At 40.8% G+C, this 72089-nt stretch overlaps 1 protein-coding gene across 1 annotated transcript; it reads right to left on the reverse strand.

The window, feature by feature from the left end:
- Positions 1-22929: 22929 nt before the first annotated feature.
- LOC126484866 (uncharacterized) lies at positions 22930-56766 on the reverse strand. The gene is made up of 2 exons (XM_050108463.1): positions 56236-56766; positions 22930-23121 (listed from the first exon to the last, which is right to left on the reverse strand). The coding sequence occupies exons 1-2, from the start codon at positions 56764-56766 to the stop codon at positions 22930-22932; spliced, it is 723 nt and encodes a 240-aa protein (XP_049964420.1).
- Between the last annotated feature and the right edge of the window lie 15323 nt (positions 56767-72089).

Consider the following 72089-nt stretch of genomic DNA (forward strand, 5'->3'; position numbering starts at 1 on the left):
ATACCGCAGAGACAGGCTGGACAGTGAAGGGGGAGGCGTGTTTATAGCGATAAGAAGTGCAATAGTATCGAAGGAAATTGACGGAGATCCGAAACGTGAAATGATTTGGGTGAAGGTCACGGTTAAAGCAGGCTCAGACATGGTAATTGGATGTCTCTATAGGCCCCCTGGCTGAGCAGCTGTTGTGGCTGAACACCTGAAGGATAATTTGGAAAATATTTCCAGTAGATTTCCCCACCATGTTTTGGTTCTGGGTGGAGATTTTAATTTGCCGGATATAGACTGGGAGACTCAGACGTTCATAACGGGTGGCAGGGACAAAGAATCCAGTGAAATTTTTTTAAGTGCTTTATCTGAAAACTACCTTGAGCAGTTAAACAGAGAACCGACTCGTGGCGATAACATATTACACCTTCTGGTGACAAATAGACCCGAACTATTTAAAAAAGTTAACGCAGAACAGATCATAAAGCGGTTACGGCATCGATGATTTCAGCCGTAAATAGGAATATTAAAAAGGGTAGGAAGATTTTTTTGTTTAGAAAAAGTGGCAAAAAGCAGATTTCAGAGTACCTGTTGGCTCAACACAAAAGTTTTGTCTCAAGTACAGATAGTGTTGAGGATCAGTGGACAAAGTTAAAAACCATCGTACATAATGCGTTAGATGAGTATGTGCCAAGCAAGATCGTAAGAGATGGAAAAGAGCCACCGTGGTACAACAACCGTTTAGAAAACTGCTGCGGAAGCAAAGGGAACTTCACAGCAAACATAAACATAGCCAAAGCCTTGCAGACAAACAAAAATTACGCGAAGCGAAATGTAGTGTGAGGAGGGCTATGCGAGAGGCGTTCAATGAATTCGAAAGTAAAGTTCTATGTACTGACTTGGCAGGAAATCCTAAGAAATTTTGGTCTTATGTCAAAGCGGTAGGTGGATCAAAACAAAATGTCCAGACACTCTGTGACCAAAGTGGTACTGAAACAGAGGATGACAGACTAAAGGCCGAAATACTAAATGTCTTTTTCCAAAGTTGTTTCACAGAGGAAGATTGCACTGTAGTTCCTTCTCTAGATTGTCGCACAGATGACAAAATGGTAGATACCGAAATAGACGACAGAGGGATAGAGAAACAATTAAAATCGCTCAAAAGAGGAAAGGACTCTGCACCTGATGCGATACCAGTTCAATTTTACACAGAGTACGCGAAGGAACTTGTCCCCCTTCTTGCAGCGGTGTACCGTAGGTCTCTAGAAGAGCGTAGCGTTCCAAAGGATTGGAAAAGGGCACAGGTCATCCCCGTTTTCAAGAAGGGACGTCGAGCAGATGTGGAGAACTATAGACCTATATCTCTAACGTCGATCAGTTGTAGAATTTTGAACACGTATTGTGTTCGAGTATAATGACTTTTCTGGAGACTAGAAATCTACTCTGTAGGAATCAGCATGGCTTTCGAAAAAGACGGTCATGTGAAACCCAGCTCGCGCTATTCGTCCACGAGACTCAGAGGGCCATAGGTACGGGTTCACAGGTAGATGCCGTGTTTCTTGAGTTCCGCAAGGCGTTCGATACAGTTCCCCACAGTCGTTTAATGAACAGAGTAAGAGCATATGGACTATCAGACCAATTGTGTGATTGGATTGAGGAGTTCCTAAATAACAGGACGCAGCATGTCATTCTCAATGGAGAGAAGTCTTCCGAAGTAAGAGTGATTTCAGGTGTGCCGCAGGGGAGTGTCATAGGACCGCTGCTATTCACAATATACATAAATGACCTTGTGGATGACATCGGAAGTTCACTGAGGCTTTTTGCGGATGATGCTGTGGTGTATCGAGAGGTTGTAACAATGGAAAATTGTACTGAAATGCAGGAGGATCTGCAGCGAATTGACGCGTGGTGCAGGGAATGGCGATTGAGTCTCGATGTAGACAAGTGTAGTGTGCTGCGAATACACAGAAAGATAGATCCTTTATCATTTAGCTACAAAATAGCAGGTCAGCAACTGGAAGCAGTTAATACCATAAATTATCTGAGAGTACGCATTAGGAGTGATTTAAAATGGAATGATCATATAATGTTGATCGTCGGTAAAGCAGATGCCAGACTGAGATTCATTGGAAGAATCCTAAGGAAATGCAATCCGAAAACAAAGGAAGTAGGTTACAGTACGCTTGTTCGCCCACTGCTTGGATACTGCTCAGCAGTGTGGGATCCGTACCAGATAGGGTTGATAGAAAATATAGAGAAGATCCAACGTAGAGCAGCGCGCTTCGTTACAGGATCATTTAGTAATCGCGAAAGCGTTACGGAGATGATAGATAAACTCCAGTGGAAGACTCTGCAGGAGAGACGCTCAGTAGCTCGGTACGGGTTTTTGTCAAAGTTTCGAGAACATACCTTCACCGAAGGGTCGAGCAGTATATTGCTCCCTCCTACGTATATCTCGCGAAGAGACCATGAGGATAAAATCAGAGAGATTAGAGCCCACACAGAGGCATACCGACAATCCTTCTTTCCACGAACAATACGAGAATGGAATAGAAGGGAGAACCGATAGAGGTACTCAAGGTACCCTCCGCCACACACCGTCAGGTGGCTTGCGGAGTATGGATGTAGATGTAGATCACAGGCCTATAGGGCTGCGGTTGATTTTTCATCCACCCAAAATTTGAATTGAGGTTCCGCAGTGATGGTACCCACAGAACCACTTTGCATCCTTAGATGATATCGAAGTACTGCATCCGATTACCCACATCTTTTTCGATATTATTCATTTCACCTGTTTTTATTTTTTTTGTCTCCAATCTCAGTGTAGAGAAGCATACTAGATGCCATGCAGTGTCGTTTGTACTACGTTCTCGCCAACACTTTTGTCAAGAAATTACTGTTCGTATTTTCTTTTATGTTAACATGCACGATTGTTCTATGTACAAATTCGTGATCAATTTTGTGTTCCATTTCAAGAAAATACAGGTAATACAATAACTTCTAGGATGGCATTTGTCTGTTACACGGTCACACTCACCACATTCCTTTCCCGTCATAATTTAGAGGGGAGCTTTGATCACTTACTTTTACGAATAAATTATATGAGAGGCTAACCACCTTACGTAGGATTTCTATCACAGCCCCTAAATGAGTGCGTTACACACGTTGTGTTGATTCAATACAAACCCACTTGGATGTGATTTGCACAACATCGTGATTCTGCCCTCTAAATTGCATATCAGTTAAGGGTCCCATGGTAGGGAACACGAGGCTTATTTCCGTATTGGAGACCCTTGCTTTATGTTTCGTACCCAGCAGATCCAAATTACGTAGTTTAGTTTCCTTTTCTCTCTTTCATCAACTACCTGAATTGTTTTCTTTTTTTCCGGGGTAAATTTAAGTAGGCGGCGCCTATGTGCTAATCCTTAAGTTTTCTTTATCTTTTATTTAGTAAGTTACCTTCCATGGTGACTCGAGGTTTTGTGGATCCTTCGCCACATTCATGATTATTGTCGTTAATCAGCGTCGTTGGGAACAGCATCGTAAACTTGTGTAAAATTTCTTTCTGCGTATGTGCTATTTTTGTAGGGGAAAAATTCTTTAATTGTTGTATCGAGAAAAGCATGATAGATTACTAGATGCGTTCTTGCTTGAATTAGTGCGGTTTGATAGTGTTATTCGGTTCTGAATGCTGACAACGAGTGAGGCAGGTTTGGTAGGGGATGCGAATCGTACAATTTCTAATTATGTGGTGGAGGAGTTTGACTGCAGGAATGGCGATTTTTCAGGGGACGAGATGGTGTTCGAGAACAAGGGAAAGGTAGGGCCAGATACTAGTGTTTTTCACCGTTCTGAGTTTGATCATGAATGGGGCACACTCCATTCAGGATAATACCGATTCCATTGAGCTACTCCATAGGTAACCTATTGAAGTCATTGTAACAATCCAGAACCCGTTACAAACAACCGTCAGTCGGTGCCAGCATAACAGCGCGCGAGAATCCAGAGTTGCATCTCCTATAGACGGTATGGCATACGAACTACCGCAGGATGCTATTTTACCTCTTTTTAGACAGATGGAAAGAAGAGAGAAAACAGGTAAAAGAATGGAGGTAGTAGAAAGGAAGAGGGAAGAGAAGGCCGAAGAACTTACGAAGCGAATTTTCACTGCATTTAGTGAACACAATGAAAAAGATGACATTAGCAAAATCGTGCTCAGAAGCAAAACAAACTGCAATTGGCGAAAAAAAAAGTGACGCACGTTTAGCTAAATTAGAAGCGGCAGGAACAAAGAAGACAGCGACCGCGGCAGAACTAAGTACGTAACTGAAACAGCGAATCACAACACAGAGACTTTCACAAGTCGACTAAGAGATGGTGAGATTGTGTTCGAGTGCGTCTCAAATAAAGTGACAAAAATAGATGAAGAGTGGCTCACTTTCAAAGTGTACAAAACAGGCACTGCAAGGGAAGACGTACAGGAGTCTGTAAGATTATAAGGGTTCAGTCTTTACCGACGGTTTCCAATTCAAGCGGCGGCCCGCACAATTCGCATAGCGACGCAATCAATGTGCACTTGGAGATCCATTATAGATGGAAGCGAGAAGCAACATCGGCCGTCCTTGGTGGTAATTCAGGTCCGTATGGTGATAGCAGTAGAAATGGTTTAGCACATAATGTCGAACCTATTCAGATATCGGAGACGATGAGATGTTCAAGCGGAAGACACACTTCCTGTCCGTTCTGGAACTTCAGAACTTTAAAGAGGTAGGGAGTACATTACATCACAAGATTTGGCTGGGACAATTTAGCAAGTCACTCCCTCCTTCGTAGTCACTGAATACGATGTTGCAACTTATTTGTGCTCGTATGGAGGGTGTCACTGCGTTAAAAGTGAGAGACGTTACAGCGCGCGGCAGTCCTTCGAGGAATTTAGAGACACAATTGTCCCCACATATTGGTCGCGAGAAATTCAAGACCGCATTAAGAAAGAAATAATAATGTGGCCAAATACAGAGGCGTCCGGGCACAAAACACTCTCAAACTATTGGACGCATTGCTTAGAAAAAGTTAATCCTTAGACTCTCCATTTAGTGTGTCACAGATGATTCGGTTTTGGTTTAGCAAACTCCCTACCCACTATCAGCAAGCGTTAGCTGGAAGATGCGGTGACAGCACTGAATCGTTTAAATGTTTGTTGTCCTATCTGGAACTTGTGTTTGACAAACAAAATGCGTAGGAAAGAAGAACGGCAAACGGAGGGAATAATCAGCAACCCCTCAAAAATAACGTAAAGATGAATGAGCGCAACGAATGGCAAGGTAAGCGACAGGGAAGAGTAGCACAGCCAGGGCATGGGAATTAAGGGAAGCGGGGTTCTGGAGATGAGAATGCACTTCGGTTTGATAGAAACTAGCATGAAAAATGACGTAGCCAGCATGGTGAAAAGAGATAGGCAGACAGAATATAACAATACCAACGGCGACAGAATCTAAATGAGGTGTCCGAAACTGTCTATTGGACAACAACGGCGAAGTGACAATCATAGCATAACTCCGCATCGAGGTTCGGTCAGCATAGTATAAATACACTCCTGGAAATTGAAATAAGAACACCGTGAATTCATTGTCCCAGGAAGGGGAAACTTTATTGACACATTCCTGGGGTCAGATACATCACATGATCACACTGACAGAACCACAGGCACATAGAAACAGGCAACAGAGCATGCACAATGTCGGCACTAGTACAGTGTATATCCACCTTTCGCAGCAATGCAGGCTGCTATTCTCCCATGGAGACGATCGTAGAGATGCTGGATGTAGTCCTGTGGAACGGCTAGCCATGCCATTTCCACCTGGCGCCTCAGTTGGACCAGCGTTCGTGCTGGACGTGCAGACCGCGTGAGACGACGCTTCATCCAGTCCCAAACATGCTCAATGGGGGACAGATCCGGAGATCTTGCTGGCCAGGGTAGTTGACTTACACCTTCTAGAACACGTTGGGTGGCACGGGATACATGCGGACGTGCATTGTCCTGTTGGAACAGCAAGTTCCCTTGCCGGTATAGGAATGGTAGAACGATGGGTTCGATGACGGTTTGGATGTACCGTGCACTATTCAGTGTCCCCTCGACGATCACCAGTGGTGTACGGCCAGTGTAGGAGATCGCTCCCCACACCATGATGCCGGGTGTTGGCCCTGTGTGCCTCGGTCGTATGCAGTCCTGATTGTGGCGCTCACCTGCACGGCGCCAAACACGTATACGACCATCATTGGCACCAAGGCAGAAGCGACTCTCATCGCTGAAGACGACACGTCTCCATTCGTCCCTCCATTCACGCCTGTCGCGACACCACTGGAGGCGGGCTGCACGATGTTGGGGCGTGAGCGGAAGACGGCCTAACGGTGTGCGGGACCGTAGCCCAGCTTCATGGAGACGGTTGCGAATGGTCCTCGCCGATACTCCAGGAGAAACAGTGTCCCTAATTTGCTGGGAAGTGGCGGTGCGGTCCCCTAGGGCACTGCGTAGGATCCTACGGTCTTGGCGTGCATCCGTGCGTCGCTGCGGTCCGGTCCCAGGTCGACAGGCACGTGCACCTTCCGCCGACCACTGGCGACAACATCGATGTACTGTGGAGACCTCACGCCCCACGTGTTGAGCAATTCGGCGGTACGTCCACCCGGCCTCCCGCATGCCCTCTATACGCCCTCGCTCAAAGTCCGTCAACTGCACATACGGTTCACGTCCACGCTGTCGCGGCATGCTACCAGTGTTAAAGACTGCGATGGAGCTCCGTATGCCACGGCAAACTGGCTGACACTGACGGCGGCGGTGCACAAATGCTGCGCAGCTAGCGCCATTCGACGGCCAACACCGCGGTTCCTGGTGTGTCCGCTGTGCCGTGCGTGTGATCATTGCTTGTACAGCCCTCTCGCAGTGTCCGGAGCAAGTATGGTGGGTCTGACACACCGGTGTCAATGTGTTCTTTTTTCCATTTCCAGGAGTGTATAATCGGTTATGAGAGCATATTTGGAAATTCGTGGTAAGATCCTTTGGGACCAAACTGCTGTGGCCATCGGTCCCTAAGCTCACACACTGGTTAATCTAGCTTAAACTAACATACACTGAGGACAACACAAACACAACCCTGCCAGAGGGAGGACTCGAATCTCCGACGGGGGATGCCGCGCAAACCATGACAGGGCGCCTCATACAGCACGGCCACCCCGCGTGGCTATGAGAGCATACTCGAAGTGGTTAATGGAAGGAAAAGAGGGGGTAAGTCGAGAGGACATTTACCCAGTAACTACGATTACTATAAGGAATGTAGAGCTGCGCGTGGTTGATAGTGAGGGCAATATAAAATGCGTCACAGAACAGGCGTTCCGTCGATGTGCAGCATACAAGACCTGGCCGACTCTCGCAGTGCAAACAACTAAAATTAAAGGTGCTATGGCAGGGAGGGGGGCTAACGTTAACCTACCGACCAGACTCGAATTTCAATATCAAGGGAACTGTCTACAGACAAATTTCGTAGTATTTTCCAATTTGTTGAATTCATAATACGGATGAATTATCTAAGGGAGCACCAAGCAATTCTTGACCTGGGAAGCCGCCTGGTTACCCTAAATAAGAAAACAGTGATGACTATAAAATTTGACGAACCAGCTATTTGAGAGCAGATACCAGCTGATAGTCTCAAACTATGCGTCACACATGTGGACAACAATAGATTTGACGGAGAGGCCATCCAACCTGAATACATTCATTGGCAAAAAAAAAAGTTCGCATAGAATGACAAATTGAGGGGATCATCAAGGAAATTGGGTGTTAGCTTCCACGGTCAAACTGCACACAGGTAATTTATTCCACCTTACGCCATTCTGCATTTGTATCTTAACAAAGTTGCGTCTGATATCTGAAAGATGTTGAAAGACGACGTAATAGAGCAGGCGAGATCTAGACACAACACCATCACGGCAGCGGAAAAAAGGCGGGCCTATTCGCCTTGTTTTAAACTCCCGACAAATCAACACGACAATCGATTCAGAGACTGATATACCAGAGAGGATGGAGAAACTGCCCCAGAATTTCAGTGGTGTGTCAGTTTACTCGTCGGTAGACATGCGCAGTAGATTTTGGCCAATGGAACTCCATATGGAGTGTAGGCAGTACACAGCCTTCCTTGCATTTGGGAAGTGTTATTAGTTGAGGAGGCTGCTTGATGGTCTGAATATCTCGTCTGCTGCCTTTATTAGAAGACCACATGGTATCCTTGGTGATTTCCTCAAGGAGAGAGTCAGTACATATGTTGATGATATGTTAATAGCAGAGAACTCATGGGAGTTACCCAATGTGGTCGTACAAGAATTATTGAACATCTTCGAGGAACGCCGTGTTAAAGTCAACACTGAAAAGAAGTGTTTCGTATCACGAAAACCTAACTTCTTTGGACACATGATTACGGAAGAGATAATATCACTGAATGTCGAAAAAAGTAGAAGGTATAACAAAGTACCCTCGACCTATGACAAAGCAGCAATGGAGCGCTTTTCTTGGCGCCATCAATTTCAGCCAGAGATTCATACACACAGGTAGATTGAGTTGTCCACGCCTTACTGCACTGACGGGAAAGAGTACGCCATGGTGGTGGGATGAAGAGGCCGAACTAGATCCAGGCGCTGAAATCGGCCTTACTGGAAGCGGCTACTCTGTCACACCCAAACTTCGTGGAACACATATTTATGGTGAGAGAGAGCTCCTGCTCTGGACCTGGCGTGATGATTTTCCCAAAATATATCCGGTATGGGAAACAATGGCGTTTGGGACTCATGTCCCGATGAAACGTGAGAAAAACTATTCATTAACAGGGTAGGAAGCTCTGTCGTGGTGTGAGAGTTCCAGAAATTTACATCTTTTTTATATGGTCGGAGGACAAATTCTATAAAACCACAAAGCTACCGAATACCTGCTCATGGCAAAATTGACAAATAAGAGGCTCGCTAAATGGAACTTTGGCTTGAGACGTTTGTTTTCGGGTCATACATATAAAGGATAGTACCGACATCATTGCTAACGCCTTGTCTCGGTCGCCGACTTGCTCCTTTGAGATCAATGATGAGGATGTCGAAGGAGATCATCTCTGTCTCTACTGTGTGAGATAGCTTGCGCTAGAAAAATATATAACAGTGACTATGAGGAACATAAGAAATGTGCAGAATTAGGACTTGGGAATAGTCCAGATGAAGCAGAAATAGAAAGACCAGAGAGAGTCTGCGACCAGTCTGTCTCCTTCCAAAATATATTTTATTCCAGAAGGTAGCGTGTATTGTTCCCTCTAACGTCTAGCCTCTGTGTGTGCCGAAACCACACCTGCTTGACAGTATTAATTGTCACCCCAGCTTCAGTTTTTGTGAAATTTTCTTTTTGTATTACTGTGTAGAATAGGGTCCATATTAGTCTCTAGATTATTCCTGTTTTTTATTACTGTTGTTGTTTTGTGCGTTGCTCACTCTGTTTGTTTTATGTGAATGACAGTTGTGGTAGGACACCATCCCTGAATATGTCAGGATAGATTCTCAAAGTCATCATTTCTTGATGTGTGCTCATATTTCGACGTCTTTGTTATCTGTCTCCTCAATACGGACTGGTACCGTGCCGTTTCCTGCAGGCTGTCGTGTTCGTAGTCGAATTGTCCCTGGTTTGGTCAAATACTGTGGTGTGTTCTATATGAGAGAGTAAATGGACGGGAGAAGGGCGTACACCTAGGCAGCGTGACGTTTTTCTAATTTTGCTTCTGATACATTTGGCCGCACTCTAGTGCTTCGTCACTAGAACATTTGTTATGTGCGTAGGGTGCTAAAGTGGCTACTGCGCGCAGGGTCATCGGGAGCACCAAGTCGCAATTCGTATGCTTAAGGTGTTACTGTGACCATACAGCCAGCCTTCGCCGTAGCTGCGAAGGGTCATCCCATTATTTTGCGATTATCAAGATGTCACAACGCCCTTGGACGCGTGCACAATTTACCACGACCGATTGTGACATGTTCGCTGTGCCAATACCCCATACTGATACCTGAACTGTGATCCGATCAACTCATATCTTCTTTACTAACTTGTAGGCTTTGCATATTTCGCGTGCACTGTACCCCGTAGTAAGATCTAGCAGGTCTTCATGACTAATGTTGTCTTACGCGTTTCAGAGAAATCAAATCACCCACGCAGACGCCGATAGATCCACAACGCGGAGAAGGCAAACAGGGGATACGCCATCTCACGAGAGCAGGATGGGGACGTCAGGCTGCTCAGTAACAATATTTCATTTCCTTTGTCACTTGTTTTCAGTTTGCATCCATAATTTCGTCCGTGGAGATGAAAGCAGTGGCCGATGTCCATTGAGATTTTTTTCCCGTAGCATGTTTTAGAGATACGTTGCAACTATACTCCGTTCACCATAAGAATGAACCTCATGTAAACATTACCCCATGTATTCTTCCGCGTTTGCTGGAATCTCATTGGATTTCGTTTCACGAGGAGCAGAAGCCAAGTCTGTCGCGAGTACAGGCAAGTACGATAATGAGGATACGTTTTTTGCTGCGCGTTACGCATACGTCGACTAAGCAATGATACGGGAAAACAGCTACACCAGTGCATTTAACTTGGAAATCGCTGACCACCCCCTGGCCCAACTAACTTTCAGTCATGTGAACAACTGTAGTAAGGACGGAAATGTCGTTTAATTTTTGAACAGAAGGAAATAATGGTAAAACTGAGGCGATATACCTCTTAGGTGATCTGAAGTAAAACATGCCCTCAACCTTAGCTAACATAGTACTGGAATTAAAAACGAGAGTGATGAAAATTTCTGACTTCAACAAGGGTATTTTTTCTGCTTGAGCTATGTGCGGCGTAAAAAGCGCACTACTAGAATTTCACCATGCAGTTAAGTATTGAAGCCATTGAATGTATTATAATCAGACGTCTGGTAATCTCGGAACTTCTTCGATATCGGACTCCGGTGGAAGCGGTACATTTCAGTACTGCTACGCTGATAACGAGGCAATGAACAGCAGAATCCCAAGTCACCAAAATCTCCACATTTCCTCCTCCTCCTCTTTATGACATGATGTTCTGTATTTCGCCATCGTTTGGCAGTGACGTGACACAAAGCTTCGCGCACTACTTCCAGTATGTTTAGCAGCTTAAGTGTCTTGTTATTTTTCGCGAAAAATCCCTTAACTTGGCTCCAGATCATTTCTATCGAGTTCAGATAGCCGTAAAAATTATTTTCCGTGTTTCTACGGCGTTTATCACCATGGCTCGTGTGTGACTACATCAGCCCTATAAAGCAGCAGGCATATTCAAACAGAGAGTGTTTGATATTTAATTTTTCTCCAAACAATTTAATTGAGTAATGTTTTCTGAACTTCAAAATCTGTAACAATCTTATATGATATATCGATAATTAAGAACGTGTATTTGCAATGAAAACCAGAATTCTGCATGTGATATGTAATTAGAAACCAGAAGACGTGCATTTCCTTGAAAAAATGATGGTTACGTATGAGTTAATTGCCGCAGTTGAGAAATTAATTATTTAAATGATCTAGGTATTGAAAAGGAGCAAAAAAGAATTGGTAACCACAACGGGCTTCGAGCCACCGCCGATCAGCTAGCTTGATAATAAAAACAAGCCGCTACTCATTACGCCACGATTACCTTTAATGATAAAATCTTTTACACATACTACATTATGTTTCTCAACAAACGTCGAAGTACATTTTTCTTCGTAACGTTGTGAGAAACATTCAGAACAACTTGTTTCTAGCCTTTGACGGTATTCCGTGCACGTGTTTCACTACGAAACCGGAAGCAGTTTTATCCATTTTCGCGGTTCATATGAACAGTGAGACAATCAGAGCAGAAGTGGCGCTTACAGAAACTGTGGTTCAAATGGCTTTGAGCACTATGGGACTTAACTTCTGAGTTCATCAGTCCCCTATAACTTAGAACTACTTAAATCTAACTAACCTAAGGACATCAGACACATCCATGCCCGAGGGAGGATTGGAACCTGCGACCGTAGAAGTCGCGCGGTTCCAGACTGTAGCGCCTAGAATCGCTCGGCCACCCAAGCCGGCACAGAGACTGTGACTCTACACAATTTTTGAAATATAAATTACATAGCTAAAGTACAAGAGAAACGTTGACGGATGTAAAATTTCATTTACAGTAATATAGTAATAAAATATCTAATACATAAGCTGGATTTACTTCAAAGAACGGAAGAGGAGTGTACGAGACCTACGGCTGCTGGTCAATCAGCGTTTGTGTTTGTTAACATCATGTTTATTCTTACGATGAACGGAATATTTGTCTACAGGTGCTGCCCTCACAGAAGGAAAACAAAGAATAAAGCAGGAAGAGGGGAAATCCCAACACACCCACACACAAACACACACACACACACACACACACACACACACACACACACAAAAGGAAAAAAGAAAGAATCATATAGGTAATGTAAGTTACATTACTTACATATTAGGAGCTTCATGACAGGTACAAAAGCATGTTTAATATAATTATCTGCTTATCGATTTATATGCATTTTGCGTAAGGGTTGTTTTACAAGTAGGTGCTGATGGGTAGCATTGGATTTTCTGATCTCGTAAATGATAAGCACTACATTTAATCCTAAAAGGTGGCCCGAACCATTCACTTCTCTTTTCTAGCGCAAGTTAGTAACTGACACTAGTTATGGGAAAACGTAGGATTAAGTTGCATATCACGTTCATTGTTAGATCTATGTGTATATAAATTAGGGTGCCCTTGTCTCGTGTTCCTTTCTGCATCTCACAAGGATGAGACTGACTTCCATAGTACGTGAGGTTCTTTGCTTTCATCAACTAGTACTTATTTGTAAGTGTTGAGAACAATGCACCAATAACACCATGGGTCAGTGATGCACAGTGCTCGAGAAGGGACGACGGGGGTTCCGGTACGCAAGCGGCCGGCAGCTGGAGGGAGAGAATACCTGGCCGATAGACTGTTGTGCTGCACGAGGCCACAGAAATTCCCCGAGCGGCCAAGATGACATAATCCCCGGCCACATCTTTCACTGCCGGTGAGAAGGCAGAGCGAAAAGGCGCGATAGCGTTGTGAAGAGGGGTGTGGGACCCGTTCACAGATAAGGGTCACACCACGCACGATGGCGCTACGATGAGCTGTGCGAGGGCTGGCACGCATGAGCACTACGAGTCTTCTATCGCCCCAGGGGAGGCACATAAGAAGGGTCCTGAATTAGATTTTCACTCTGCAGCGAAGTGTAGGCTGATATGAAACTTCCTGCAGATTAAAACTGTGTGCCGGACCGAGACTCGAACTCGCGGTCTTTGCCTTTGCGGGCAAGTGCTCTAAAGCTCTGAGGTCGGGGCGTGAGTCGAGCTTGGGTAGCTCGGTTGGTCAGAGCACTTGCCCGCGAAAGGCAAAAGTCCCGAGTTCGAGTCTCGGTCCGGCACACAGTTTTAAGCTGTCAGGAAGTTTCAAGAAGGGTCCTAAGGCGCCTCGTTCGCACATTGACACCAGCCTCGGGCAGGGCACGTAGCACAACATTGCACCTGCTGGCACCTGGCTAGTGGAAGAGGACTGAACTGGCGCAATAAACGACTCGGCGGTGGAGGCGTAGGTGCGCACGGATAATAGCGCACTACGCGGGGAATGCACATAGGCAACGTCATGTGCCGCAAATCAACACAGTAGTGGACCACCTTTTTCGCACTATGTCGCCATCACAGAGCCGCTTGATGGCTATGCTAAACAGCATAGCCATTAAGCGGCTCTGTGATCGCTGCTAACGCTCTCCAACGGACATACTACACGTAATCGCGCGTCATCTCCAACCTCATACCCTCTCTCGCCACACACTCGAAACGACGCTACCCACCACACTAAACGCAAGACACCGCGTGTGACGAATGTTTCCTGTTGAGGTATGCGTATGGAACTTTCTTTACATTACAGCCATTAAGACGGGCAAGTGATTGGTGCGACGACTAAAACACAACCAACTTTGAACTCATATATATTTAAACATATTTTCACAAGCAGTAATAGTACATTATTGTTGTATTATGTTTTCTGATATGTCGTAACTAATAAATTCGGTGTATTTCTCATTGCAACAGGACACTCTTCATGTGCATTTTCTCTCTTGCTGTTTGAATGTAATTAATACGTTTATAATGTGTACGTGGGAGGGATACATCGAATTCACAACTTCTTGCTGTAAGCTCTTCGATTATTTTGTTAGGTAAATACGGCTAAACATTGCATATCTTTAGCTCATTGCTACCGGTAATTTGTTCTGAATTACAGACAGTTTATGCATGATTTCATGTACAAAGGATTTTGGTTTTCTTCGCCTTATAATTTCTGCATTCTTTTCTTTATTTTTCGTATTTTTTACTTTTTTTACACGTTTAGTTCCGTAGGACCAAATTTAGGAGCTGGTGTCACATCCCCGATGTAGTAGCCGGCGCGAGACCAAGCTGGACGACGATGGACAGCAGTTCTGCAAGCTGATATATTTAGAAATCTCATTCATGTCGAAGAACTGTTTCAAGGAGACTCGCCCTCTAGCCCAACCTATGTTGCAATCACTTCCATGTTCACCTCGTCCTTCTTAGCATATCCTCTTAACTGCCAGTGTGGCAGTCATTGACTCAGATGGCTTGGTTTCTGGTATTGCCAGTGAAAATCTTTAACAAATTTTTAATGTTCCCCTGGGATGCTATTCTGGGGCGAAACATCTATTCCTGCTTCAAAAAATTCGTCTAGAACTTTTCAGCTTGGGGTACTTCTGTAATACTTATTATGCACATTCTCCACTAACTAATCGTTCAATTTAATTTTTCTTTCATACTCACACAGTAGAATCAAACTGTTTCTTTCTCAACACTTGCTTCTAAAACATTAGATTGTCCAACACTTTAAGTTGATTGACTTTAATGTTATCTAAGCTATTTAGTCCACTAACACAAATTTACCATATAATTACAAGTTCATCTAATAGTTTACATGTAATTTCTTAATATTCAATAGTTTTATTTACAAACTAATAAGCTGATATATGGCGCATAGCTGAATCTGAGAGATGTACTGACTTTCGTTTGAAACAGATATAGATTACACAAATCTCTGGAAGACATCAAACTCATGGTTGTAATACTCTGACGTCGTCTGTAATGATATCCCTGTACGAGCCTGAACATTTCCACTGCTGTAATTTCCCCCAACTATATTGCTCCTAGTTAGGGTTTCGAGTATTGTCTGTGAAGGTTATGTTTTAGGTAGGCAGCACCTCCAGCGGCTTGTCGGCGAGTAGAACACTGGTTGTGTCCACTTGAGTGTGGTTATACCATTGACTGTAGGCGGTAGACGAAATATCGCGTCCGCTACGTTAGACTCCACATTTCCCGTCGACATTCACTAGCTTCTCCTTGTCCCAGGAGTAGCTCTGCCTCGCATGTCTGTCTGCCATTGTGTATCATCCTCCTCGGACATTTCGTAATACCTTCCAGCGGTAATCCCTGTAGGTCTTCCAGCGACGTCACAGCGTAGCTCTCACATTGCGCTAAATTAATCAGCACTTTCTTGGTTTGTACCTGTACCGATTTCCCTGCAGCTTCCCGCTTCACTGGATAGAGGTGTAGTATCAAGCACTGATACATCACATTCACGCCTGCTGCTGGGAATCCCTTAAACAAATGTATCCTTGCAACATCAGTACTCATTTCAGCGATGGAAACGTGGTAGAATAGTGCCAAAATTTCGCTTCCTGGGTCCTCAATGTGCCCTAACTCTGTTGTGATTTACTTTCGCGCTTTACGTTGGCGTGTTAAGAATTACTGTTGTGGAAACATGGTGATAACAACAGAGAACTGATTTGTCTGAGGATGGCAATGTGTCCTGCCTCCTGTAACGTGGTCACTCGCTACCTTGCGTCGTTGGCAGTAACCTGCTCACAGCCATTCCCCCTTCCATGGCGTTCAGTCGATATTGCACTATTTATAAGTCTCTGTTGCAAGTCCGTATGGTATCTCATGTGCTTTGGGTGGTATGATATTCCGCCGTGGATCTGGCACCACCCACTACTCCTTAAACCCGCTTTAACGTGTCGTTCAGTTTCCAGATATCACCGATGTCAGCTGTACCGAACACTGTTTTCAGTAGCTCCCCAACAGCATCTAACCATCCTCTCCTCTCAGGTACTAAACTCTGACTTAAACGAGTTGTCACTCTAACATGCCGGCCGGTGTGGCCGAGCGGTTCTAGGCGCTATAGTCTGGACCCGCGTGACCTCTACGGTCGCAGGTTCGAATCCTGCCTCGGGCATGGATGTGTGTGATGTCCTTAGGTTAGCTAGGTTTAAGTAGTTCTAAGTTGTAGGGGACTGATGACCACAGATGTTAAGTCCCATAGTGCTCAGAGCCCTTTGAACCATTTTTTGATCACTCTAACGTCTCAAGGGATTCGTTTATTGTATGTTAACCACTTTCATAACTCTAGGCTGGTGTAGAAGGAAGAAGAAGGAGGCGAATGTATGTGGAGCACTTGTGAGTGACTTTGAACAGTTGAGGCAGTATTGAAAGACAATGAGTGTATTGGTTGAGACGTAGGACGAGTTTGCCTTGCAGTGACGATTTGCGAGTTCTGTTAATATTTGACGCTAGTTGTGAGATGCACTGAGAGCCGAGCCAACGTGGACTGTGAGTGTAAAATTTACCGGTAGTATGATGCACCAAGCTGCTGTTTAATAACTTGCCACGTCAGGTAAAGGTACGTGAGATCGAGAAACTGAAGACGCAGAACTTGTTTCACTATTTTTTATCTACTTGTTACAGGGGATGCAACTGTCATCCGGTGGAAGCCCACCTTTGTGATGTTAAAAGAGTTTTACAGCAATACGAATACCACCCTTGGATGCAATGGTTTGGCGAGGAACACTATAATGTGAAAAATGCAGGTAACTTGAGCTCACAAATACAGGTACGGTAACAAGAATACGGAAATATTTTGCAGTTGTAATGAATATCATGATAAAGCCTTATGCATTTTTATAGTATCAACGTTCTGCACATGTACCCTTGTGTGTTTCAGAAAATTGGTACGAGATGCCGATTAAAGAGAATACTTTAACTCAAAGACAATAAACAAAAGAAAGCATCAGAATAGAGAGAGAGAGAAAGAGAGAGAGAGAGAGAGAGAGAGAGAGAGAGAGAGAGAAGGAGAGGGAGAGATAGATAGAAAGAGGAAGGCCCATCATAATAAACAGGTAGTATGTAAACGCAAAGTACTACCTCAGTGCTTAGATGCATGGCGCGCCAGTAATTTATGTATCGTGAATGTACAAAATACGTGCACGAAATTCCGTTTCGCATCCGCGGATACCTCAAAAAGCTCCCCTAATTTGTCATCTTCCTTCCAGTGAACCTCATCGGTAAGAGTTATAAAAGTTTAATTAATATAGAGGAAGTTTTATATTTTGCTCGTTAAATGTCTTCTTTCAATTTTTGAAGAGGTCCAGAAGGCTAAGGCTAGATGTTTCAATTTTAAAGGCCCTGGATTCCAGTCGCGTTTGTAAAGTAATAGACACTTCATTTTTATTATTTTTGAATATGAGGCTAAAGGGCCGTATTTGGTGGTCGCATTAAACAAGATAACTGTATGTAATGGTCTTACATAAATTTTATTTGTCAAATGTTCTCAAGTACTGCTGATTCAGGGTTTTACAAGTAATATGAGGCACACGACCTGTACGCAAACATGAGGCAGATGTTCACACGTGGTGTGTGTGTCTGTGTCTGTGTGTGTGTGTGCGCGCGCGACCTTGTGTGATGCGACCTTGACTGACTGACATACCATGGAGGCTGCACCTCACAGAGCGACTTGTGTCCAGTAAAAACGACCGTTCTCACTTCAGCTGCCTAGAGAGAGCCACGTGTCTGTTGGCTCATACCTGCTGCTACTTGAGGTGGAAGCTCACCCCTTTGTGACTGGTTCCTTGCCACGAGTGGCAGCTCACTCCACTCGACTTGAGAACCCACTGCTCTGCAGATGCTTATGGCTTGCTCGACCATTTTACGACAGCCTCGTGCCAACCATCTGCCAGACAAAGAGGTTACGCTTCAGAGGTCGTTCAACCTATGGCTGTGGTTATAACTGAGTGAATGATTTGCTATTGCAATACGATGACTGTGTATGGAGTAATTAATTGCAGATAGATTTGAGTATTTGTGGATTGTGACAACAAGCCACCCATGTTTGAGAGGCCATAACGGACTGCCTTCAACCATGAGTATTCTCAAAACGTTCGGATTCTGTGTAGTATTGTGCGCTTGGTATTCTTCTTCTTATTATATGTATCCAGAAATAAATTTACCGGTACACCAGTACATGAAAGCGAATGTGAAGAGGCTTGTAGACAAGTGCGCTTGTGTGTTTTCTTGGTGTTTACTTTTGAACCGGCTTTACCCTTATAACCCAAGGCATGATATTCATCAGACGACGAGTAGGTGAAACGAAATGCAAAAATGATACCCATGTCCCAGTAAAATGTCCTTGACGAACTTGCGCTACAGGTGAAGCTCAGCACAATTTGTCCGCAGCTCGTGGCGCGGTGGTTAGCGTTGCTGCCTCTGGACCACGGGTCCCAGATTCGATTTCCGGCCAGATTGAGGATTTTCTCTGCACGGGCACTGGGTGTTTATGTTGTCTTCATCATTCCATCGTCACCATCATAATTCGTGACAGCAGCTGGCTTGGATTGTGTAGAAATTGGACTGTGTAAAAATTGGGACTTTGTAAGGGCGCTGATGACCGTGCAGCTGAGCTCCCCACGAACCTAACATCAATATCAACATCACAATTCCATCAACATCCATTCTATTTACAATGAGAAGGTGTCGTTACACAGCAGTCTATCACTAAACTCTTACGAACCGTTTAATGTCATATGCACATCCTCATGGTCAATGTAGTCGACCCTTTAATTCTGCCTAATAACTGCAGATGATATTTAGTGTTGCCAGCTAATTTAACTCTACTCTTACATTCCTTTTATGACAGTTAAGGCAATCATTTTCTGTAGTCATGGCGAGTTTCTTGTAGGTGGCTCACAATAAGGGGGATTACGTGAACGATCAAGCAAAGTAATAAATTCTTTCAGTGCTGAAAACTACCCTTAAAAGCAGATTCGCTTGGTCCCAACTACCCTCGACGGAGATACTGAGGGGCGACTATCTTGGGGCACTGGGAGGATTCCTTTCACGAAAGATTGAAACCTAACCCAGCTCCAGCTTTCAAAGAATTTAGGCCAACGTTGGTACAACCGTTTGTCTCAGCAGACGTGCTATACACTTGTAACCAATTTTCAGACTGGAGAGCACGTTCTGTTTTGTGTGTACCTACGTGTAAGTCTTTCCATTCGTCAGCTTCAGAATCCTGTCATGTACTGCGAGAAGTTTTCTGTCTTCCCCCCACACCTTGAAATTATTGATTAATGATAACAAAACCCGCAGGAGTACGAGTTTATTTAACTTCTGTACAAAACAATTAATGAACGGAACTGGCAGCGTCCTCTGCAATTTGCCAGCGATTTTCCTACACTTGTACAAACAGGCAAGTTAAAGATGGTTAAGCCGGCCGGTGTGGCCGTGCGGCTCTAAGCGCGTTAGTTTGGAACCGCGTGACCGCTACGGTCGCAGGTTCGAATCCTGCCTCGGGCATGGATGTGTGTGATGTCCTTAGGTTAGTTAGGTTTAAGTAGTTCTAAGTTCTAGGGGACTGATGACCTCAGTAGTTAAGTCCCATAGTGCTCAGAGCCATTTGAACCAAAGATGGTTAAAATAGATCACACTTATTGCTAGCAGAATGAAGAATAAATACTTGTGGACAGGTGACTGAGAAGAAAATACTTGCTATCATATACCACTGTTTCTATTGTAGTTCCGAGTGCAGAGATCAAGCCAGACTCAACTGTTACCACCGCTGTATGAAAGTGGTAAGAATGAGCTTTCAATAGAGTCACCAAGTCGATTGTAGTTAACTTCCATGAGGGTCTAACTGCACAATGTCGACATTCTCTGTCATACAGTTACTTGTGTCACGCAATTTAATGATTCTGCTGGTGTTAGTTATTATTTTTCCCGTTTCTTGCTTTTAACCATATCCCAATCTTCCAGTCCCCACGACTTATTCTCGTGATAAACCTAAAATTTAGACAAATCGGAAATAATGGCTACAAAAGGTTTTATTGGTTTAATGGCTTCGTTTGTGGCCCTGTATAACTATCCTAGGTTTTCCCCCTCGGCGGAGTTGTGAAAAAGTTGTGGGGGCAAAGATGTACCCGACAAAGGGGTATTTTTCGGTTTTGTGATTATATCTCGTAAATGACTCACAATATCGAAAATATAGTGCAATTAAAAATTGTAGGGCATGAAATGCTGCACTGAATGAAACCATCCGCGCATTTTTTTGAACTCCCGTTTCCATACTAGGCTCTTCAAAATTGGACCAATTTCACATGTTCATGAAAAACTGGTCTTTTAACCTCTGTTTTTTGGTAATATCATTGAAACTAACCCATCTATTAATAAAGTGGTTCATACAAACGATACAGAGGAATTAATTCATCGTATGATGACACCAAAAGTAAAATGGACCACCTGTTTCTTTACGGCTAAGTTTGTACTTTCATTGTTATGCATGCAAGGTACTTCACATTTACAAATCTAGGTCTCTAGATCAGTTTTATTCATAGAACACAAAAATAACATTATCATGAGTAAAGATTGAAAACATTTAAAAAACTGTTCAAAGTCAGGGGTAAATTCCGTGACAAGAAATTTAAGGCCAACTTTGGCAATCCCTTATCAAACAGCAAAGCCATTTTGTACCTTGTTATTCTGCCTTTGTGTATATGTTCTGCCTGGCAAGCCAGTGTAATAATGACAAAAGTGTATCTTTCGCAATTCCTAGGGTAATCGTCCAGAAAACTACTTTCAAAAATCAGAACCCTACATAATACTCACAAGAATGAGTAACAGTGTGAGAACTGTTCAGCACCTTGAAGAGGCGTCTACCTCATCAAGTTCCTTGGAAGCCCTTGATTATGAAACTTTGAAGCACATGTTTGCAAAGAAACTTGGAGAGATAGAGCTAAATGGTCCCAATGCCAAGTTATGGATTCTCTTCTACAACATGATTACTCTGATGAAGCAGTTCATTCAGGCTAAGAGGAGTGGCGACTGGGAACTGCACCTCACCACTATTAAGAAATTCTATTTTCATGCCACTGGACACTTTCTGTACGCAAAATCTGCACAGCTGTATTTACAAGACATGACGGTCCTTGAAAAGAATTTATCAGGAGACTACACAGTTTGCTCTCAAAGGCTGGTTTACTCTCAGAAGGTCTGAGACGTTTTGGAGTGAGATATGGTCTGACATGACGATTGAGCAAACACTAATGCGCTCGTTGAAAAGTACCGGATGGATCAGTCATGGTCGCGGCATTTCAGACAGTACTCTGAGTAGATGGATTCTGACCATGCCAACAGTTACTACAGTGACCCCGCAGGTTGAAGAGTTTTGTGGGGTATCACTTACTACCTCAGAGCGGAATGTTGATGTGAGGGATGCTAGATATCAGCGTGACTATGCAGACCTTCAGAAATTTATTGAGTGGTTTCAATCCCATGATTATTTTCCTGTTGCTAAATTTGTTATGTGCATCAGCACAGGAATCGTCGGAGATGACTCAATCAACTGTGACAGAGCCTTTGAAATGGGCAAATCCTCAATGCAATGCTTTAAATCTAAGGTGACCTTTCATGGGGAGGATGTACCAGTGAACCTGGAAACCATATTCCACCAGATAGCACTTCTCAATAAATCTGACGAGCAGCTTAAAGAATTCCTCCGATACGAGCTGGCACCCTATTCTCTCTCTCTGTTCGATGCATCTGGAATGAGGAAGACTCCCAAGTCAGATTTATATCACTTGTTCACACCACTGAATGGTGTAAACCTGGAAGAAGCGGCATTTGTAATCGATGGTGGATTTCTTCTCCACCGGGTTCCATGGAAGAAAGGTGAAACATTCCAGTTAATGCTAACCAAATACGTGGAATATTTAAAAAGACACTACAGCGGAAGTGCGACAGGTGTGGTGTTCGATGGCTACCCAGAAGTCTTGCCCACCAAGAGCATCAAATATGCTGAGCGCCTCCACCGAAGCAAAAGTCACACTATTCCTAAGGCCATCTTTACCGAGTTCATGGTGGTTACTATGACTCAGGAGCAATTCCTTTCCAATGACAGAAATAAAGCACGTCTCATTAGCTTGCTTATTTCGAGGCTTGAAGATGAAGGCTTCTCAGCAAAGGAAGCTAATGAAGACGCAGACCACCTAATTGTTGCCACAGCGCTTGAGGTATCACAGGAACATGAGAAGGTTGTGGTTGTTGGTGCGGATACGGACGTTCTCATCATGCTCAATGCCCTACCCACACCATCAGCAAATATATATTTCTTAAAACCTGGAAGAGGAAAGATCTCATCAGAAGTTTTTGGTTCGAGCAGTTTCAAACTGGCAAACAACATCAGAAGGCCACTCATATTTCTGCACGCCATAAGTGGATGTGACACAACTTCAGCACTCTTCGGTCAGGGCAAGGAGAAGGTGGTCAATCTAATGGTTAAGAATAAATGTCTTCTGGGATATTTGAAACCTTTCTGAAAGCATGAGACTGAAGCTGAAGCTATTGTCGAAGCTGTCCTCCGATTTTTAACAACCCTCTATGGAGGTACGTGAGGAGACACTTTAGACAAATTGCGATTTGACCTGTTTTCCAAAGCGATTGTGAAATCCAGATTCACCCTAGCATCCTTACCACCAACGTCAGAAGTAGCTCTCCAGCATTGCTTGAGGACCTACTTCCAAGTACAAATGTGGATAGGACACCAGATGGATCCCTCATCTGGGGATGGCAGGCTTCAGAGTTTGGTGTTGCCCCCGTTCCTACCTCCAAAAAACCAGCTCCACAGTCTCTTCTCTCAAAAATTTCCTGCAAATGCAACAAGGGTTGAGCAGGTAGTTGTTGGTGTCGGAAGGCTGGTACAAAGTGTTCATTAATTTGTGTCGACTGCAAGGGGAACTCATGCACTAACTCCCTCCAACCAGATGTTGACGAAGACCTGGACTATATATATGGGGCAACGAAAAGTACCAACTTTGAGGAGCCGAGCTCATAAATTACAGACTTTGAGGAGCAGAGTGGTGCAATGACAGTCAAACGTCGACGTATGTTGAATTTGTGTACATACCTACTGTCACCCCTTTCGTCTCATATATTTATGTAAAATTTTCTTATTACGAAGAATAACAACCACTACTTAATTTCTAGGAGTGTCTCTCTCTTCCTGCCTCCTTTATATCAGTTGAATGGGTATCACTATATTATATCGAGGGTTAAGAACGGAGACCACGTATCTGACAAAGACAAATTTTACAGGGGAGCTAAAAAAACATAACTTTTTAATAAAAATTTTGATTGCTATGTTTTTTTATTTACAGCATAATCATTTCTTACTCTCAGGTTGTGCATTGTCTTTTTTGCATCATTTTGTTGTAAATATATTTTTTCACTTACAAGTTCTTTTGAGCCAGGACTTTTTGACATCTGTCAGAAAAGAGGTCTCAGTTCTTAACCCTCGATGTATGAAAAACTTTTTAATATAATTTTTCAAGCTTTACATAATTTTAGTATTTTATTCTATTACTATATTAAATGAGTACAAGACAATGTGTTGCTATAGTTTGAAACACGTATGTTGTGTGGCGGCGATGGCGAGGCATTGCAGAGTCTCTGACCAGAGAGCCATTTATCGTGGCTAGTCTGCGCTTGACCGCGCGAGAGTTGCGAGCGGTACTCTGTCAGTAGTAGTCGTGCAGTACAGTTGCGAGCAGTAGTCAGTGGGCAGTCTGTGAGCAGGGCAGTCTGTCAGTAGCAGTAGGGCAGAGCAGTATGTCGGTAGTAGCAGCCCAGTACAGTGGTATGTGAGGAGTCGGCGGGCGTCGACATGGCACTCTGGTCAAGATTCAGGATGAGGTATATTATTTTTAAATGCGCTCCGCTAATAATGTAAATTAACTGTAATTAATTTGTGCAACAATCGCCCCAATAATAATTTTGATTTCAAAGCAATATTTTTAACAAAAGAACTATTTAATTGAACGAACGATTTCCTTCCATTTCCTTTAAAGAAAAGTTTCAGTTAAATTTCAAAAAAAAAAAAATATTACTTGCGATGCAGTTTCTCCAAGCCGTGGCCAACAATAAGAGCAGAAATTTGACATGCAGTTTCAATGAGGTAAGAAATTAATTATGATTTTTTGCACAGGGCCAAAGACCAATATTTTGGTTTAATTGAGTTTACATTGTCACTGAAGTCTCATTAGCATTGAATTGTTTTTCATTATTTTCGTGACAGCTTACACCTTGAGTCAGATTGCGATTCTCATTTTTATTGCCATTAAATTTAATTGCTAGGGAGGTTACGCTTGGCTCCATTTCTATTAAAATAATATCTTTAAAATTTCGGTGGGGAGGTTACACTTGGCGACACCCAGTCCAGGATCGTATTTCGTTGAGAGTCTTTTGAAAAACAGTCAGATATCTGCTCTTTTTTGCTTAGATATAATTAGGATTTGGCGCAACGCTTTTACTAATTTTGTGACTTTCTTTCTACAGGTCAACGGCAATTCGTTGCTCTGTTGTATTTGTGTGTTGTTTTTGCATTGTGCTTATTTGTTTTGTGAATAATTGTGACTATTGCAAAAATGCTGCGAAAGACTGTGAATAGTGTATCGCGAGGTATTATGAATGAAATTACCGACTCAAACAACTTTACCGATAGGACTTGTGACATGCAGTGTCTTGATGACAATCCTGCGTTCACTGACAATCAGTGCATTCCAACCAATAATGATGACTTTTACCTTAATAATGAACAAACGAACTCAATTGTCTCTTCTGTTAATTTGACGACAATTGATGACGCGGGACACTCAATTGTAATGAGCGCTGCCCAGCTTAACACAACCGGTTTACTAAATTCATGTGACGAACAGACAAATTTGTCTAATGAAAATGGACAGTGTTCTGAAAGTACGACGGATCCATTTAATTCAGAAATAATGACCGACAGTGTACATTCGACTGACAAACCTTTTTGTAAATCTCAAAATGACCAAATGGTTACAGAAAGTGAGATAATTCCAGATCCACCACTAAACAGCACAGATAATAGAGTAGATAATGTTACATTGGGTCAAATTATGGCAATATTGCTACAAAATAGTAAAAAACTAGACAATACTGATGAAAAATTCGAACAACTTAGTGAACAGAACAAACAGCTAAATGATAAATTAGACAACAGTTCCAGACAGCTAAATGATAAATTAGACAACAGTTCCAGACAGCTTAGTGAACAAATTAGAGACGATGCCTCACAGTGTCATGACACTAAAGAACAGTTGCACGAGGAAATTGAGGTTAGTTCAAGAAAAAGTAGCGAAGAAATTAAGTCTGTTGCGCAAGAATTAAGGGAAATGCAAAAAGCCGCAACAGAAACACTTAGAGCGGAAATTAGTACAGTCGCTAAACAATGCTCTGAAAAAGCTACACAATTACGCGACGAGTTTAAAGCAATGACGGCAGAACTTTCTCGCACAATGGATGAAAAGATAGACGCGAAATTCGACCAACAGAACTCTCAAATTGACGAACGCTTTAATCTTCACATACAAAACAGTGATACGCGTTTCCGCAAATTTATTCAGGATCAAAATAAAGTCCAACGTCAAGTCATGGAAACAATCACTGCTCAAAGACAAGAAGACAAACGTAAAATGTTTGCGAAGGCAAAAACGTATGTAGACAATAATATTACTACAGTGTCCGACAAAATTAATACCATCGAACAGTTGAACGCGGAATTACATGATGAAATTTCTGATCTTCAATCAAAAACAGATACACATACAGTAGATATTCAAACAGTTACAGACAGATTCGAACAATTAGAACTAACACAGGATTGCGATGTCATTAAAGCTGATGTTAAAAAACTGAGCGAAACTACACGTAAGTTGCAAAAACAGATTAATGCGTCTGATTCTAAAACCGATGATCAGGTAAAAATACTGACTGAAAAATGTGATGAATTGGCCAGTCGTATTGACGTTATTGAAAGTAATAATGATAATAAATCAGACGATACTGCACTGGTTTCATTTAATCAAACACCAGAATTTCAAAATTTACAGCAAACAATTAATGAGATCGATTCATCTAACAACACCATACGTAGAAAATTGTCAAGCTTACAGCAAGAGGTAACAGAGATAAAAAATATTTCAGTTAATAACACATCACAGCAGACGCCACTTTACGAACATTTGTCAGACTTACGCAGTGCGTATAATTTGAGCAATTTACAGCAACTACGCGACTTAAAATCCGAAAATCCACGCGACTTAAAATCTGAAAAGCTACGCAACTTGAAATCCGAAATGACACAGACGAACAGATTCACACACAAACCTGAACGTGTTATCAAATTCAGTGACGAGAACGTTGATTATAAGCAATTTGCATTTGTAAGAAAATGTAAGGAATTTAATAATGGCAGAACACAGATACACGATTTGCACTGTATACGACAATTTATTTTTGTACTTTCACCGCTATTACCTGTAATGGAGAAACTAACTTTGAACCTGAGGCGACAATTTGCTATTGTATTTTTATCAGCATTACCTATTATGCAGAAACTGGAATTAGCAAGAATACAGCGATTTACTTTTGGAATTTTACCGCTATTGCTTGCAACGCAAAAGCTAAAATTTATTTGCAGTGCGTAAAAAACCTCAGGGGATTCATTACGCTTTAATGAATATGTGCCGTAGCGTGCATAGGGCCCCGAGCTGTAGTAGTGCTGTTTCATCTTTAGTTTTCTGCACTGCTGCTTTCTCTTCTACTATCCTTTATATCTATCAAAACAGCTCTTTAACTATTGCTTTATGTAGAATTAAGAGAAATGACTAAAGAAAACCCGATATGACAAATTTTTACCGAAAGTAACAATTTTCATTAGGCACTCCAGAACTACCACGAGAATATTAATAACAGGTAAAAATCGTAATCATCAGTATGTGTAAAATTAACAGCAAACGCATTTTTTGGTAACAATAAACGTTTTTCACTACAACAGCATGAAAGTCAGCCGCTTAGCATACCTAACCAACAATGCAGTCTACAAGGTCAACCAAACTTTAATGTTTCGCCGCGTGCACGTATAGTCCCAGATCCAACAAATAGTAACGCACGGCAGCAAAGGAAACAACTACGTATAGAAAACACAGTATTTCAATTCCTATCGCAATGCACCGTATAGGAATGACTATTACGACAGACGTAAGAGTAATGAACACAATTTTCAGCGTACATTTAATAACAGTCTATCTTATCAGCAGCAAGAACATTAGCAACAACAAATAATCATGAATGAACCAGGCAATATGTGTCATATATAGCGTAACACGTCAGTAAGAAATAACAGAGCAGTTCAAATAGTCGAAATGCCACAGCATCCTCCCGTAAATAATAGCACGTACGACAAAATTTGACCAGACACAGTACAGGTTGCATATTCCAGTAACGTAAGCAATAATTTAGACACGCAGAATCTTGTTCACGAAAATGTTATTAATTTTGACGCCATCCGACACACGTTTGCATTAAAGACAGAATCACGACGTACGTAGACGATATTCTTATGCAGAAGCTAACTGGTCTGAACACAATATGATTCTTGAACGACTGTTACAAACTTTCCATGCACAAGGACTCACAGTTAATCTTAGTAAATCGCAATTTGGCCAAACTTCTATAAAATTTCTTGGACACGTCATTTCAGCAGAAGGCATTGCGCCTGATCCGGAAGAACTTCAAGCTCTACGTGACATTACTATTCCTACGACAAAAAAACAATTACGCAGTTTTTTGGGCTTAATTAACTTTTTTCGTAAATTTATCCATCACTCTGCTTTTTTAGACACACCCAGATTATGCCAATTAACAGGTAAAAACACTATTTGGTCTTGGGATAAGCAAGCACATTCTGAATTTGTGAACCTGAAACGTGCTTTGTTAAATGCTCCACTTTTGTCGCACCCAGATCTTACTAGAAATTTTTCCATTGCCACTGACAGTTCCAACACCGCTTTAGGCGTACATATTTTCCAGGAAATTGAAGAAGAAGGTTCAATAGTAATTAAAAACATCGCATTTGCAAGTCGCATTTTGTCACCTGCTGAACGAAATTATTCCGTTACGGAACTGGAAACATTATGTGTTGTATGGGCTTTCACGAGATTTAGGCACTTTCTTTATGGCAGACATACCACCATCTACACAGACCACAGAGCGATACAATTCTTAATTTCGGCTAAATTCACACACGATAGATTAAGTAGATGGAAACTTTATTTACAAGAATTTAATTTTACGATTGTCCACATTCCCGGCACACAAAATGTTATAACAGATGCACTATCGCGTTCTCTGAGCAACAATCAGCAAGACGTAGCAACCAACTTCTGCAAAGCAAATTTCAGTGTCATGTACATTCAACAAGTAGCATTTGAAAATTTTATTTCGTCGTCATTACAGGACATAGCACAAGAACAAAATAAAGACAACATGTGGAAAGAAATTAAACACCTTTGGCAAGATAGGACTAATGTTACGATTAGAAACCATTACACTGTAAGCAATGACATTCTGTTTCGCCGCTCTCATCCTGACAGCAACAATTGGTTATTATGCATTCCTGACGAACTGGTTAACAAATTAATCTGGTACACTCATTTAAGTTACGCACATTACGGAGCACGAAAATGTTTTCTTATACTGAGACAGAACTGTTATTTTACCAACATGGAGAAACGTATACGACGAGTTTTAGCGTCTTGTAAAATTTGCCAGAAAGCTAAGTCAGACACCACTTCACATATTACTCCATTATATCCCATTATATCTGTTAAATTAAGACATATAGCCGCAGTAGACATTTTTGGTCCAATTCCGAGAACTAACAGAGGTTTTTGCTACATATTTGTCGCTGTTGAGCTCACTTCAAAATTTGTTACCTTCACTCCGTTACGCAAAGCTACTGCTAAAACTGTTTCGAAAGCATTTGTAAAACATTTTCTATTTCATGTAGGGCATGTGATGAAAGTAATTTCTGACAATGGATCACAATTTCGTTCTGCTACATGGACACGTATGTTACGAGCTGGAAACATTCCTCCGATTTATATATCCAAGTACCATGCTTCTTCGAACCCCTGTGAAAGATTAATGAAAGAAATTGGTAAACTGTGTAGAATATACTGCCACAAAAGACATATTGATTGGGACACACACATATTCTCATTCCAAGATGTAATTAATTCCATTCCAAATGAATCCACTATGCTATCTCCGTCTGTTATTCTGAAAAACGTTGAACCACCAAACAAAATTAAAGAATTAGTAAACTTCACTAAATGTCGTCGCCTACGTCACCATGAAATAATTAACATTGCGCTGAACAACATCAAACGTGCCGCAGAGCGCCGGAGAAGACAGCAAAAACAGGTTTGTACACGCCGCGACTTTCACGTTGGACAGAAGATATTAGTGCGTACACACTATTTATCCAGCAGAATAAAAGGTAAGTGCAGTAAATTTGAACTTCTATACGCAGGACCATATCGGATTCACAGCATTCCTCATCCCAATGTGGTACACGTCGAAACTTTGAGAACCAGAAAATCGAAAGGCAACCACCATTGGTCAAATATTAAACCGTTTATTGAATGAAACTACTTTATGATGTAACATGGTATGATGCCATTTACTAATCTTTATGACCACTTATGCAATTATATTCACATGACTAATTACTGATGATTATCGTATTTTTCTTGGCAAGTGCCCGGCAAGGTAAGGTTAGCAGGTCGCTTTTCTTGTCGTTACACATCAGACCGTGCACATTTTCCATTTTTTTGTGTGTATGATTGTATTCCAGTTTTGTTTGTATGCACTGTGAAATAGTTAAGGTATAACACACCAGTTGGTTTTGACATTCTTTTTGCCCTATGACATCTCAAGATCGTGACTGTTTTACGTTTTTTGCTGCTGCATTGTATTATTCTGTGTACATTTTTGCATCTGAACACTGTCAATGTCTTTGACATATTACGTTTTCTGTCATGTTATGCTGTATGGTTAATTATGTCACCATAAACCAGTCATTATTTAGTGGGTATATGATTTAAACGCAAGACATTAATTTTTGTTCATCAATTTCAGAAAGAAATGATGCGTGTAAGAAATAAATTCAACAGAAATGGGAATTTCACCTATGGAATAAACGAAAGAAGATGTAATAACTTCATGAGGAAGAGTAAATGGATCAGGATTAACAAGCATTAACAAGAATATACTATACTCATCGTAGAATAGCAGTCTTAACTGATTTTTTCTTTCAGAATACAAGGTGATTGATGCAGGCTGTCAGACAGAACTACACATCTTAGTTTTAGTGATGAAATATGCTAGAGATAAGGAATAGTTGTGGAATGAGTAATGAAGTGATTTTTTTGCAGATGATAATGAATGCTGATGAGTAATGATGAAGAATATGCTGCTATGAATAATGAAGTTTTTCTTTACAGGTGATGATCATAATGGAGTTTTTGATGAAATGGATAATGAAGTTTCCTTTGCAGATGAGGATAATGTTGAAGTTATATTTAGGCAATGTAGTTATTTAAGTATTTGTTGCAGTTCGTTTTGACAGCAAGTGTTATATTGCACAGTATAATGACTGGAGGTTTTGGAAAGGACAGCTATGGAACACATTTTTATACACATTTCACTACCTGTTAATTCGAAGTTCACTACTTTTCAGCATAAAATGCATTTCTCTTTTCAGCTTAATAATCCATTTTTATATATTTTTTGCAGGAGAAATTATTTATGAGGTTAATGTGCTATAAGCAGTTGTTCATTAAATCTATGAATGTGGTTACATATACTCTACTTGTTTCATCATCTTGCCACAGCTGACTTATGATGAATGACGTTACACATTTTTCATTCATACCAATAACCCAGAAGCAAATTCCTCTCTCTTGCTTTCCCCTATAATTACCCTAAGCAATGAATTGCTAACAAAAAAAAAATGTATTACCAGTCCCAAATAATGTTACTAGTTTAAGAGAATTCTGAATAATACTGATCAGCTCTGAATAGTATGTCACTTCAGTAATAACTTCTTAATGATACAAAAAAATATATATATATATATATAAAATAATGCTTTGTAACAAGCAAATAACTGCCACTGTTTATTGTAATGAGACTACTTATAATGCCCATGATTATTAATGCTATGACTGTAATTAACTGATTTTTAATCATGACTTCTTAATGGTGTGTATCACCAGTTTCAAATAATGCTACTCATTTAAGAAAGTTCTGAATAATACTGAATGATGAACAATGTTTTATACTATCAATACTTACTGGCCACTGAGCGCCAATAATTAATCTAATTAAATGAATTATGACCTTTCATGTTTTGGTAACTGGCCAATGAGTGCCAATAATTAATGTCATTAAATGAATTATGTTATTAATTATGCCATTAATTAGCTCTTGTTTTCAATGTTGACTTTTCATGTTTTGGTAAATGGCCAATGAGTGCCAATAATTTGTATCACTTAATGTATTATGTTAATGCTAGGCCAATAATTGACTCTCCTTTTCAATTAAGACTTCTGATGAACATTATTCTGTCATACTAAATATGCTTTGTAACTGGCCAAGGACTGCCACTGTTTATTGTAATACGATTACCCATTATGTCAATAATTTAATTTTATGAACATTATTCTGTAATACTACATACTTGGTACATAAATGTTCAATAACTGGGCTATGAATGCCGCAAACTACTATTGTAATTCTCAATGAAGCCTATTATGTGACTTAATGTCCTTCACCTTATGAGCTAACTACCCTGAATTATTGCAATATCCATTTGTCCTGTCCATCCTCATGATCATGGAGCACTATATTTGGTTTTTGCACTAATTCTACGTTGGTGTGCCTTGTAAGAGCGTGGTGTTGACACGACATGCTGTCCACCACCGTGAGCGATGAAGACGTTATTATGGTCCCACTGTTTGGTGTACCTGATGTACTGCTAAAATGATAACAGGAAATATTACTACGACAGTTCAGTGTCTTGGCTACGCTGATAAATTGTGATGGGAAAAGAACTTCAAATTGTGTCACTTGGTGTTGTACTTGTGTGTAAAGATATGGACTTTCAGAACAGCTGTGTGCAATCTAAAGTGCTACAACCATGATGCAATCCTTCCCTTTCCTATCCTAATAGTGAAGATCATTTTTTTGGCTAACATCATTTATGTTCATGGGATATACATTTTTTTCGATTTGCTGAACTCCAGTGCGAGTACACTTATGTCACTTGTCGACATGATTTTTTTTTGCCATTATGTTTATTTGTTGTGAAAATGCTAAAGACATTTTTTCGATTTGTTCTGAAGTACAGTATATGTGCACTCTTGTCTTTTATATTGTATATACATTTTTATTTTGATGATATGTTCTGAACTACAGTGCATGTGCACTTATGTTATGTGTTAATATGTTTTCTACTGAACTTCAGTGCCTGTGCACTTTTCTCATTTTTCAATATGATTTGTACTCATTCTGTATGTTCAATACTTCAGTGCATATGCACTTATGTCATTTGTTACTCATTGTATATACATTTCATCATTAGCTGGTATGTTCTCAACTGCAGTGCATGTGCACTCATGTCACTTGTCAACATGATTTTTTGCCATTCTGTTTATTTGTTCTGAAAATGCTAAAGAATTTTTTCAATGCGTGTGCACTTTGTTATCTGTCAAATAATTTGTATATACATTTTTCTGATTTGCGAATATGTTTTGTACTCATATCTTGTTTTTGTCTGAAATGTTTTGTACTCGGTGCATGTGCACAACATTTAATTCATGTATCTAAATATTCTGTAAATTGTACAAGTTGATTAATTAAAGAAAAAATTTTGCCGCACTTGGCAAGTCCAAATGACTCACCATCGCTGCCCAATTTTTGCCCCCCCCCCCCCCAGTGGAGGATTATGAAACACGTATGTTGTGTAGCGGCGATGGCAAGGCATTGCAGAGTCTCTGACCAGAGAGCCATTTATCGTGGCTAGTCTGTGCTTGACCGCGCGAGAGTTGCGAGCGGTACTCTGTCAGTAGTCGTCGTGCAGTACAGTTGCGAGCAGTAGTCAGTGGGCAGCCTGTGAGCAGGGCAGTCTGTCAGTAGCAGTAGGGCAGAGCAGTATGTCAGTAGTAGCAGCCCAGTACAGTGGTGTGTGAGGAGTCGGCGGGCGTCGACATGGCACTCTGGTCAAGATTCAGGATGAGGTATATTATTTTTAAATGCGCTCAGCTAATAATGTAAATTAACTGTAATTAATTTGTGCAACAATCGCCCCAATAATAATTTTGATTTCAAACCAATATCTTTAACAAAAGAACTATTTAATTGAACGAACGATTTCCTTCCATTTCCTTTAAAGAAAAGTTTCAGTTAAATTTCAAAAAAAAAAAAAATATAACTTGCGATGCAGTTCCTCCAAGCCGTGGCCAACAATAAGAGCAGAAATTTGACATGCAGTTTCAATGAGGTAAGAAATTAATTATGATCTTTTGCACAGGGCCAAAGACCGATATTTTGGTTTAATTGAGTTTACATTGTCACTGAAGTCTCATTAGCATTGAATTGTTTTTCATTATTTTCGTGACAGCTTACACCTTGAGTCAGATTGCGATTCTCATTTTTATTGTCATTAAATTTAATTGCTAGGGAGGTTACGCTTGGCTCCATTTCTATTAAAATAGTATCTTTCAAATTTCGGTGGGGAGGTTACAAGTTCTGTATTTAATAGAGTGTACATAAGAATTACTGAAGAACTACATTTGAAATTGTCTTCATTGATGATGAGAAATGGTCCAACTTTAATGAGGAGCTGTACACGAATGGGTGGGCCAATAAATTCACTTTTGGTTTCATAGAATACAGAATATATCTCTCCACATCTTTTTATGAACATTATTGATAGGTGGATTAGTTTCAACGATATTAACAAAAAACAGAGGTTAAAATGAAACTTTTTCATGAAAATGTAAAATTGGTTCAACTATGAAGAGCACTAGTATGAAAACGAGTGGTCCAAAAAATATGCAGATGGCCTCGTTCGATGCAGACAATCATGCCCTACATTTTTTAATTGTACTGTGTTTTCGATATTGTGAGTAATTTACGAGATATAATCCCAAATCGAAAAATACCCCTTTTTCGGGTACATTTTTGCCCTTCACCACTTTTCCACAACTCCGCTGAGGGGGAAAACCTGGGATAGTCACACTGGGACAGAAACGAAACCATTAGAACTATAAAACCTTTTGTAGCAATTATTTCCTATTTGAATGCTAATTCTACTGGACTAATGCCTCTCAGTAATATATGCATGTGTAGTGTGGTACCTAGAGAAGCTCAACAGTCATTTTTATTTACATTCTGGATTAAATAAAATTTATTTATATTTGGAAAGGATATGATATAGAATATGCTATCTGGCTTTAAAATCTAAAATCATAAAAAAGATACAAGTTAAAATGTGGCGGAATAGAGTGAAAAACGACCATCTTTGTCAAATTAATATTCGTGGTTTTACTGACGTCCTTCAGTTGTCACTTTCCTCGTCACTTCCTCCTCATTGTAAATGTATTGGTGCAAATAATTGTCTATTTTACACCGGTAATGAATTTATTTATATTATTTGTTAACGTTAATCTGTCTCATATTAACAATTTAACAAGTGGAAAAGTGGGTGAGTATTGTATAAACCCCAGGACGCGCAGTTAAATTTTCATAAATTTCTGAGGTACTATCTTATGCACCAACCAGTTATATTATTTTATCCGTATTTTCAGAAAATAAGAATATTTATTTAGTGTAATTTATTCATTTGCTTGTTTGTTGGGGGTATACATTTCGTTTGGCACTCAAAAATATTTAATAATGTTACCTAGGGACACAAAGAAAATCTATGTCATGCATACATATAACGATAAAGCTGTCATCAAGCTGAAAAGTAGTTAGAACTCCACAGTAATTTTCTAGCCGATGACACGTTGCTTTCTGCGACTTCTCAACTCATTTATCTAGTCTGATGTAACCGGCCCTGTAGTTTAACAGGGAATACGAGTCATAATTCGACCTCGCATTACTGTTGTTGTTGTGGTCTTCAGTCCTGAGACTGGTTTGATGCAGCTCTCCAAGCTACTCTATCTTGTGCAAGCTTCTTCATCTCCCAGTACCTACTGCAGCCTACATCCTTCTGAATCTGCTTAGTGTATTCATCTCTTGGTCTCCCTCTACGATTTTTTCCCTCCACGCTGCCCATTCAATACTAAATAGATGATCCCTCGATGTCTCAGAACATGTCCTACCAACCGATCCCTTCCTCTAGTAAAGTTGTGCCACAAGCTCCTCATCTCCCCATTTCTATTCAATACCTGCTCATTAGTTATATGATCTACCCATCTAATCTTCAGCATTCTTCTGTAGCACCACATTTCGAAAGCTTCTGTTCTGTTCTTATCTAAGCTAATTATCGTCCACGTTTCACTTCCATACATGGCTACACTCCATACAAATACTTTCAGAAACGACTTCCCGACATTTAAATCTACAAAGAACTTTTTCTTCTTCAGAAACTCTTTCCTTGTCATTGCCAGTATACATTTTATATCCTCTCTACTTCGACCATCATCAGTTATTTTGCTCCCCAAATAGCAAAACTCCTTTACTACTTTAAGTCTCTCATTTCCTAATCTAATTCCCTCGGCATCACCCGACTTAAATCGACTACATTCCATTATCTTCGTTTTGCTTTTGTTGATGTTCATCTTATACCCTCCTTTCAGGACACTGTCCATTCCGTTCAACTGCTCTTCCAAGTCTTTTGTTGACTCTGACAGAATTACAATGTCATCGGCGAACCTCAAAGTTTTTATTTCTTCTCCATGGATTTTAATACCTACTCCGAACTTTTCTTTTGTTTCCTTTATTGCTTGCTTAATATACAGATTGAATAACATCGGGGATAGGCTACAATCCTGTCTCACTCCCTTCCCAAACTCTGCTTCCCTTTCATACCCCTCGACACTTATAACTGCCATCTGGTATCTGTACAAATTGTAAATAGCCTTTCGCTATCTGTATTTTACCCCTGCCACCTTCAGAATTTGAAAGGTAGTATTTCAATCAACATTGTCAAAAACTTTCTCTTAGTCTACAAATGCTAGAAACGTAGGTTTGCCTTTCCTTAATCTTTCTTATAAGTTAAGTCGTAGGGTCAGTATTGCCTCACGTATTCCAACATTTCTACGAAAACCAAACTGATCTTCCCCGAGGTCGGCTTTTATCAGTTTTTCCATTCGTCTGTATAGAATTCGCGTTAGTATTTTGCAGCTGTGACTTATTAAACTGATACGTCGGTAATTTTCACATCTGTCAACCCCTGCTTTCTTTGGGATTGGGATTATTATATTCTTCTTTATGTGTGAGGGTATTTCGCCTGTCTCATACATCTTGCTCACCAGATGGTAGAGTTTTGGCAGGACTGGCTCTCCCAAGGCTGTCAGTAGTTCTAATGGAATGTCGTCTACTCCGGGGGCCATGTTTCGACTCAGGTCTATCAGTGCTCTGTGAAACTCTTCACGCAATATCATATCTCCCATTTCATCTTCATCTACATCCTCTTCCGTTTCCATAATATTGTCCTCAAGTACATCGCCCTTGTATAGACCCTCTATATACTCCTTCCACCTTTCTGAATTCCCTTCTTTGCTTAGAACTGGTTTTCCATCAAAGCTCTTGATATTCATGCAAGTAGTTCTCCTTTCTCCAAAGGTCTCTTTAATTTTCCCGTAGGCAGTATCTATCTTCCCCTAGTGAGATAAGCCTCTACATCCTTACATTTGTCCTCTAGCCATCCCTGCTTAGCCATTTTGCACTTCCTGCCGATCTCATTTTTGAGACGTTTGTATTCCTTTTTGCCTGCTTCATTTACTGCATTTTTATATTTTCTCCTTTTATCAATTAAATTCAATATTTCTTCTGTTACCCAAGGGTTTCTACTAGGCTTCGTGTTTTTACCTAGTTGATCCTCTGCTGCCTTCACTACTTCATCCCTCAAAGCTACCCATTCTTCTTCAACTGTATTTCTTTCCCACATTCCTTTCAATTGTTCCCTTATGCTCTTCCTGAAACTCTGTACAATCTCTGGTTCGTTCAGTTTACATAGGTGCCATCTCCTTACATTCCCACCTTTCTGCAGTTTCTTCAGTTTTAATCTACAGTTTATAACCAATAGATTGCGGTCAGAGTCCTCCCCTGCCCCTGGAAATGTCTTACAATTTAAAACCTGGTTCCTAAATCTCTGTCTTAACATTATATAATCTATCTGATACCTTTTAGAATCTCCAGGGTTCTTCCATGTATACAACCTTATTTCATGATTCTTAAACCAAGTGTCAGCTATGCTCTGCGGAAAATTCTACCAGGCGACTTCCACTTTCATTTAATATCCCCAACCTACTATGTTTACCTGTCTCTCTTTTCGTACTCTTGAATTCCAGTCACCCATGATTATAAAATTTTCGTCTCCCTGCACCACCTGACTAATTTCTTTTTTCTCATCATACATTTCATCACTTTCTTCGTCATCTGCAGAGCTGGTTGGCATATAAACTTGCACTACTGTAGTAGGCGTGGGCTTCGTGTTTATCTTGGCCACAATAATGCGGTCACTATGCTGTTTGTAGTAGCTTACCCGTACTCATATTTTTTTATTCATTATTAAACCTACTCCTGCATTACCCCTATTTGATTTTGTATTTATAACCCTGTATTCACCTGACCAAAAGTCTTGTTCCCCCTGCCACCGAACATCACTAATTCCCACTACATCCAACTTTAACCTATCCATTTCCCTTTTTAAATTTTCTAACCTACCTGCCCGATTTAGGGATCTGACATTCCACGCTCCGATCCGTAGAACGCCAGTTTTCTTTCTCCCGATAACGACGTCCTCCTGAGTAGTCCCCGCCCGGAGATTCGAATGGGGGACTATTTTACCTCCGGAATATTTGACCCAAGAGGACGCCATCATCATTTAATCATACAGTAAAGCAGCATGCCCGCGGGAAAAATTACGGCTGTTGTTTCCTCTTTCTTTCAGTCGTTCGCAGTACCAGAACAGCAAGGCCATTTTGGTTTGTGTTACAAGGCCAGATAAGTTAATCATCCAGACTATTGCTCCTGCAACATTACTATCATTAACAAATTATTGTGTAACGTGAAAGAACCGTTACGTGTGAAAAAAGTCTTTGGGCCAATCTCAGATTGGTACTTGGGCCGTCGTGATTTGTAATCTGACACTTACCCTATGTCCCGCCGAGCAAATTGGAAATCATAATATTTACACTTTTATTAGGTATTGAAACAGCCCGTCGCACGTTAATAAAGTTAAAAACCCTTGTGAATTTTTCAAAATGAAATATTGAAAGTATTTTATAATAAGACTGAAGCACTTCACTGCAGACAGTTATTAGCAGAACGTCTGCTTTGAAAGGATAAGCTGGAGATAGGACGATAAGCTTAGGTTGGCAATGGTAAGGGAGCAGGAGAATTTGGGCTTGACAAGCCGTAACATCTTGCGCTATACCACTATGGTAGGCTTTTCTGTTCCTATCCAATTACACTTGCGATTTGCATCAGCTGTGTAAGCAGCTACTGTTTTTAACAATTTCTTATTCGTAAAGGTTCAAAATTCGTCGTTATATGATGAAGCAGTAATTCTACTGAGGTTAGGTGAATGCGACAAATGATCGACTATTCATTTCAGATTTAGATGGTCTCTAGAAAGGAGCCTTACATTAAGAAATTTCCACCTCTCCTTACTTAACTGAATTAGCTTTGGAGTTAATAATCTGTGCACAGAGTGATTAAGATGAAAAAACATTCCTTTTTTTTCGATGGTCTTTCAGGATTTTCGTTATATTTTTCCGGCGTCTCATTGCAGTTGGGAAGCTCTACACATCTATATACACTCCTGGAAATTGAAATAAGAACACAGTGAATTCATTGTCCCAGGAAGGGGAAACTTTATTGACACATTCCTGGGGTCAGGTACATCACATGATCACACTGACAGAACCACAGGCACATAGACACAGGCAACAGAGCATGCACAATGTCGGCACTAGTACAGTGTATATCCACCTTTCGCAGCAATGCAGGCTGCTATTCTCCCATGGAGACGATCGTAGAGATGCTGGATGTAGTCCTGTGGAACGGCTTGCCATGCCATTTCCACCTGGCGCCTCAGTTGGACCAGCGTTCGTGCTGGACGTGCAGACCGCGTGAGACGACGCTTCATCCAGTCCCAAACATGCTCAATGGGGGGCAGATCCGGAGATCTTGCTGGCCAGGGTAGTTGACTTACACCTTCTAGAGCACGTTGGGTGGCACGGGATACATGCGGACGTGCATTGTCCTGTTGGAAGAGCAAGTTCCCTTGCCCGTCTAGGAATGGTAGAACGATGGGTTCCATGACGGTTTGGATGTACCGTGCACTATTCAGTGTCCCCTCGACGATCACCAGTGGTGTACGGCCAGTGTAGGAGATCGCTCCCCACACCATGATGCCGGGTGTTGGCCCTGTGTGCCTCGGTCGTATGCAGTCCTGATTGTGGCGCTCACCTGCACGGCGCCAAACACGCATACGACCATCATTGGCACCAAGGCAGAAGCGACTCTCATCGCTGAAGACGACACGTCTCCATTCGTCCCTCCATTCACGCCTGTCGCGACACCACTGGAGGCGGGCTGCACGATGTTGGGGCGTGAGCGGAAGACGGCCTAACGGTGTGCGGGACCGTAGCCCAGCTTCATGGAGACGGTTGCGAATGGTCCTCGCCGATACCCCAGGAGCAACAGTGTCCGTAATTTGCTGGGAAGTGGCGGTGCGGTCCCCTACGGCACTGCGTAGGATCCTACGGTCTTGGCGTGCATCCGTGCGTCGCTGCGGTCCGGTCCCAGGTCGACGGGCACGTGCACCTTCCGCCGACCACTGGCGACAACATCGATGTACTGTGGAGACCTCACGCCCCACGTGTTGAGCAATTCGGCGGTACGTCCACCCGGCCTCCCGCATGCCCACTATACGCCCTCGCTCAAAGTCCGTCAACTGCACATACGGTTCACGTCCACGCTGTCGCGGCATGCTACCAGTGTTAAAGACTGCGATGGAGCTCCGTATGCCACGGCAAACTGGCTGACACTGACGGCGGCGGTGCACAAATGCTGCGCAGCTAGCGCCATTCGACGGCCAACACCGCGGTTCCTGGTGTGTCCGCTGTGCCGTGCGTGTGATCATTGCTTGTACAGCCCTCTCGCAGTGTCCGGAGCAAGTATGGTGGGTCTGACACACCGGTGTCAATGTGTTCTTTTTTCCATTTCCAGGAGTGTACATATTGTCTACATTTAGCAGTTGGATAGCATTTGCTGCAGCAGTCGACGTAGATATTTGCGTGATGCCCTCACTAGTTCACATATCCCTGTTAAGCGTTTAGGACTGCTGTGACAGTGGTGCAGCGTTACATAGGCTAGAACAGATGGCAAAATTTTCTTCACAGAGCGTCGACACCTCTCTCATCTCATTCTTCTCCCCTTGCCAGGCGCCGACGGAAAGTCGTATTGGTAGTCGGTTCCCCTTGTTCGTAGTAGTTAGTCAAATGAGTTACTACAAAGAGCGGAAAACTGTCACAACACGACCCACCATTTGAAGTGACTAATCTTTTCTAAAAGTATATTTGCTACATCTCTTTGTTTCTGGTGGTTGCTATTGCTATTGGTATTGGCCGCTATTGGCCGTCCAATACACAGACGGTTAATCCTGGTTGTGGAATGAGGCTGGAATTGTCGGACGATGATGTCCCATATTGCTCGACTGGAGACAGATCTGGTGATCGAGCAGGCCAAAGCAGCATGTCGACATTCAGTAGAGCACCTTGGGTTCTCGTTTTGGATAACACAGGCCGGAATGCTGTTCATGACTGGCGTACAGTTTTGCAGTCAAGGTTCGTGGGATGACCACATGAGTACTCGTGCTGTCATACGAAATCGCACCCCAGACGGCAATATCGCAGAAGGAACATCCAGCTTTTCGTACCCCTACTACACGGTCTCATTCTTACTGGTTGAGGAGCTGATAATGTCTCTAGACTAACATCAACTCACCTCGTTCAATCTCAAAGGGAAATACCGCTCTCGAAATTTTCAGTGTGTATTTAAAAAAAAAAAACATTATTTGCATTCTCATAATGACGCTACTGTGTTGTTTCAGCATTTTTTCCCTCAGTGTATGTGGAATAAAGGTAAATATTGCTCATGTGTTCCGTCTCGGTGACAAATCTTCCATTTTCATGACGCAGAGATTCAGCGAAACATAGAGGAAGTCAATACACCAGAAAATATGTTTGTGGTATTGCACATACGGACATAGAAAAATGGTGAATGTTCGCTGCGCTGATAGAATTAATTTTTAAACTTGTGAAAATATTTAAATATATTACGTGAATGCGGGATCAAGGACACGAGCGTGCGACGTTGCTTCCAAGCGATGCCATAACCTGAAAAGCTGCAACATATATTTAACTTATTAAAATGTAATTTCAGTGGTCGTTTAACCATTTCTGTCGTCGTTCCTATAAAATGTTGTGCTCTGTTGTCTCTATGTTGGTCATATGGTATCCTAACAACAATGCTATGTCACCTAAACCGTCGAGGACCGTTGCCTAGCAATTACTTCCGTATTCTCTCGGATACTAGAAGTGCCCATCCGAATTCGCTGTGTGAATTATTGCGTGAAAGGAGCTTCAGCTTTGATTCAAGTGTAGTAGAGTGAATATTGTGTTTCGAGAACAACTATCGAAACTTTTTAAAGTTCTTGAGGAGCTTTAGAAGCTTTGAACGAAGCCAACATCCAGCTTCAGAAACAAGGAGCATTGTACCTGAAAGAGGTATGAGCTATTCGCGTATCTGTGACTTATTTATTCACCTTTCGGGATCATCTGTAGATAGAATATCGTAGAAGCTTTTAATAGTCTGTGTACTTAGTGAAGAAATACTAGCAGGTTGAAGAATGTGGTAAAGCCTGATGTGATAACAGAACCTGATGTTATTAACAGTGTATAACGTGAAACAGCATTTTGTTTCAATTTTCATACAGATTCACATATTAAGTGCTTGCTTTTTCAGACATATTTCTATAATTTCTATTTGGCGTAGTTCATGCACTTTCATTTTGTATTCTCAAACTAATTTCTTAATTCCTCAATGGCAAACGTGTCAAGCGCATTGCCCTTTTCCACCCGTTTGCTTTGACCCATGACATCCTATGTGACGTCATGACTTTATGTTGAATTGGATGTAAGCGGACTGTTATTACAAGCTAACCTGTGGTTGTGTTACTTACTAGTGTAATCTGTGATGTCTGTAAAATATGCTGTTATTCAAAATACGTGTCGACATACGAGGGTTTGGTTTGGGTGGAACCTGAGACCACAAATTAAACTACCTTGCCGGCCGAAGTGGCCGTGCGGTTAAAGGCGCTGCAGTCTGGAACCGCGAGACCGCTACGGTCGCAGGTTCGAATCCTGCCTCGGGCATGGATGTTTGTGATGTCCTTAGGTTAATTAGGTTTAACTAGTTCTAAGTTCTAGGGGACTAATGACCTCAGCAGTTGAGTCCCATAGTGCTCAGAGCCATTTGAACCATTTTTGAAACTACCTTGGAGAAACCAGTAACGATTATATCTTTATTCTGTTTTCTGACAAATATTTGTCTGTTTCTTTCTGCATATCGCACGATTTCCCAGTGTAAGGCTTGGCAGGACCTTCTGAACATAAGATAAATTTTGTGAGAGGAACGCTTAGTGCTAATGATTATCATTTGATTCTTATAGTTATTTAGCTGTCATTTTAATGTGGGAAGTTCGTCAAGAGTGAGGTTAGCCGCAACGAAATTGCATTGCTGGTGGTAATGTTATTCATAATTTTTTTATTTACATATATTTGGCCGTTTCTCGAATGTGACTCTTTGACACGCTACGCTTGTGAAATCCACAGTTCCTAATAGGCTCAATTTGTTTTTACCGGCCGTTCACTCTCGCGCTACATATTTGTTGTTTTTTTTTGTGGTTCGTAGTATTTTTGTTTAGCTGAATTGGATCGAGGTTTTGGTATTTGTTGATGAATTATTTGTTTACGGTTTTTGAGCTATTTATTTCCGTCTGTAGTGTGATTCCAGTTTTTTGTACTTCTTTTGTTTCGGTTTATTCTAAAGGAATTTGTGTATATAATTTTTCGATTAAGTTGATGTTATGTGAATAGTGTTTTGTATTGTCCTCGGTTTAGGAATAGAGTTGACACGAAATATGATAGCAACTGTCCATGTGTATGTCTTTTTGTTCTCTTTAGTCTGGAGAAATTCATGTGCGTCACCCTTGCATAATGAGATTCGTGTGTGTGTGTGTGTGTGCGTGCGTGTGTGTGTGTGTGTGTGTGTGTGTGTGTGTGTGTGTGTGTGTGTGTGTGTGTGTGTTTTGGGGGGGGGGGGGGGTCTTTTATATACTTCGACGATACCATTTGTGTTTTTTTTATATTTTTGGGTTTATCATGGAAAAGTTCCTATGCGATATTTTTCGATTATGTCGTTTTGTGGAGCTGTGTGTGATATCGTTGTCTTCCTTTGAGCTACAGGCCAAGTGAAGAATTCGATTCCAGTTCTGCCATTTTTGCAGTTTTTCTGTTTATGTTAGACACTTTTGTAGGGGCTCTGATATCGCTGCCTGTTAAAGCTATATAGGTACAGCGTACGCTGCGATTAAATTTGTTTTTTTTTTATGTTTTCGTTTGCATCATTCCGGAAGAATGTGTGTGTGGCTATTTTCTAGTTATGTTGTTTTGTGGAGGTCTCTTGTACCAATGTCTTCATTTCATCTGTATTGGTCAAGCGAATTATTCGAATCCAATTTTGTGTTTACTATATATTTTCGTTCGGTTTCTTCTAGAGAAGTTCTTAAACGCTCTTAGGTTTAGTAACCTGTTTAGTATGTTCCCATCCACAACTCTCGCAGTCCTGCGATTGTCCCGATAATTTCATTTCATATGGTGATTCAAATAGTTCCCATGGTATTTTGTTTGTTAAGAAGTGCGTTATACAATTCACAACGGTATATTTTAACAGAAACGATCGACTTAGGTCTAGGATGAGGCCATCATCGCGTCCAAAAACCGTCTCAGCTGTTCGTCTGAGTTAATGGAATCGCAGTTATCAGATGTACATTGTTCCGTCATTGATGCTAGCTGTACATTCATAACATTACGTCCATTTAACCTCGACAACGTTTCTTTCCAACATTCGATTTATATAGATAATATCAATGATAGAGCTTTGTACATCTGCTAACTGCTGTTCGAATTAAACAAACGCATAGTAGAGATGGTTTTTGGACCCGATGATTTTCTGGCTCTAGACCGAAATCGATCTTCTGTAATAAAATATGCCGTTATTAGTTATTCAGGCGATTTCATCCTTTAGACACTGCTGTATATCTTTCAATAGCAAGGCATAATTATTTCGCCTGACATATATTTAAATTACTAAACATTTTAATGCAGTGTTTGTTTACCTATTTGATATCGACGTTGCTACAAAATAATGTGCTCTGTATTTTCTGGGATTGCTATTAGTGGGGTTGCTATTTAATGTTCATCACAGGGTATGGTAACAACAATGCTATGTCACCCAAACAGTCGATGACCGTTGCCTAGCAATTACTACCGTATTCTCTCGAGTACTAGAAGTGCCTATACGAAATCGTTCTGTGAGTTATTCAGTAAAAGAAGCTTCAGCTTTGATTCAAGTGGTGTAGCGTTGAAGTTGGTGTTTCAAGAACAACTAAGCAAACTTTTGAAAGTTCTTGCGGAGCCTTAGAAGCTTTGAAGTGAGCTAACGCCCAGCTTCAGAGGCGAGGTGCATTGCACCCGCAAGAGGTATGAGCCATTCACTTTAATGTGACCTATTCATTTACCATACAAAGCCATCTGCAATTAGAATATCGTACAAGCATTTAAATGACTGTAAATTTAGTGGATAAGTACTGGCAAGTTGAAGTTTTACGACAGACCGTGTTATGATTTCGGAACACGTAATTAGTACAGTGTAACATGTGAAAGATCACTTTGTCTTAATTTTTCATATAGGTTCATGAGACAGGTGCCTGACTTGTAGAGACGAACCACTTTACTGAGTTTCTGACGAGGTTCACTTACGATTGAAGTTCACTTACGATTGCCATACATTCACAGATTAATCACTTAGTTCCACAATGATAAGTGTCACCAACCTCCTTGCTTCTCAATTGTACATACATGTTGTCTGTGATCACTGCACAGTCGTGCTGCTGGAACTTTCTTCCGTCTGTTAAGAAGAAGACGCTTTGGAAACTAATGGCAGCGGTGTACAGTAACATTTAGTCCAGCTGGCTGTGTAACAAAAGAGTTTTGGTTTCCTGTTGCTTCAGAAAATTGAATTAATATCTTGGAATGTAGTTAGCTGTTAAATCCATTGGGAGCTGATTAGCTATTAAGGTTTTTTTATTATATACTGCTGGATACCTCCCAGTCGCAAAATACCGTTATTTTGTGGTACATACAATAATTTACGTAAAATTTTTCAGCACTGCTCATTTACCAATTCCTATCGACATTAATAAACAGTGTAGAGCTCTGCAGCTATTCGCGTAGCTGTTTAATGTTGTTCACAGGATATGCTAACACCGATGCTATGTTACCTAAACCGTAGAGAACCGTTGCCTAGCAATTACCTGCGTATTCACTTGAAATAACGAGACATTTTAAAGTTCTTGAGGACTTCTAGAAGCTTAGAACGAAGCGAAGTGCAATGTATCCGGGAGAGGTATGCACTACTGACTTAAATGTCTTCTGTTACTTACCGTATAGAATCAGATGCAGTTTGAATATAGTATAAGCTTCTAAATGACTGTATTTGTAACGGCGAAGTACTGGAACAGTTAAACATTACCACGTAGTGAGATATGACTTCGCGGAATGAAAAAAAAGAAAAAAACATTTCCATTCACATTCCAGTACATTGTTTCAATACGTCATTCAGCTACATTGGTTACGAGAGAGTGTGACTTAAAGGGACAGATCTCTTTGCTGAGGTTTTCACAGTTTTAGTTGCTGGAATCGTCTATTCTTTAACTTATTATTTAGTTTTACAACGAGAGTGGCGTCACCTACCTGGCACTAAATCTGTTATATTCTACCTTCTGTGAAGAAGAAGGCAATACGTAAACAAGTTCGAGCTGCGTGCAGTCATAATGAGTTGACATGGCACCATATCAAAAGTATTTTCTCTTTCTGTTACTCAAAGAATTTAAATTAATACCTTTGATCATCGTTAAATGTTAATTCCGTTGGAACTTTATAAGCTGTACTGGCGTTTTCTTCATTCAAATGTCGCTGGTTAAATTTCAATCGTCAATGTGGTTCTTACGTCGTACATGTCGTTGAATAGTTCACATGGCGCTGAGGAGTGATTCTAGGTTTAGTGCTGAACTTAGGTTGTTGATGACTCTGCCACAAAGAAGGAAAGGCGCAGCCCGGTGAGAATACATCTGGTATGATTTTTTTTTTCTTAGTAATTTAATTGAAAGCTTTGTTGCTTTGGTAAAAATAAAATTGGTTCTTTTTGTCGTGACAGAATAAATTACTATTAATCACACCAGATTTGTCGGAGAACAGCAGCAACATGTGTAATTGATCCAGCTTTAAGAAACTCTATTACCTTTTAGCGGAAAATTCGTGCGGTACTCTCCGACGTTAGAAAAGTCGTAGTGTTCCGTTCGGAGCAGGAGGCGGCTGTCTTTTCTCCTTCGCGATATCGAAAATTACTAAAGAAAATGAACAGAAATTTTTTTTCGGAGGAAGATCGCGCGGAGAAAACAGACGGAAGTTACATGAAAGAAACCTAAGGGACCAACTGATTGGATTTGTACGAACATATAAACGGAACTGAAAGAACTTGGAATAAATACTATAGCGATGTCGTCACGACAGCCTCCTGTTCCGACAGAACACACGCCGGATCATAAGCTGCATAAATCTTTTAAACAGGAAGGATTATCATAAGTATAATTAATGAAAATAAGGTTGAGAGATTTTCTTTGAAATTAAATAAACTTCAAGGCTTCAAGTATTATAATATGAAACGGAAACTTACATTAACATGGCCACCCATTGTGGCGGTGGAGCGAATTTTTCACGATATACATTCTCGCTTGTTTGTGGCTACATATATTTTTAATCACTTAAACTCTTAACTTTACAATAAAAATGATTATATCAGATGGAGCACAATACTTTTGCGTCCGACTCGCAACACATTCACAGAAGAGCTAGACAGCGACGCGGCTCCCTGCAGAAGTAAAAACTGGCAATTGTTATTTTGAAACATAGGTGCATCGGTTTTTTTTTTTTTTTTTTACTGATCGATAGCAGCGTATAACAGTTTATAGCTATCGTGATATTCTGCGCTTTTCAGGAGCGCGGCAAAGATATCTGGTTACAACATTCATTGGTATATGTTAGAAGTTCGCACATACTGACGCAAATACAGAAAAAAAAACTTTTACATGTTAAAAATCGCAGTGATAAAGGCTGTAATGTCACAATGCCTCCCATGTGAGGCATGATGATTCCGGAAGGATCATCAGGACTCACATGTAGTTTCAAGACATTACTGTGTTTTATCATCTGTTTACTTTCGTTCTAACATAAAATTGGAATGAGTTTGTCATCTAGTTATTTTATGCTTCCAGTACAGTTATGAAAACAAATAGTCTTTCAGTGTCTTTTGTGCACTTTGGCACTTCTCTCAGTTCATTGTAAGGTGTCCTTGCACTGTCATCTTAATTGCTGTTACGGTGAAACAAAATATGAAAAAAAAACAATCTTAAGTCTAACACACACAAAGATAAATGAATAATACTCTATATAGAAAACAAAACATGTCAGTAGACAAACATACACAGATACATTGAAATAATTACTTAAACAGTCCTCTAAAATTGTCTGTGACCTCTTTGGTCTCGTAATGTTTTTTTTTTTATCCGTTTCATTAGATTCTTTTAGAATGTCGTTGTTAATCAGGACGTTTCACTTGACACTACACTGTACACTTTTATTTGTCACGCGCTCACTTAACCGGAGTCTGCAACGTCTATTCTCGTTCGGTGAGCGGCGTCGTCCGAGAGGTCACGACCCTGGGTAGCGTCCTTTTTTTTTTTGTGTTCGCTCGTGTTGCCTCTCTAGTGTCTCGCATCAAGCGTCATGTCGTTTACATGCAAATAAACAGAAAGAAACCTGTGTTAGGTTCGTGCTATAATGTAGACTTACAGGTAAAGGTTTTATAGGATTCTGGACAGGATTGATAACCTTGCCCTCCAGTTAACGTTTCAGTGCTCAGTAATGCCTTGTCTTTATTTAACTATCTATCGCAAAATATCCGACGTGACTGATTAAATGGAAATTAATTTGAAGCTAAGACTTCTCGTTTTACAGAATAAATAAAGTTCATAATTAAGTTTCACTGTGATAGCTTTAGCAATGTCTCTTGCGTAGTTGTGAGACGGAAAACATTCTAAGGTCAATGACACGCCTCCACAGCGCGCGCGTCGGTTGTGTTTCAAATGTTAATTGTTGAGTCCAATTGCAAGCAGCTCCGCGCTGTTGCCGGTTACTAGTCCAGTGCAACACGCGCTCGTGTATGCTCGTATGAAGTTTAACGTGTGTCACTCGCGCTCTGCTAAAATGAGAACACGCGGAAACACACGCCTAGTGTCCTTTCTCCATCGTCGATCGGCGTATCGAAAACTTGGGTAGAAAATACCACCGTCTGTTTCGAGGATTTCACACGACAGTCCCTGCGACCCGCCATGCTGCTTACACACAGGTAAGTGAAGTCAACGTTTTACATATAGTTTGCAAAATGCTTTGCTGTGATCGCTGTCACTACCTGCACTTGCGTGTACACATGTCACTGCACACGTATTTTGTACACTTTATCACTCGCATTTTGTTTAGAACGTCTTAGAGTGTCTGCAAATTCACATCTCCCATCTCACATTGTGATTTCAAAGTTCACAGTTCAAGTTACTCACAGGTAAATACATTACAAGATTAAACAATGTCCATAAATTACATACATACATACATACATTTCTTAAGTTTGCTTACAGTCACAAAATTCTGTTAACCTTTTCAGTCACGCCACGCCGGATTAGCGTATTGAATACCACTACTTGTGCATCAAGGCACGATTATTTCGGTTATTCTCTCTCCCTTTTACAAAGGTAAAATTGTTCTTAAAACAAATCTTTTAAGCAGCTTGTTATTTCGTTTCTCTTCAAAATTTAGTGTCACTGTTTATGTAGAGCACAGATTGAACAAATTCTATCTCTACTGGTCGAGCATACTCATGCATTTCTCTCCGGAAGATTCATGCTTCATAAAGTTACTGGCTGCAAGTGCTACTCGCGGGATGTATTATAATCTCTCAACATTGCTACTCGCGATACGCGATTAGAACAAAATTTTCGCTAACGGATCTCTCCCACAAATTTCGTTTCCACTTCAACCGTCTAAAGAGCACTCAGATGAGCCTGTCAAATTCTAATCCTCAATTTTTTTTTAATGGGATAGGATGGGGAAGTGGAAGAGGAGAGGATCAAATATGAACATAAATATACTATATACATATACAAATTCTAGCACAACTACACTAGGATATTTTTTTTTACCTTAGATGCATGACATGCGTCACGTGTGCCTTCAAGTGGCTATTCTTTAATCTAATATCAGATCTTAGTTTTATTATTATAATGTGAGTCATATCTGGTGACAGCTTTCTAGTTTATCACGCTTCCTTCTGGGCGATTGTCGGGCTTGGCTGTGAAATAGCTAATTACTTTAGTGCATCTTTCATGTTTAAAGAAGAAACATTTACCATCAGGAATACTCCAGGCTTGTCAGTACGACGTATATGTTTCGATGTAGTGGCACTCTCGACTACATGACCTAACAGCTGTTGTAAAACACAATAAAGGAAATGCTTTGTTGCTTAGCTATTAAATCTTTATGAGGCTTACTGTTCGTAGATGATATTTTGAATCTGAGATTGAATCTCCTGAAAACTATCAAATACTACGTGATACTCTATCTGTTATTTACTGCTTTTGACAGTTCAAACACTTGGCTACACAAATCTGTTTAATTCTAAAGATTGCGCTAACAAAAGGTATAGTTCATGGCGGTGTTACAATAACGCACAGTTTACACGCAATAGGCTGTACTCTGTACACTTAAAGACTAACATTCCATCTTGAGGGCTGAAAAAGAAATTGCTTAACCTAATATTTCATATATATATATATATTCATTGGAGTTGGAAGGTGGCAATCTGCTACTTCCTTCCGTATCTCCTTTCACCAATAACGGCATTCCTCAATGCCAACAGCCAACTTGGACTGCTTACACCTAGGACTAACTTAAAACTAACTGAGAATCTATCCTCTCAAATGGAATGTGCTTTCTTTTTCGTACGCCATAATAAATCAAATCTTCAATTACCTCCATAGTTTTTCGCCAAAGTGTGAGTACTCGTATTGGTGTGTTTGAATACCGAAGTGTTTCACAGGTTAAACCTTAGGCTAATGTTCCTTTGCCTGTTACTTTGCCTCGTTATACTTCTTGAGATCCTGGTGGTGATACAATCCTTTAATTCTGCCAGATGCTGGATCCGCCATTAGATAACATCCTGTATGTGGTTTTCTAATTACTACAAATGGTCCGTCGTACAATAGCCTCCATTTCCGATTTCTTTTCAACAACTTCGATGGCTTAAAATGTGTCCGTAAAAGCACCTTTTCATTAATATCATATGTAAGGGCCTTAGATACTTTCTTGTCATAAGACTTCTTGCGTAGATTCGCCTGTACAGCTAAGGATACCAATGCTTGCCTAAGTTTTGCATCTAAATCTAATTCTGGTTCTACAATTTTAGGTATGGGATCTAACCATTCATTTCTTTCCCGATGACTCGTCATTAGTTCCGCAGGTGTAAATCCAGTTGAGAAGTGTGGAAGATTGTTGACAATCTGCTCGAATGAAGATACAAAGTCAATCCAACGGGTTTGTCTATTAGGTATGTAGGTTCGAATGAATCTATTGAACTCTTTGAAGATACGTTCGGTGGGATTAGATTGCGGTCTGAAACGAGATATAAGTATTTGTTTGATGCCATGTCTGGCAAGAAAATTGCGCCATTGTCTGCCAGTGAAATTCGATGCATTATCTGATAGAATGGCCTCCGGCTTGCCAAATCGAGGAAAATAGTCTTGTTCGATTCGACGGATGATCGGAAGTGCACTGGATGATTTCACTGCATAAAGTCTCACATGTTTTGTGAAAAGATCCAACAATGCGACTAGGTATTTCACCCCTCCCCTCCCTTGCGGCATGGGGCCGGCGAGATCAAGGGCCAGAACTTGATTTGGTCTCTCAGTAATAATTGGATTCAGAGGAATTAGGTTCGAATGGTTGAAGGGTTTTGCCTTCTGGCAGATAAGACATGTACTTAACAACTTATGGATTCGATGGTGCAAGTTTGGTACATAGCAATAGGCAGAAATCTTTCGTTTGCATTTTTCAGGTCCATAATGACCCCAGGAAAGATGTGTGTACCAGATAAGGTGTTCAACGTATGCGTGTGGTATACACACACACCATCTACCAGAGAGGAGAGAAGTTCGATGGAATAAAACATCGTTGTGTAGTTTATAAAATTTGGACAAGTGGTGATCGGGTTTTGTTAGAAGAAGTTGTTTGATCTTACGCCATTTGGGATCTGTTTCTTGGAGTATGCGCATCTGCTTGCAGAGCTGAAGGAAATACTTTCTATGTAGTGGGTCTTTCATTAGAAGAATTCGGTAGTTAGACATCTGCTCGATAAGTTCACTGGACTCGGGAAGTCCTTGCGGCATGCGTGACAAAGCATCCGCGATAATGTTGTTTTTACCCTTGATGTATACTATTTCGAAATCATACTCTTGCAAGAAGAGACTCCATCGTGTAAGACGAGGATGAAGAAGTTTACACGAGAGCAAGAAACTAAGAGCTTGGTGATCAGAAAAGACCTTAATTTTCCGACCATGGATGTAGTAATTGAACCTTTTAAAGGACCATACAACGGCCAGAGCCTCCAACTCTGTCACCGAGTATGACCTCTCACATTCTGTGAGAACCCTACTTGCAAAGCTGATAACTCTTATCTCTTCTTTTCCATCAATTACTTCTATTTGAAACAAACAAGAACCAAGCCCCTGAAATGAAGCATCTGACGAAATACAGAATTCTTTATCCATGTCTGGATGGAACAAAATATTGCTGTTAAGAAGTGCTTGTTTAATGCGATCAAAATCTGTCTGACACTCTGGCGTCCAATGCCAGTGAGTTTTTTTCTTTAGAAGATCATGCAATGCTTGACTGTTCATCGACTGGTCCGAAATAAACTTTCTGAAAAAGGAAGTCATTCCGAGGAAGCCTTTCAACTGGCGTTTAGAAGAGGGCACAGGAAAGTTTTTAATAGCTGCTAGTTTGTCTGGATCTGGGGTAATTCCCTGTGATGATACAAGATGTCCTAAAAATTTAATCTCGCTTTTACCAAATTTAGACTTATGTAGATTAGCTGTGACTCCATAGTCAACAAACCTCTGGAAAACTTTGCTTATTATGTCTAAATGTTCTTCCCAAGATTTCGTAGCAATCAGTAAGTCATCAACATACACTGTTACTCGATCCAACAGTTCAGGTCCTAATACATGATCAAGTGCAGCTATGAATACGCCTGAACTCACATTCAAACCAAATGGAACTACTTTGAATTGGTATGATCTACCTGCAAATATAAACGCTGTATATTTTCGAGACTGTGATGTCATCTTGACCTGCCAGTAGCTCGATCTCAAGTCTACCGATGTGAGGAATTTTACTCCATGAAACCTTTGTAATTGTTCATCCATAGCCTCAGGTCGAGTTCTTACTGGAATAATTATTTTATTTATGTTTGTTGCATCCAAAACTATACGTACACTACCATCCTGCTTCAAAACTGGCAATAACGGACTACTGTAAGGTGAGTCTGACGGTTCAATGATCTCCCACTTAAGCATTTTACGTATTTCATTTTTCACAGCCTCGCGCCTTGCATACGGGACAGAGTACGTTGTCTTGCAAAAAGTAGAATGGGAAGCGACCTTCATGTCATATTCGTAGTCACGTATTACTCCAGGTTTCGAAGAAAAGACATGAAGATACCTCATAAGTAAGTGCAGTAAATCTTGCCTTTGTATGTAATCAAGTTCACTTGATTCGCTTACTTTATTCAAAATCTCTTCTCTAGTCGGAAGTCCGTCATCAGTATCAAAATCCGTCCAACTGTTACCCTGTCTTGTCATGTGTGCTTGGTTCAAAAACATTCGCTGTACCAGTCTCCGTACCTTAACTTTGTGCTCAGTGTTGACTCTTTTGACCTTGCCGCGCAACAATTGCAGCGTTACCTCCTGTTCACCTACTCGGATTGTACAGATACCCTTTTCTATATCAATCACTGCCTTATTCTTCCTCAGGAACTCCATTCCTAATAAGCATGACACTGACAAATTCTTAACTACTAGAAATACACACATGAAAGAAGTAGAATTAATCCTTATCGGTACCTGAGCTTGCAAATTGACTCGCTGTGATAAAGATCCTACCGCTCCTGTTACTGAACAACCTTGTACTGGTAACGTTAAAATTTTCATCCCTGCAGAAACTTTCTTAAACATACATAGTGATAAAGCATTTACATTTGCACCAGTATCAATAATAGCATCTATTGGTGTATTGGCTATGTAAATTTTAGTCATTGCTTGTACTTCGTCTTCCCATACGTCATTCAAGTCTGTCTCAATATTTTCCTGCAACAAATCGTCTCTCAAGTCAGTGTCGCGATCATAACGTATTACGTTAAGTCGTTCAAGGTCGAGTTTGCCCCCATTATGTCCCGCAGCATCCCCAAGGAGGCGAAAAGGTGCTGCCTTTAGTTTTCCGCTTTCTTGTGATGCGACTGATTTGATTCTTCTGTCACATCACTTGACCATTCTCGCTGGTTTTCTACCCATTGTGTTTGTTGATTTGTATCAAACCCTTGTTGGTAATGCACTTGATTACCAGGCTGAAAAATCGGTACATTACTTGCCTGCGTAAAATATACCGGTGGATTGTATTGTTTTCTTGGTTTATTGTTATTGTATCTAAAGTCCTGTTGTGGTGCCGTGTACTGTTGTTGTTGCATGAATGGTTGTTGCTGAGGCGTGTATTGCTGTTGTTGCTGGTGTTGTGGCTGCCCATAGGGTTGTGGTGGAGGTAGCTGACCTCCGCAATTTTGATTGTTGCAACGTTTACCCTTGTATTTGTTCCCATTCTCCTAGAAGTTACTACCGTTATTGTTTGATTGGTATGGGGCATTCCCGTAATACTGTTGTTGCGTGTTGTATATTGGATTGTACCGTTGGTTGCCGTAATGCTTGTTTTTGTGTTTACCATTACGGTAACCATTGTTTCGGCCTCTATTGCGGTTATTGTACTGTTTGTTTCCGTATTGTGTTTCGTGTGAACCATTTCCATTACTACCGTTTCCATTCGAATACGTGCCTGCGTTGTTGTTCTTACGGTTAGCATTCGCACGCGCGTCTTCGTGTATAAGATCGAGCGAATCAAGGACGGATAAAAATGCGTCCTGATCTTCCTCTGACACGTTCACTAATTTCTCGCGTATGGAAATGGGTAGTTTTGACTTAAGGATCATAATAACATCTTTTGTTGTTATGGGAGTGTCCCAATATTGTATCTTTCTCAAGTACTTCTCAAAGTACCGGCGAAGTCCGCCACTGTTCGAATGGAAAGGTTCGGCGTTATAGACCTCTTTGCGTAGGCGTTGCTGAACACCTGCGCTCCAAAATTTGCTTAAAAAGTTTTTCTCAAACTCGCTAAATGTTTTGCACTTATCAACCATCTCGGTTCCCCATATAGCACTTTCTCCTTGTATGTATCCGGTAATGAATTGTATTCTCTGTTTGTCATTCCAGGCAGCTGGAAAGACTCCTGAAAAGTTCTTTAGGAAAACGACTGGATGAATATTTCGCTTTTCCGGTTGGAATGGTTGAAAAACTCTGTGTTTCAATACACTCTCCTCTTTCATGAGGGTTGTGAGTGTCAATTGTTCAGTGTTGTTGTTGTGTGAATCGTTAAATTCATTTTTCAGTCGCGGAATGTACTGTGGTGTGTTGTGTTGTTGTGTTGTCTGGTATTGATGTTCATCTGGCTCAGAAGGTAGTGAGTGTTTCCCGTCACTCTGGTTATCATACTGTAGTGTTTGAATTTGCTGTTTCAGGTCGGATATCTCATCTGTTACTTGCTTCCGCCATTCCGGCAAATCCCGGGTAAACACTCGTCTAATTTGGCCTAGTTCAGTACAAACAGTGTCTCCTGAACTGCCGGGTGCAGATAATATGTCTAAGGTTGCGGATTTAACAACATCTTTCAAGTCACGTGTAACCTTCTCCTCAACTAGCTTCTCTTGTACATCAATCCATTCTTTGTAATGTTCGGTAAGTGCTTTAGTGTGCGAAGCAACACTACTGTTAACTCTTTCGTCAATAGTTCGGTCCGAAATGTCATTCGCCATTGCACTTACTTTTGATTCTACAGTGGCTACCGCTGTCGCTAACTCGTCTACCTGTCGTGCAACTGTTTTATACGCAAGTTTTACCGAATCGGTTTCTTTGCGACACGCTTCGATTTGAGTTGTGAGATTCTGACCGATGTTCTCAATTTTGTTATTCAGAGTGCTTATCTGGGTTGTCAAAGTGGTTACTTGCTCGGTGACGTCACCCTTAACCGAATCTATCTGTGCCGTGACGTCACCCTTAACCGAATCTATCTGTGCCGTGACGTCACCCTTAACCGACTCTATCTGTGCCGCGACGTCACCCTTAACCGACTCTATCTGTGCCGTGACGTCACCCTTAACCGACTCTATCTGTGCCGTGACGTCACCCTTAACCGACTCTATCTGTGCCGTGACGTCACCCTTAACCGACTCTATCTGTGTTGTCATATCCGTTTTCAGCTCTGATAAAAACTTGTCTCTGTCTTTCTCACGTTGTTCGCGATCACGTTCGCGCTGTTCCCTCTCCTGTCTGTCTAATATCAATTCCTGTAACATTTTGACAATGTCAACTGATACCGTTATCGGGGAGGTGGGTGTTTCCTGCTGAGTGTCGTCCACGTTAGCTACCTCTTGTCTGTCGTCTGTCCTGGCCGTCGTTCCGCGTGAGCGGAGTCGGTAATGTTTGTTAACAGTGCCGTCGCTTTCGTCTGCAGAGTTCGCGCTCGATTGTCCGTCCGCCATAATGAAATTCAACTATTGCCAACTTAAAATGGGTACTGCCAACTGAAATTCTGATTGTCAATTATTCTTGCCGCGCAAGTTAAAGTCGCGGCGCGTTCGTCAAATGTCTAATGTTACGTGGGTAATAACTGACACACGTCTGTAGCAAAAAGGCAAGATGGAGTCAACGCCGTTGAAACAATTGATTGCCAACGCTGTTACACAGAAAAGACTGAAATGGCATCCATCTTGAACTTACACGAGAATACTAACTACAGTATAAAACAAATAGGCCAAGCAAAAGGTTACAGAAAATGTTCAAATATTTACGTAGAAAAAAAAAATGGTTTTTTACGTTAAGCTACAGAAAGGATAGAGTGAGGTCGAATTTGAAGGTCAATGAGCTACTCTTTAGACAGAACTATGGCAAACGAAAATTTGGTACTCACTCGGCGTTGTCTTCAAAACTGCAAATCTGCGTCTTATTAAATCCCAAGATATTTGTGTAAATACCGCGTCCTTCAAGATTGCGTATATTTATTGCTCATCCGTAATTTTATGCAGCAGTGGGTTCCAAAGAGCGATACATGAAATAAGACAATCATATATTAGTACCGTGACACATTCAATATTTTAGTCATGTCCCTGTTCGGGCGCCAGATCTGGTATGATTTTTTTTTCTTAGAAATTTAATTGAAAGCTTTGTTGCTTTGGTAAAAATAAAATTGGTTCTTTTTGTCGTGACAGAATAAATTACTATTAATCACACCAGATTTGTCGGAGAACAGCAGCAACATGTGTAATTGATCCAGCTTTAAGAAACTCTATTACCTTTTAGCGGAAAATTCGTGCGGTACTCTCCGACGTTAGAAAAGTCGTAGTGTTCCGTTCGGAGCAGGAGGCGGCTGTCTTTTCTCCTTCGCGATATCGAAAATTACTAAAGAAAATGAACAGAAATTTTTTTTCGGAGGAAGATCGCGCGGAGAAAACAGATGGAAGTTACATGAAAGAAACCTAAGGGACCAACTGATTGGATTTGTACGAACATATAAACGGAACTGAAAGAACTTGGAATAAATACTATAGCGATGTCGTCACGACAGCCTCCTGTTCCGACAGAACACACGCCGGATCATAAGCTGCATAAATCTTTTAAACAGGAAGGATTATCATAAGTATAATTAATGAAAATAAGGTTGAGAGATTTTCTTTGAAATTAAATAAACTTCAAGGCTTCAAGTATTATAATATGAAACGGAAACTTACATTAACATGGCCACCCATTGTGGCGGTGGAGCGAATTTTTCACGATATACATTCTCGCTTGTTTGTGGCTACATATATTTTTAATCACTTAAACTCTTAACTTTACAATAAAAATGATTATATCAGATGGAGCACAATACTTTTGCGTCCGACTCGCAACACATTCACAGAAGAGCTAGACAGCGACGCGGCTCCCTGCAGAAGTAAAAACTGGCAATTGTTATTTTGAAACATAGGTGCATCGGTTTTTTTTTTTTTTTTTACTGATCGATAGCAGCGTATAACAGTTTATAGCTATCGTGATATTCTGCGCTTTTCAGGAGCGCGGCAAAGATATCTGGTTACAACATTCATTGGTATATGTTAGAAGTTCGCACATACTGACGCAAATACAGAAAAAAAAACTTTTACATGTTAAAAATCGCAGTGATAAAGGCTGTAATGTCACATACACTGACTCAGACAACGGGTATTTGCAAAAATCTTAATCTCCTCAGACACTGCGGAGAGATCTGGGATTTAAACCACCACACTGTTGCATAGATTATTTACCACTAACTTCATATCACCAACAAGATGTTCCCTTAAGTACACACTAATTAAATTACCGATCCTGCTTCACGGTGCCATATTGAGCGAACGGATGGTAGTAACCAAATTGCGGCGTAATGTCTGTCCAAATGCGAAGTTCAAATAACTATATTTGGTGTAGATCTGAAACTAGTGTAGAGATGCACTGTATTGCTAATAGTACGGTCTGTCTGTCTAATAGTGATACCTTTAAATAACTGCTATCGAAACAAATTTATTCATTGCAGAATACATGTACTTCGTAATGGAAACAACTTTGGCTGTCATCGAAGAAATAGTATTATTCTAATTCATCGATTAGGAATTAGTAAAAGGGAATTAACATAACGAATTCCTCACCAGTCAGAAATGGATAATATTTTTCAAGTAAAACAATGATATTTAATCGATCTGGATGTTAAAGATCCTTTGTAACAGTGACCGCTTTTATTATTACAGAAGTTAAATTTAAAGACATTAGATGACGGTCTCAAGTCTTTCCCTGCGATAGACTTGTGAGACATCGCAATAAGATTTACTCGTGGCCACGGTCTGGCCGTATCTGACGTGCTGCCCGTTATCGTTGCAGCAATGTTCCGACGCATCAAGACGTTTTTCTCCCGGTGTGTGCGAGGGGAGAAAGACGAAGGACTGCGACTGGACGAGACCTTGGTCGCTGCTCGACGTACCTTTGAGGTGAGCCACGTCACATTGCATTACTGATATCATAATAAGCAAAGCACTAAAGTTTTAGAGCTACTTCATTGTCGATAGGGTGGTCAACAGGTATTACAGACTGTCACGATTTACTGTAAATGAATCTGCGGCTCGCTATAAACATCCCATGTGACAATTAATTATGAATAATACATTTAAGACAGGAACCTCTACTAGACTATTGACTATGACGATTGTGTGTTGGTGTCCGTCCAAGAAAGCAGTACGTTTACGGGAAGAATGAGGTTCAACGTGTTAAAACAGTAAAAATTCAACAAAAAATTAAAATGTAAAAAATGACTATGAACCTTACTTACAAACGCACGCACGCACACGCAAGCACGCGCGACTACACATACACACGCACACACACACACACACACACACACACACACACACACACAATTAGAAAATTATATTTAATACCATTTCGATAAAAGTGACTGCGTTACACTAGTTTATTAGAATGATCTAAAGTACCAACTAAGAAACTTATTACGTTAGGACGAGCCTCTGAAGGCCCAACGGTACTGACCGACCGCCACGTAACACTCACCGGCTTCACTGGCTGCAGATATGGGGGGATCATTGTCAGTTTTGGTGACCGTATCTAAAATACAGCCACAGATCAACGTCACTGGTGAATGGATGGATTTCCTCATCACTGGAGGGAGACTGAATTTGCTGGTCACTCGGCAACACACCAGAGCCTTCAGCCTCGTCTCCAGAGATACACAAAATTTTTAAAATTTACCATATCTCGACATCAAGTGAAATAAATGGCTGGTCTCCTCTTAAATTCACTTCTGTCTTCTGATCAAAAGACAACGTGGACAGAAAATATTGCGTATAAGAATGTTTACGCCACAGCCATTACAGATTTAACTGTCTTTTCATCAGACTGTGAAGATTAGAAATGTAGCCTATTCGATAGGAGTCAGGGTAACTTCAGTGTGTGAAAGATATAAATATATGTATACGATCGGACTTGGTCTGATGACTGGTGAGTCACACCTTTTCCAACAGTCGTATGTCTTTCTCACGTGCAGGATAATGGCACGTTGTCTCGATGGGTTGGTTGCTCACAGGCCTCCTGGGCTGCATGATGGCTGCATGGTATGCTTGCTCTTTTCCCCATATCCCACAGGCTCCTGCTTGTCTCCTCCATGTTACTAGCATATTATATTCCCACTTCTGGCATTAGATAAAATGAAGTGGATAGTCTACCCGAAAACCTATTATATGATTGCAACAACTCTGACGGCCATTAAAATTAACACTGACCAACCGGGAAGTTGTGTCTGGCATTAGTTAAGAATGCCTGGATTATGCTGCTCATACGGAGCTGCTTGAGAATGGAAGAGACCCTAATAAATTGTAGAGAATTATGCTGAAATTTCTTGTAAGAGCAAAGTTTAACATAATATGCGTCCAGGACAAGTGACTGGCTGAAAACAACATTGCAAACCATCCGGGTGCTCTACGAGTTACCTGCTAACTGGGATTAATACCTGATGACCAAAGGAAATGTATTCCTGAATTTTAGACTTCGAAGCCTAATGTTGTTTTCGGAGGAGTCAGAGAATAGAGAAACTGGAACTGTGAGTAAAAACTGTCACAGTTCCACTTACATTCCTTTCCACAGAAAGAACACACCAGAAAAGAGAATAAAATGGTCATGGTGACACTGTACCTCGAATAATTCCTCTGTAGCCCTATAGCTTAACAGTTTGCCCATAGCATAATGGAAGCTATCTAAAGGCCCGTAAATTCTTAGTAAGTCTTAAACTTTGTAACACCTGTACATATTAAGAAGTATCGTTATACCTGAATTATAAACGTGCTCTTTATGATAAAACTAATAAGGTCTTTTCCAACAGGAACGTCAGTTTACACTCGACGTGTTCTTTGTCGAGCTGCTGCAGAAACGGCTGCAGGAAGAAGAAGAAATCCGTGCTGCTCCGGTGAGTGTAAATTAATTCAGTATAGGGAATAATGGCATTAGGTTTCAACGTATACTATTCGCTTCATGTTCAGATCAATTCTCTCTTACGAACGTGAAAGTAGTTAGTGCCCTGCTTCGGGTGCTTTGCCGTGTTGTTTGGATTTGTGCAAAATGCTTCGATGACCGTGACTGGAGTGTAACGAGCTTTGCCGTTATGTGCACTCGATCCCTCGACTCCATCTAGTCAGGGAATGTCATACGACCTGAAGGACACGGCTCGGTCGGTCGTTGAAATATTCTGCATACAACAGGAACAACAACTCGGCACAACTCCCAGAAGTACTGCAATAACCAATCTTGCAAACAAAAAACTTGTACATCATGGGACATTAGTATTTGTTTTTGTATTATTAGTTCTTCAGACATGGACTGACTAGTGATGTTACTTGAATATTAAAATCGATCACTGCATAAATATTATCAATAAATGTAGCTAGCAAAATTATTGATAAATACAGCACTCCGAAAAAAGTGGTCATCTTAGAATATAGCACATGTTCTGTATTAGTCCACATGTTGGATATCAGAAAACTAATAAGTTATTTTCCCACAGGAGCGTCAGTTTACGCTTGACGCGTTTTTTGAGGAGCTACTGCAGAGACGTCTGCAGTGAAAAGAGGAAAGCCACACTGCTTCGGTGAGTGAAACTTCGATCTGCAGATTTTAGTTTCTAGGTGTATTTCTGTTTTCATGGCCACATCGTTACTCCCTTCAGAACGGTAACCTGCGTTTGCGTTATTTTTCTGACTCCACAGTTGTACATTTTTTAATATTACTGAAATGCTGACAGCTTAGGTATAGAGACAAGCCTACAAAATGCAAAATTCTATGGTCGATCGATAAATTCTGTTGTAATGAGCTGTGGGTGGTTATCACGATGCTTGCATTGCTGTTCTTCTATAACGGTTTTGAACTGAACGCAGTCTTTTTCGACAGTGTATTATTTCGCCCTACTATTACTAGGATCTACGTAATCTTAAGAATGAACGGTACAATATGCTTGCCTACCCTTTCACAGTATGGAGGGAATTTCAGAAAACATTCTTATCTCCTCCCGTCTATGAAATAATTATCAATTTTTCAGTATAGTTTCACGTTGACCATCGTACGCTGGTGTTTTGGTTCTGTTCTGTTATACTGCATCAAGGTATACTTTTCTGTCATATAATTTTCCATGACACCCTCGCAATTTCAATTCAACATTTTGTGAACTTGTTTTAAGAAATTCTACGTTTCTGGCATAAGTGCATATACCAACAGCCTCAGTTGCCTTGGTTACTTTATGCGTAGAACGTAGTTCAGTCTAATGGTCAGTTTCAAGGTAGAAATATTCTCATACTTGTGACAACCACCTACCATCATGATACAATGATCAGAAGTAACTGTACTCAGGGAACAGGATAGAGGAAAACAGTCATTGTTGGTAGTTCTCACATTTAAATTCTTATTTATAATACTTAGCAATCTTGAGTTGATGAGCAGGTGAGACAGAAACATACCTTCACTATACCCGTTTCTGGGACGCAAAACAATTTATAAAATATATTGTCATTGTACTCTTTTACTACTCTTGCCCCAATAGTAGCAAACTAGTAACTCCATTTTGTGTCTATTTTACAGTCTCAACAATATCGATACAGAAATCGACACTGTATTAGTCTCTAGTCCTACAATAATTTTGCAGTTTTCTTTACATATCAACCCACCATAATGTGATCACGTTTTTAATTCAGAAATTTAAATTTGTCGACAGGTGACTCCAGTGGCCTCACTGCCAACCACGGAGGCTCAACACTCCACACCAAGCAGCTCTTCATAGCCACCTAACCTTATGCTGCCTGCTCGGGGCGCCGTCGTCAACTCGGCGGTGGAGAAGACCGCCTATAGCTGCTAAACTGTTAGACGGCGATACCGTGTCCAATACCACCTGAAACCAAAGATGCCGATTCAATAAAACTTCGGCTTAATGGGATAATAAAATCTCGTCATTTATTTTAGTTCTTGTGATGTGGCATTGTGGCAAACACACGAGCCTCGCATTTGGACTGACAGTGGTACAAGTCAATAATTCGTCCATCAACATCTATGGTTTCGATGGTTTCTTTAAGTAGATTAAGGAAACCACAAGGATGGTTCCCTCGAAATTCGACTCGTACGATTTTCTCCACAAAACGCGCTCCGTTTGTTATTACCTCTTCTTCAATGGACGTTAGGTCCGAATAATTCCTACATCTTTTCTTTATTGTTTGAGATTCATTTGAGCAATATTTTCAAAGAAAGCTGTTGTAATATTGGTGCACCAATACAAGCATTAAGAACCCACAGGACTTGCCTTTCAAAATTTGCTAAGTAAGTTCATCAGCAAATTCATTCAAACTAATAACATTTAAAACAGAAATGTGACTAAAAAATCTGTGCATCTAAGGGTAACAAGTTAGTGCCTGTCATCCCGACGGTTACTTATTAACTCGGTGCGCCACATGTAATATAACCCTAAACTATGCAGAAGCTACACCATAATCAACATTTTACTTCGTCAGTATACATTGTTGTCGGCACTCGGCTAGTCTGTTTTCATTAATGACCCCATACTCGTTCATGCAAAACTATTTGGATGCAAATAGAAGGTACGTTGACACATTAAGCAACTGGTCATAAAAGTAGCATTTTCAATTAGGAAACATAAGTTACAGCACTCTTAGGGTAATCTAACTGATGCATTTCATTGTACTCCATCGTCCGAACAATAATTGGTTAGCATAGTGATGCAATTACAAAATGGTTCAAATGGCTCTCAGCACTATATGACTTAAAATCTGAGGTCATCAGTCCCCTAGAACTTAGAACTACTTGAACCTAACTAACCTATGGACATCACACACATCCATGCCCGAGACAGGATTCGAACCTGTGACCGTAGCAGCCGCGTGGTTCTGGACTGAAGCGCCTAGAAGCGCACGACCACCGCGGCAGGCTAAAATTACAAACAAGTAAACGAAGGATTTGCGCTACGAACGCATGGCTCAGCCGGAAGACCTATACACAATTCACAGAGCATGCGTGACCATTACCGCTTATAGCGCGGGCGTCGCTTCTTATTACGTACCCTTTCCCCTGTGATTTCTGATACTTTACCTTTCACTTTCAGCACTGTAGTAGTGTCAAAGAAGAAACGTCTTTAGCAGGAGACTCATTTCTACTTTTTCTTTCCATTTCCCCGAACGTAATGAGTTGGTGCACGTCTCACGGAAAATTGCAAATATCAAATGTGGTGGGGAAATGAATATGCAATAGATCTGCACAAGCTCAGTGAATAAGTGGATCAGTGTTAATCACAAGGGAGCTGCATGTTCGATATATTAATATTGACCCATGTACCTTTTCCCATATTCTAATTAAAAAACATTGATCCACTTACTGAGTGTACTCACATAGATCGATTGCGTGGCAATAGAAAGCACAGAAATATTTGACTACATTTTCTTGTATATCATGAGTTGTGACGCTGTCCTTTGTTTGCAAATACTAGCACAGTTTAAATAGCCACGACTCAAATAAAGAGCAAATAAACCTATAATCAAGTCTTACGGCAATGTTTCGCCCTTTCTTCCGAAAGTATTACTTCGAAACACGTTGTCTGCCTGATCGTCTCTCATTAGCTGTGTAACATGAACAGCCGACACGCCTTCTTTTGCTTCCATAGTACATCACGGCAAGCACTGGCAACATTCCTGCACGGAACACCTAAGTACGGCACTGGCATTATTCTAAACTTTTCCTGAAACGTCAGTCGACGTATATAACTCAACTGAAAATCTAGTCACCAGTACAAAATGCAGGAAGTGATACCAATACAGAAAGCCAAAAATTGATGCCAATACATACGGCCAAAAGCCGCTGAAATTGATGGAACGCGGTAACAAGAACAACATTTGGGATTACCACACCTTCCTGTTCCACATGTTCACTTTGATCTATGACGTTATATCGGGGATGTAAAGCGTACTTTATTTATTATGACAACCACAGATTTAATAACAGGCCTCTGGCATACTTCAAGATTACTACCACAAGATAGACCATTATGGTCGCAAACGACCTTAAGAAAGATGCGAAATATTTTAGTCAGTTAATGAAATGAAACTAATAGGACAACCACGGGAATTAGGGAGTTCTGGGAGTGGCAAAATAAAAATACTACAATAAGACTAACATCACTCCAAGAATGTCACATAATCGAAAAATAACTCTCATGACTTCCACCAGAATAAACCCAACCAAAAAGTATAAGAAACACACATCTGGAATAGAATGTATTTCTAGACCTACGTAGCTCAAACGAAGACAGTGATAACATCCCCCACCAACCCCCGCCCCACGCCAAAGAAGGAAATCCATCATGATCAGTATTGGAAATTTCACCTGACAAACACAGCTGAAACGAAGACAGTGATGTAGACAATCCCGCACCAACAAAACTCATAAGGATAACGAAATTCACTATATCTATACAGTACTAATAAAGACATCGATTCTATAACTCCCCTCCCCCCATCCCACCAGGTTACTCCAGTCAAATAAAACTAATCAAACACAAATCTAAGAACCTCCATTTAAAGAAATATCCTTTTCATAAGCAAACTACGATCTCACACTAAACAAAAAAAAAATTAATAAAAACGTTCTTATCAATCATCGTCCGGCACTGCTCTGTATTCACTTGGTATTAGTATGTTTGCTTCTGAAAGTAATGCGTTGTATTTTGATATTCCTGACACTTTCTAAACATTATTTAAGTAATTACAAGTATTACGTTGTGGCTTAAACCATTTTAACCGTTATCCGTGAAGATGGTCGATGACTGAAACCGGTTGATACTTGGGTTTAAAATAATGTTTAATCAAAGTGACCTCAAAACACATACACACACACACACACACACACACACACACACACAAACCGTACTGCGAACAACAAATTATTTAAACACAACTCCACACAAACACACATCTTTCACTCTAGAATACCAAACTGTAAACTAAAGGCAACAGTTCAAAAACCAGAAACAATTAGATAACCAGTAACTACTAAAGACTCGTTCTCATTCAACTGCACCTTTACTACAAACCGAATCAGAAACATAAACGTCAACCACAAAGACTCAGATATCGCCTACAACATGTCTCTTAGAAAAGTAATCCCTTTCGGATGTGCCGCGTCTGCACCCAGTCACACTCGAAAAAAAAATCTTTAAGAATCAAGATTATAAATATGTTTCTCTCGTAACAATCTAAGCTGTGTTCCTAGGTTCGTACATAACATCTCCATCCGCAAACGACCCAAATTCAAAAAATAACTAAACATTTGTGGGAAGCATGGTAAAAAACATCACAAACAGTTTTTCTCGCGAATTACCTTATTCTATCGCTCTTTACCGTCTTATCAGCTGTCCAATTCAGGTATGTCTGGTACAGCCTTATAGATGACTTTCAGTTATTAATATCAGATGTTTTACACTTACGTTAAAGTAGCCAATTATTATATAGAATTAAATGTCTGCAAACTTACGCATTTCGTAATCATCGAAGTATCACCTCTTCTTATTAGAGTGGTATTACTATTAATTGCCATTAAATAAATTGAGAAGAATAAATTCCGACAGGAAGACACATTTACATGCAATTCCAATTACACATATGATGTTAATCATTGTTCACTCTCGTTACTAAGATAATAATAGTAAGATCAAAGATAATGTTTAAGGTATGGCTGATTGGGAGTGTAAACAGAGTCACAGTCGAACATGTACAGTCGTGACAATCCACCTCTTTTCTGTTTCCTACGGTGCAAGGTTCGAAACCTGCCTTGGGCATGGATGTGTGTGATGTCCTTAGGTTAGTAATGTTTAAGTATTTCTAAATTCTAGGGGACTGATGACCACAGCAGTTATGTCCCATAGTGCTCAGAGCCATTTCTTTTCTGTTTCCCACCGCGATTGCAGTGCACCGAGCGGCCAGGAAGTTATACTGTAGAATTCGCCGAGATTTTGTAAAAGTGAAAGTTAATCTTAACTGTTTATATTGGTCTGTAGAATGATTTTTACAAACAGGAGCGTCTGCACCGCAATAAATTGCAGCAAGAAGAAGAAGTAAGCAGTATATTTGCCATATTTTAGGTTTCTTATCAACCGTAGTAGATTTGAATCGCTATGTTTATTTACGACTTCCTTCTAACCTAAAGATATTTAATTGAGAATGTCGTGTTCCTTAAGAACCGAAAAAGTGCTGGTAAACAGCAGCAGACCTGACCTTTTGCAGAAAGGCGTCGTATATTTGTTCAAAAACGTAAGTTCTCCTCGCTACACTTCCAGTCAAATCAGTGAAACTGGAATAAAGGAAACCAGTATGGAATGCCATACCTACATTATTTTCTACATCTACATCTACATCGATACTCCGCAAGCCACCCAACGGTGTGTGGCGGAGTGCACTTTACGTGCCACTGTCATTACTTCCCTTTCCTGTTCCAGTCGCGTATGGTTCGCGGGAAGAACGACTGTCTGAAAGCCTCCGTGCGCGCTCTAATCTCTCTAATTTTACATTCGTGATCTCCTCGGGAGGTATAAGTAGGGGGAAGCAGAGAAGCTATCACAACTGTAGCTGGAGAACAAAACCCACAAAGATGTGATATTAAAAGAAAAAATAGCAATAAAATTATTTCCCAACACAAAAGAAACAAATTCCACAACTGTTGCGGCATCTGAGCCACAAATTGCAAGAATCATCAACACATCTGCTTTTCTAACTAAAGTAATTGCATTTACAAGATTCAGCAAAACATTAGGTTCCATAAAAAGTTGTTTAGTGTCAAGGAAAGTGTCTGCTATATTACGAACAGACAAAAAAAAAATTATTCTCATGCATGAAATGTGTTTGTGTGGTCTTGTTATCAGTGGAGTAAGCTACAATTATGCACATATTCGAAAGTATTTCTTTATGATTATGTTATATTATAGCTTATGTCATTGAATCAAGAAGATTCCGTCGTTTCTACATGTATCTCATGATCATTCATGTCTTATAATAATTTAATAATTATTTAGCTAATTAACCAGAAAAATGATTAAAAATGAACTATAATTTTACCGCTGCTTTATCTCCCTTGGGGCGCTAGAGTTGCACAAAATTTCAGATGGTAACAATTTTCTCAGCAGTGATTTTCGTGACTGTGTATATTAGACTGTGGCAGAGTGAAGCGTAAACTCACTATTTTGTGGTAACTAAACTTGTGGATTCAATAACGTGCCCATACCATCAGCATTTGCAACTCTCTCTATGAACCCAATTCAAATTACAAGCATGGCATAAGCTGACACCACTAGCACGCCTGAACAAAACAAACCATCGCTCCTCACAAGCATGTCATTCGCTACGCCAGTACATCGTAGTCCAAACCCGACGGGCGATATCGAAGTCTCAAGCAGAGCCAGTTGCTATGCTGTCAAATTGCCTGCATCCTATCTTTTCTGCGGCAAATCATTGTACTTGTCAAGCTAAAGCGAAAATCCTGTAGCTCAGCACCGCAATGACTTTGATGACTGCTGCATGTCGACGGAAGGTTCTGTCCTGAAACAAACCCAATTCTTTGCGGTTCACGCACTTTTTCCTTTCAGACCTCTGTAGACAGATATCTCCCTTCATTTTGATTGTTTGAAGACAAAGGGGAGCGTGTGATGAGAACGATGTGTCCCGCTGAAATTCATAAGGGCTGGCCGTAAAATTTTGCCATTTCAGTACTTGTCGCTTCGGTCTACATGTTGCTGAAAGGCTCTCTACGATTAATTTTGTTTCTGTATTAAACGTACAACGCTTAACTCAGAATTTTTTATCCTTTTTTGCATCATGTTGCTGTTTCTCCAACCATTTCTAGTGTTACCAACTTACTAACAAGTAAAGATTTCGAGAAGCAGTAAACCTATTTAACTTTTCTAGTTTTATGTAATCGCTCTTTTTCGATATAAGCTTCCCCATTGGATCAGTTCCTTACAACAGCGCAGAGCGGTGAGAACTTACATGTCGGAAGGAACCAAGGGATATCTTTACTGCATGCAAATTTTTAATACTTCTAGAACAGAAATCACACACGGGAAAACATTCAGTCAACAAGTTAAGTTCCTCTTCTGACAGAAGCCTATAGCAGGTCGCTGGAGCAATGAAAGGTACTATTCGACTTAAAAAAGGGCAGGTCAATCTCGTTTTCAAGAAAACACACAAAACTGTAGGCCTACATCACTGATTTCATTTCGTCGTAGAATTGTGGGGCATGTTTTACTGTCACGCGTTACGTCCATCTTGTGCAACAGGAACCCCTTCTATAGAAATTAATATGGATTTCGCAAACATAGATGTAGCGACATTCATCTCGCTATGATAGTCCGTGAGATACAGAGAGCTGAAGAACACGGTGTCCAAGTCAACGCCGTGTCCCTTATCTTCGGTACAGCCCAGCACTGTACTTTAGTGAAGAAAGTAGAGGTTGTCGAGTAGCGGGCCAGAAGTCTGGTTGCAGCACTTGCTAGCAGATATAGCGCCAAACGTGTAGCTTAAGGTCCAAGAGAGCTCTACAGGGCCGTTACTGTTTACAGTATTCAGGGTGTAACGGGGATATTTCTATTGGTGACTGTGGACGGTGTGATGAAAGGCATTACATCACTACATACATCATTTACAGCCTAGTAATTATAGTTTATAACAGTAAAAGCCACGACCGCTCGATGTGAAATAGTTTATTTCATCACCAAACTCGACAATAAGTAGCTGTCATCCTGAGATTCTCAGATCTCCCAGAAATATAATTATATATGATTCTGTCGACGTACGTTAAAAAACCTCGATCCCAACAACTACTGTGTGCTACTATCACAAGCGGTTAGGGTTCTACAGGTGCACACAAGTATCCATGTTAAAAGCTAAACTGGCTTTATAAATCGAGGTACAACATTACCTCTGAATGAGGTGATTTTTGTATCCGGACAAATACCAAGACGGTGATTGCTGGAGTGTATTTTATCAGATCAGTACTCCAGTTACATGTAGCCCACAATGCAATATTATTATAAAATCGCAGAATTTTGAAAGTGATTCGGCTAAGGGACCCAGTTAGATATTCCTATAGTATCTGTAACGTTTCTGACTCGATACCACATCAGAGATTCTGTGATATATCCGTTGAGTTTATGGCCATGGCTGATTGAGAAGGAACAAAAACAGTTTTGGTAGATGATGTGCTCATTGTGGTCATAAGAAAATGTACATTTGCTTTTCAGATCTCTAGAGTTACACTATCTGCTAGAAATGTTGTCCATCATTTGGAATGAAGTCTTTCCATTCAACCACATACCTGCGTCGGATCACATCCACAAGTGAATCACATTTCTGATACTCTCATATCTCGAAACGAGACACCCTTCAAGAATATGTCTGCTACAGTAAAATTCCAACGTGGTTTTAGTCAACCCCTAAGCATCTTACAACTGCTCCCATTTCTACAGCTTAGCGCATGTCTATCACCTTCTGCAACCCATGTAGAAACAGAATGACCTGAGTTGGTGCAACAAGAGCGTGTTATGACTATTTGGTGGAAATGCGCGCAATTTGTTACGTCTCCAAACTAGATACAGATACTAGAGACCAAAGCAGATCCGTGTACATTCAAATGTATAAGCCCTACATGCTATCATCATTATTCTGCACCATCCAACAGAGAAAAATTACGAAATATAAAAGCTCCACTAACTTCACCCTATGTAGAACTAACCAAGGCGCCGTTACTCACGCGATGGCGCATAGCTGTGATGTGGATCCGGTGCAGAGAGAGAGTTGTCACAATGCTTCCCTGAATAGCATTCCTCCTAGTATTCCTAATAGGACACCCAGTCCATCATCGAATTTACCTGTCAAACTGCTACTGCTGCCTATGTGAGATGATTCTATTAAATATACAGCTTTTGATCCATTGCAGGGGTCAGTTTAAGGTTTCATCACTCGTACTGTAGGATCATGACCATATCCCACAGACTGTACTGTAACTCGTAAAAGACGCTCCCTGTGATCCTGTGTCATTGTTGGAAACATTGTTTTCCTACACGCTTTGTGCACTGCCATACTTTTTGTTTCCGACATGACTTCGAGGTCTGTCTCAGGTCCTAAACTGACGTTAAGAAGCTCTGATTCACAGCCTCTCACGCAAAACTAGACATCGCACCGTGTAAATAATTTTGCTACTGCAGCTACCATAACAAGCGACACAAGGTGGATGATTTTAAATAAATGACAGTTACAACATAAGGAAACTAGAAAAATTTGGCTGCATTTTGGAGTTTCCAAACTGACGTCCAAAAGTGATTGACGACCTCTACATTTAAACTCATCCGTCACAGCGACGGAATAGATAATGGCTCTACGTTCCCTTTCGACTGATTCCTCATTTGGCACTCATGTATGCAATCACTGTTTTGCTGCTAGCAACCCCCAGAAGGTATTGCCCATCCACTAAACTCATTCCCCAACTCAAACAAGTGCTGCCAGTCAATCATTATATG

The sequence above is a fragment of the Schistocerca serialis genome, chromosome 6, assembly GCF_023864345.2.
Source record: "Schistocerca serialis cubense isolate TAMUIC-IGC-003099 chromosome 6, iqSchSeri2.2, whole genome shotgun sequence".
NCBI classification, from domain to species: Eukaryota; Metazoa; Arthropoda; class Insecta; order Orthoptera; family Acrididae; genus Schistocerca; species Schistocerca serialis.

Coding starts and splice junctions, on each gene's coding strand:
- LOC126484866 (XM_050108463.1), bottom strand. CDS start 56,766: ATGTTACAGGAATTGATATTAGACAGACAGGAGAGGGAACAGCGCGAA. Junction 23,122..56,235: donor TAGCCACTGTAGAATCAAAA/GTAAGTGCAATG, acceptor TTGCATTTGCAG/GAAATTTTTGAGAGAAGAGA.